General features: G+C 34.7%; 2 protein-coding genes and 1 long non-coding RNA gene across 3 annotated transcripts; 1 reads left to right on the forward strand and 2 right to left on the reverse strand.

Annotated features, from left to right (window-relative positions):
• Window positions 1-21,438: 21,438 nt before the first annotated feature.
• LOC131067779 (protein LURP-one-related 5-like) lies at window positions 21,439-23,333 on the reverse strand. The gene is made up of 3 exons (XM_058002931.2): window positions 22,791-23,333; window positions 22,034-22,258; window positions 21,439-21,932 (listed from the first exon to the last, which is right to left on the reverse strand). The coding sequence occupies exons 1-3, from the start codon at window positions 23,196-23,198 to the stop codon at window positions 21,789-21,791; spliced, it is 777 nt and encodes a 258-aa protein (XP_057858914.2). The 5' UTR covers window positions 23,199-23,333; the 3' UTR covers window positions 21,439-21,788.
• Window positions 23,334-50,921: 27,588 nt separating this feature from the next.
• LOC131067781 (protein LURP-one-related 5-like) lies at window positions 50,922-52,321 on the reverse strand. Its single transcript, XM_058002933.2, has 3 exons — window positions 51,977-52,321; window positions 51,199-51,423; window positions 50,922-51,065 (listed from the first exon to the last, which is right to left on the reverse strand). Exons 1-3 carry the CDS (start codon window positions 52,319-52,321, stop codon window positions 50,922-50,924), a joined length of 714 nt encoding a protein of 237 aa, XP_057858916.2.
• Window positions 52,322-53,769: 1,448 nt separating this feature from the next.
• Window positions 53,770-55,656, forward strand: LOC131067775 (uncharacterized). The gene is made up of 4 exons (XR_009111871.2): window positions 53,770-54,046; window positions 54,326-54,958; window positions 55,078-55,235; window positions 55,360-55,656. It is a non-coding gene; the product is annotated as an uncharacterized LOC131067775 (long non-coding RNA).
• The last annotated feature ends 16,433 nt before the right edge of the window (window positions 55,657-72,089 follow it).

Below are 72,089 nucleotides of genomic sequence, written 5' to 3' on the forward strand. Positions count from 1 at the left end.
GATGTATACATTTATGGAAGATTATGTAGATGACATACTTGCAAAATCTCATACAAGGAAAGAACATTTGAACATCTTGGGCAGGATCTTTGATAGGCTTGAACAATATCAATTAAGATTGAATCCAAAGAAATGTGCATTTGGAGTAACCTCTGGAAAACTTATTAGGTACATTATATCAGCTCATGGAATTGAAGTAGATCCTGAAAAAAGTCAAAGCTATCATGGAAATGGAGTCACCTAAGAACATAAGTCAATTGCGTCTCTACAAGGGAGATTTCAATCGATCAGAAGATTTTTTGCCCAGCTAGTAGATAGGTGTCACCCCTTCACTCACCTATTACACAAGAATGTTCCATTCAAATGGGATTGGAAGTGTGAGGAATCTTTTTTGAAAATCAAAAAATATCCGGTGAATCCTCTAGTACTGGTATCACCAATCAAAGGAAAACCATTGTTGCTTTATATCTCGGCAACAAATGTATCACTAGGAGCTCTCTTAGCATAGTATAATGAAGAAGGAAAAGAAAGAGCAGTGTATTACATCAGTAGAACACTTGTAGGCTATGAATTGAACTATACATCAGTTGAGAAGACATACCTAGTTGTTGTATTTGCAACTCATAAATTGTGACACTATATGCTAACTCGTTCTATCAAATTAATAGCAAAAATAGATCCACTTAATTATTTGTTGAGTAAGTCAACTTTGACAGGAAGATTGGCTAAATGGGTCATGATACTAAGTGATTTTGATATAGAATATATTGATCAAAAATCTATCAAAGGAAAAGTCATTGTTGATTAATTGTCTGAAGCACCCCTGCAAGATGACACACCATTCCACATCGAATTTCCTGTTGCAGACATTCTGATAGTTAGCACAAATTTTTGGGAGTTGTATTTTGATGGCTCCTATACACAACATGGAACAGGTGCTAGAATTTTGTTCATCACACCTTAAGGACATACAATTCCAAAATCATATAGACTATGGTTCCCCTGCACAAATAACACTACATAATATGAGGCATTGGTTATTGGAATCAAAATGGCTATTTAATGAAACATCAAAGAATTGCATGTTTATGGTGATTCACAACTCATAATTAATCAAATAAATGATGATTATCAAACTAAAGATGACAAGTTGATTCCCTATAAACAACTAGTTGAATAATTTAAGGTGCACTTTGAAGAAATATTATTCACTCAAATCCCAAGAAATGAGAACAAAGCAGGAGATACAATGGCTACAATAGCATCTCTTTTGCAGAATCAAGAAAATCAACAACGTTACAAATTCCTAGTGGAAGATATCTTGAATCCTGCCACTGAATCCCAAAATACCCACATGATTTGCCATATATCTAGAACCGATCAATCCTTATACAACAAAACTTATCGATAGCTAAAGGAGAATATCCTTCCTCCTAACCTATCCTGCAATTAGAAAATAAATTTTATCCATCAGTCATCCCGCTATACTATCATTGTTGATACCCTATATAGAAGAGGTCTAGATAGTACTTTATTGAGCTAAAACAAGAAGAATCTGAGAAAGTTCTTAATGAAGTCCATGTAGGTATTTGTGGCACGCACTCAAGTGGTTTAATGTTGGCCAAGAAAATTATTCACTTGGGTTACTATTGGCATACTATGGAGAGAGATTCATTTACATATGCTAAGAGATGTAAACAATGTTAGATTCATGGGAACCTCATTCATGCACCAGCACAAGAGCTTCATCCTATGGAAGGATCATGGCCATTCTCTCAATGGGGACTTGACCTAGTAGGTAAAATAAATCCTTCTTCTAATGGACACGAGTTTATTTTGACTACTACTGAATATTTCAGTAAATGGATTGAAGCAGTACCTTTGACAAAGGTGACAGGAAAACAAATATCATCATTCATCCTAAATTATATAATATGGCGTTATGGAGTCCCTATGACCATCATCACTGATAATGGGAATCCACTTAAGAATCAAGATGTAAAGGAACTATGTGAGTGATTTTATATCCAACATAGGTTTTCTACACCATATTATTCACAGGGAAATAGTCAAGCTAAGGCATCAAACAAGACAATCCTAAAAATCCTAAAGAAAATAGTTAATGAAGCTTGTAAATAGTGGCATATTCAGCTAAATCCTTGACTTTGGGTATACAAAACTAGCATCCACACACCAACAGGGGAAACTCCGCATTTCTTAGTCTATGGATCAAAAGCCATATTACCAGTTTAAGTAGAGATACCATCTCTACGAGTATCCTTGAAAGGTCTTATTCCAGAAGAAGAGCAGCGATTCTCTAGACTTCAAGAACTTGAGTTGATCTAGGAGTGTCGCCAAAATACTTCAAATCACTTGAAATCATATCAACGGAGAATGGCGAGAACTTATAACCATAGAGTTAAGCCAAGAATTTTCCATATTGGAGATTTATTCTTAAGATAAAATCCACACAATCAGCAAGATCGAGAAAAGAAAGGTAAATTTGCTCCAAACTAGTTAGGTCCCTTTGTCATGGTAGCACCATATGGTTCAAGAGCATATAGATTATCTATGCCAGAAGGTGATTGGTTCGATGATCCTATAAATACTATGCATCTGAAGAAATTCTATGCTTAAAGCTATCAGCAGAAAAGTACCAAAAATAGTGAAAATGTAGAAAAAGCCTAAAAAATCAAAAAAGCGGCAAAAATCCCTAAAAAAATTAAAAAATAATAACAAATATGAAAAAAATGAAATAAATTTAGATGGTGAAAACTTGGTAAACAGGCGCTATGTAAAAGTGGGTTCTTCCATCTATGAGATCGCTTTGCGCATATATCCATCATATCGCATTCATCTATCCTATCGCATATATCCATCTTATCGCATTCATCTATCCTCACATATTCATTCTATCTTTCTCATACATTGCTTTGAATCATTAGCAAGAAATATGCAGCTTGTCAAACAAGTTATTAATATTTGACATACTTAGTGTAGTCAATGTCTTAGATTTTATCAGAATTAATCATATCTGCATTGCATCCCACCATGGTTTGGATCATTTTTCATGCATCCATAATAAAGTTTGTTTCCATTGGGGGAAAAATCCTAAAATCCTTTTGCTAAGGTGATCTTTTAAATCTTTGAAAATCCAGAAACATTCGAAAAATTAAGAAAAACTAAAACACTTAGGGTTTTGAAACAGATGATAAACAACAAGCAACGAAGATCAAGGCATTTGTAACAACTGGATTGTGACATTCAGAATACAAAGATTTAAACAAGAAAGTAATGAAGGATTATCAATGAACATTTATCAAGATGATTATATCAGTTATGACCATGAGAACATATGAATCACACATAAGATTTGATATTTATATCTTGATTTTCGCTAATCATGTACTCTATGCAACTCGATGATGCCCATGACTAGAGAAGCTATGATGGGGCATGATTATTTTCTTTGTTTGTTGTCTGTAGTTTATGTCTTACTAAGGTATGTACTTGTCTAAGGATATGATTGGCAAAAGATCATGGAGGACGTTGTCATTCATGCATGAAAGGGGATAATCCTTGTCTCTTCTACAAGAAATACTCAAGTCAACTTGATTCATTATATCAAGTTGCTTGTATAAAATTTCTATATCAGAATCCATGTAAGAAATACTCGGGTCATCTTGATTCATTATGTCAAGTTGCTTGTATTTTCTTACAAAATTTAAAAGCTCAATGATGAAATCAAGCACTGTTACAAGAAAGCATGTGAAGAATGGAAGTGTCATTTTAGATAGATTATTTAGATTAATTATCATTTGCATTCATTTTATAATTTGGATTATAAGCGTTCATCCCATTTCATTCAGGGATCAACGGTCATGAATAAATATTGAGTATACTTGGACAAACAAAAATAATTTGCATTGATCAATTTAAGTTCATTTATCTTTAAAATCACTAGGTTTGCATATTAATCGTCAGCAGTCATTTTATTAGTTTGCATTCAATCATTTTCATTTCATTGATCATTTGTCATTATTAGTTGCATTAAGTTCATCATCATTTTACATCTACTAATCATTAGTTCATTATATCCATTAAAGATCATTATAAAGCATTTATAAAAATCACAATATCATCTCATAACATATGCATATACATTATGATAGGCATCCATCACATGAGTCTCATCAAACATATCATTTAAGTTATCATTATAACATTTGCATCCATGATTATCAAATCAAAAATCAAATGCATTTCATTTCATCATCATATCATCAAGAGAACATCATATAGATCATCATCATATCATCCATGAACAAAGATCATCATAACATCATTCATCTAATCACTGCATATATAATCTATGTAATCAATGCATATAAGTCATCATCATATAGAGTAGCATGTATATAATCAATCATGAATGATCACCATCATATAGGGTCCATGTTTGCATATCATCATAAAACAATAAAAAGTCCAAGTTTACAATGATATCACCATAATCAATAAAGTAAAAATGTCTCAATGATACAAATACAAGATAAGATCAAGTCTCAAATCAAGGTTGTCCTGTACCACTACAACCCGACTTTGTCCGTCTTTGTGGTTGTGGGAAAGATGATCCTCGAGATGGCCCTGATCCTCGATCCCTACTCCTCTGAAGGGGTCCCATAACCCCACTACTGGTGGTATCCATCCTGCCAGATACAAGAGTAGTCGCATAGCTCCAAACTCTTTGGCTCTTTGAGACTAGATCCTCATATCACTGATGCCAATACGATGTCGCCTTCCCATCCCAATACAGTTCTCTAACAATATCAGCTGAGAGAGTGTCGGATCCAACCTGTTGAATATGATCAAGGAAAGCATGTGTGTCTTGTTGTCTCCTCACAGCTCTATCCCTCTCAACAATGAGCGCATGTACCTATGCTTTAAGCTTCTCTATCAATTCTCTAAAGTCATATATGGTCTCCTGCTGGTATGCATCCTGCATGCCCTCATCCCCACCTCCCTCTCCACCTGTCGAAGTCTCCACCCTCATCTCCCTCATCTCCCCTATCCTCTGGTATAGCTCTCAACTCTTGTTTGTGTCTCTATCGTTGAACAATAGGATCATCTGAACTATCCTCCTCATCTCCTGAGTTGGGAGGAGGGTTTATTGGATCAGTGATGCAAGCAAAAGGGTGTGCAAGCATATACTGAGCATAATCTGCTATAATACCGACATCCAAAATGTGTAATCTCAAATCATAAGCAACCATCAGCATAGCCAAAAAATCTCCATGTGTTATCTCAAAAGATAAATAAGGGCCCCAATATCGCCTATCCTTGTATCGTTGTTCATACATGGCAACACCAAAGGGCAAGTGCTGAATAATCCCGAACTGTCTCAAAATGCGACCAAACAACTGTCACTCAATAATATAAGGAGTGTGACCAATCAAATACCTACTCTGCAAAATCAATGGCAAAGTCTGAGCATCCTCCAACAAAGGCTCACAATCAATATATGGTCTCTAAATCACAGTATCCATGGAGTCTAAAACCCATCGCCAATACTCCATCTTACCCAGCTTTGGCTGAGTAAGGGTACCTCTATAAAAATATACATGTGGCTGGCCCTCACCGCAAACTCTATCATGAATAAGCCGGGTAACAACAATGTGCTCCCAACACCACACCTGTAGCAGTGTACATCTAGTCGATAGACCAGCTCTCTCATCATAAACAACCTGATGTAGATCATGATATAAGTGTGCATGAATACACACACTCCATGCATAATGAGTCCAATTTTGCATCATGCTCAGCAAGATCCCACCCCAACCAACAACAAAACCTTGAGATCTCCTATCAAGACAAATGAATCTGCTAATCAAGCCTGTAAGAATCACTGGGAGAGTCTCATAGTACATAATCATGTCCTCCCATCTAATCTCTCCTCCATCGATGTTGTCATCTGCAAACACGACTCTGCAAAGTTCTAGCCCTCCAAGATCTTGGTAATCGTACTGGACTAACTCACTAGTCACGAGGATGTGTAAGATCCGGTAGACATCCTCGAGCGTCACACTAATCTCACCAGTGGGTAGGTGAAACGTGTTATTTTCGCTAGGGCCATCTCTCGACTAATGTAGTCAATAACCCCTTGTTATGTGTAATGTCGGGCATATATAAGAGGTGATGCAATCCACATGCATCTATATGTCTAATCTCATCCTATGTCAGCTCTGGAACTAAATGGCTCATGGCCGGGAATTTCTCCCGATACTGGAGAACATCAAGTTTCTCTTGTTTATACAAGAGAACTTGACCTCTATTAATCATCTATATATCAAATATAAGAGATCACTAATCTATCAAATAATCAAATCAAATGATCAATCACACAAACAATCAATGTGTTCAATCAAATCTATCATGCTCTTCATCAGAGACTGAATCAGCCTCTTAGAGCTATCAAATCAAATCAAATAATCAATTATGGTTTTCAATCAATCAATCATTTCTCCTATCGATAAAATTTATCAAATCCTCTATCAATTAGACATCAATTGTCTATCAATCTATCCAATTACACATCAATCATCTAATAACATTTCATAAAATTGAATTTTAACATTGTCAAAAATCAAATAAATTCAATTTTAAGTAAATGCGCCATCATATCAAACAAAAGCGCTATTCTATTCAACACAGGCATTGAACCAAGTGAAAGCGCTAATCAATGAAGTATTTGCATGAAACTAAAAAATAAAAGTGCTAAATCGGTCAAATGCACTAACAAATTAGTCAAATGCGTGAACACATTAGACACATGCGCTAAAAAAGAATTTGTGCTAGCATTCCTAGCAAATGTGAGACCAAACAAAGCATATGCACTAAACTTGAAAAACCATTAACCTACCTAACAGATGCGCTAATCTAAAGTACATAAGCGCTAAATCTAAGTGCAAAAATCGGAAAATTTTCAAAATGCCCTAAATCATGCATAAATCATAGGAAATCGTATGGAAAGTTCAAAACAAGATCAGGATAGACCACTCACTGATGGACCGTACTCAATAGGTCTCCGATATCGGCAAACACACTCCAATCGATGGCTCTCAAATGAGATCACCATTTTGCCAGCTCAACACCAATTTCTTTTCTCTCCAAAAAGCTGACAAGATTGCAAATAAGGATAAAATTGACCTAGGTTAATTTTATTAATACCCTTTTTTATTTTGAAAGGGGTAATTAATTTTTCAAGTGGGCCAATTTTATTTGTTTTTCAAAAAATGAATTTAATTGAGAGGCCTATTTTCAAATCTTTTCATTCAGTTATTGTGAGATCAATCGTACAATTCAAAAATTTTAACAATTTCACGATCAATCTCTCGAGGGGGCACACAATCGGGATTTTTTATCTTCACCGGGTGCATTATCAACACTTGATTTAATCTTTCAAACAATGTTGTCTCAACATTGTTTTAAAGAAGGGCAAAATGTATACACATAAAATTGGCTATGAGAAATTAAATAAAAAAATTATATTTATTTAATAATTATTCTTTTATTAAATAGTTAATTTGAAAAGATTAATTTATTTAATTCATTCTTCTATTAATTAATTAAAATATTTTATTAATTAATTCATATAGCCTTTCTTCTAATCAATTTAATATCATTCTTATATCCAATATCCTATAGTCTTCTTAATTAAATAAAGTTTTGAGCACAAATCATTTTCATAGCATGTTAGCTTAATATAATTTGCATAACATAGTATCAGTTAACTATCAGTCCATTCTTCATATACCATCTTGGAAGCTACCAGTGCTTGTCTAAGAGAAAAATCATCTACAACCAAGAACGGTGGAGTTAGGAAACAATGAGGTGTAAATCATGGAAGGTATAATCTTGTTTATTTTGTTTATTTCATGTTACTTCATTGGTTGAAGATAAGTTTCCTATAGCTTTCTTTTATACTTTATGATGGACTAATAAGTTTCAGGATACTTCTTTGGAGTTCAACTTTAGCCTCAACAGTTGTACTACTACTATATGTGAACTTATAGCTTTGAATTATCTGTACTTTCATCTTTAATGCATCTAGATTGCTTAGTGTAAAAATTATAAAGTTGAAAGTACAAATTCTATATGAATGTTTTTCTTACTTTTTGAAAATTTTAATAGGAAATATGAAATTTGAAGGAAGAAACAAAGGATTTTTGTTAGGTTCTTTCTTATCTTCTCTTAGTTATTAGGTCTTCACTAATTTAATTATCATTTTTATATGTTATAATGTTATGGTTCTAGGTTATTTAATTTCTAGAAAAGAGAATAAAAACATGTTGCGTGAGCAACATGATCACGCAACATGAAATATAAGCATTTGTCTTCGTAAATGAGTCTTTGAATTTACACATGCACTAGTCACATTTTCTATTTTGAGGAATGTATAAAAATTGCTTCCTTTGCACTCTTTTGCTAGGCTTCAACTCATTAAGATCCCGTGTACTATTTTAGTGTAATTAATATAGAAATAAATACTTATAATGCATGTATTACATGCCAAGAAATTCCTAAAGATTTGCATGCCAAGAAATTCCTAAAGATTTGCATGCCAAGAAATTCCTAGTTGTCCAACTAGATTCCAACAAAACTACAACCATGAAAAACAAATATCTAATTTTAAGAGAGAGCTAGCTTGATACACGTCCTAGGATTTTCTAATTATACAAGCTATTGATTTCTCAACTTGAGCTTTTCAGGACAAAGGCAAATAAGTAAACCACTAGACTTCAAAAGGATAAGCTCAAAGTAAGAGATTTTGAATGTTGAAGTTGGGGCTAACTGTATTATGGTGTGACCTAGTTAAAGGAATAGGGATGCACAAACAATATGTTCCTAGGCAAAGGAATGTTATGAGGAGTGATCAATTTGGAGCATTGGGTGCTAATGGTAGTTGGTTGATATGTTTAAGGTGAAGGGTTTACTAGAGCGTCAAATAAATCAAATTAAAGATTATGAGGATGCAATTATAATATTTATGCAAAGATATTGTCTAACAAAAATGTAAAAATGAAAGTATGCACTTTTACAATTTATTAACCTAGATACATTCTTATTTGATAAACTATGTACCCTAAATATAATAAGTACTAAATAAATCATTTATTAAATATAATTAAAAATAAAATAAAAATTAATATAAACGAATTGAAAAATACATAATTAAATATTTAAAATATCATTTATTAATATTAATTACATAAAATTCTTACCCATAAGTCATTTCAAGTGAAAAACCAAACTAAATAAACATTAAGATACGATGATTAGATTATTGAATCAAAATGCAGAGTTGATATGAAGAATTATTGGCTGGAATTTGCAGCGTATTGGTAATCAACACCAAAATTTGTTTGCCCCTGCACGAGTTCGACCCCAGCCAACAGAAAGTGATGAGCAGAAAAATGGCGGTGCTTCCTGGTACCCCAAATCTTTTAGACCCTTTTACTCTGCTTGGCGTGGAGTTAAGAGCTTTCTTTTAGACCCTTTTACTCTGCTTGGCGTGGAGTTAAGAGCTTTTTAATTCTTTTTTTCAGAGTCGAGAGATTTCAAATTCTTGATTTGCAGCATTTGGAGTCCAAGCACTCTTGAGTCTATTCTTTCTCATTTTGTTTGGTTTGTTCTCTATCAAGACTTCAGTATCGGGAAACACCCAGTCTACTTAGAAGAAGATTATCAATCATTTTTAAAGTTTTCTTTAGGTATTATTCTATCTATGTTCTATTGAGGATGATGTGAAACTGGTTTGAAGTATGAATGATATGAATGAGAATGAGTTACTCCTTTCAATCTATTGTTAATATGAGGATAATGTAAATTATTATGTTTTTTAATATGATGGTGGTAGAGTATTTTAAAGTAAATATAAAATCTATATATTGATCTTGTTGTAAGTGATGATTAAATATTAAAAATCTTGATCAACCAACCTAAATCAAAACAGTTACACATGAACATAATATATATCTAAATCTAAGAAACCTTTTTAAGAAATACACAACTACTCCATATTTTATCAAGTCAATGATTAGATTACAAAATCCTTGCTTAGTTCTATAAAATTCTGACCCAACACCAAAAGCATAACAATGCATCTTGAGTGGACACTAAGCAACATATTAAATCTAGAGAATGTCAGTCAACTCTGAGTGTTTAACACTTTAAAACCTAAAAATCAAAGTTTAGTGTGTCTGATTTAAACTGTCAACTTGAAACCACCATGACAGTTATAAGCTCAATTTCCGACAAAAGCATAATAACTTATAAAAGACAAGGAGGAGTTAGAGCCTATCCCACAATTGACATATTACCCTAACACTAATCACATGAAAATAACATTCAAAGCAGAGCCAAGAAAACACAAACAACTCACAACTTAATATTGGCTTGTTGCATGAGTTGGACTCGCCAGAGAGGAAGCAGAGTGCAAGATGAAAGGCGGTACTTTCTACTACCCCACCACCTTTTCAATAATTTAGAAAACATAAAAGCAATCTTAACATCTACGCTATTCACAACATTCACACTATTTATAACTTTGCTTCATTAAGTTTTCGTGATTTTGTTTTCACCATTGATGAGCAAGTTTGGAGGATTTTCTTCAGTCAAATCAGTGCTAACTTCATCTCGTTTCAAGATTTAATGGTATTTCTTAGAATCTGTGTCATTATCGCGTACTTCTCTGCTGGGGGTTATTGTGTATATTTAATGGCATGTCTATAAGTATTTGGAAGGATTGCCCACTTGCTTATAAAAATGAAATCTCGTCTCATTAGGAATTGGTTGAAGACGTTTCAAAGCTTTGTATAAGGCATTAAAGATTCTTAAGAGTTATTTGGCAATTGGTATCTATGGAGATTATTTTAAAGAGGCAATAGCTCTCTTTTGTTTGTTACGAGATTCTCAGTAATGAAGTCGATTTACATATGTCCTTTTAACAATTTTATATTAATGAATTATGAAGATCTCTTCTTTACTCTTTAAAAAAAATTAAAAAATTTCCATATTAATTTATAAAAAAAATATGTTTTCAAGAAATTAAATAATAAAATCTTATTTTTGAGCTTGGCTCTTTGACTTCAAAAAAGGCTTTTTGTTGTTTAATTCAGGTAGTAGTTAAATCATCTATTCAGTATTTAATCTAATCATATAGTATTTAGATGCTCTTGGAGTAAAATGATGAGTCATGCTAGGCCTGCTAATTGGCTTTTGAGGGCTTATCCTCCTAGGGATGGTGATAAAAGTCATGTGTGGATGTCGTCAAATAGGGGATGGATCAAGATCAACTTTGATGGGGCATCTAGGGGGAATCTCGACATCTCCGCAGCAGGGGTCATTGCTCAAGATGAGAAAGGTAGTATTTTAGCACTTGGAGCAAAGAGATTGGTGGATGACACTAATAATGAAGCTGAGTGTCAGGCGGCAATTGAAGCAATTCTTATGGCGAAAAAATTGGAGGTGAAAAAACTACACCTTGAAGGGGACTCCCAAGTAGTGGTGAATGACATCGCTAGGGGTAGGATGGATGCTTGGCACTTGGATATATCAGAAGAATATATGACCTCAATGGGTTCGAGGATTTTAAAGTATCGCATGTACTAAGGGAAGTGAATGCAGAAGCTAATGTGCTCTTGAATGTAGGTGCAAATGATTCCTTGGCTGAACATTTTAATTTCTTTGAAGACTTAAGGGATTTGGATCCCTTAGAATTTGTATGAAGGAGCTTTGAATATGAAAGGGGAACCTGAGAAGTTGTGATGAGCTATGCGTGAACCATTTTAGATATGCATGTTGAGGGGTGGAGAAGGCTCACGTGGACTAAGTACACCGCAATGGCAGCATAGGTGCAATGGTGACAGTGAATGGAACTTTGGATTTGTTGGCGATGTGTGGTGTGAGGTGGTGTGTGTGGTGTAATAAATGGATGGGGTGGCAACGGGCTGTGTCATTATGGTCCTCGTTTATTTTGGCATTGCACAAAGGATTGCAATTTCCCTTGTGAGCGTTGTTTTTTGGTTGTGTAGTAGGGGAACAATGGAAGCAAATTTCTCACTGCTCACTCTGGGCCAAATGCCTGCCTTTCGAGGCTCTATTTCAAGTCATCATCTGAAGAATGTTTCTAGGGTGGATGAGGAAGAATTTTGGGTGGTTGTTCGTTTGATGTTTGGGGACGAATTCCTGGACACTGACTGTCGCCCGCGAACTAATTTGGACGTATCGTCATTGTTTGTGGCACTGGCGCTGATGGTGGGAAGTTCAAGGGAGGAGGTGTCGCGGGTGGCGTCTCTAGTGCTGAGACCAAAATGGTCAGGTGGCCTGGCAGAGGTGGTGGAACATGCGGAGATTGGTGTGGGTTTGCGAATGGAGCAAGGGTCGTGGAGACGCTTAGGCGGGTGGAATGATGCAGTGCAGCCTCTGGTGGTGTGGTCGGCCTCTCGCCCGGTTGAAACCTAGTTGGAGGATGCAAGGAAAGGGTGACGGGATCTGCTGGACTTTGTGCGGAAGATGGGACCGACAGAGCGGGTGAAACTGCGCGACAAGCAGACCCCGGTGAAGTCACAGGCTCCGATTGGTGAAGATGGGCGGTCATTGGTGCATCACCAAATACCACGGAAGAGCGTGAAGATCGTGGAACGTAGCGAATTGCGAGGAGGACGGTCGGGAACCACGACAAGTGTTGGGATGGCGCGGTCCAATGCAGGACTCAGTCATGCCATCCCCAACTTCTGCAAGGAGGAGGCCCTTGATTGGTTCTGGTAGGTTGGTTTCTTGAGTAGGGCGTCAGTTTTTTGGGTGGTTTTTCACTGATGTAAGGAATGTAACCTTAGTGGTAGGCATAGCTGGTGTGGATTCTGTCTCGGGTTTCATTTTGATTTTGTAGGGGCGAGACCCCATATAGTCTTAAGATAGTGGAACACTGCAGAGCAGCTGAAGGCATGTAATTCTCCTTTCAAGCAATACAAATATTAAACCTGTTACCGATCAAAAAAAATGATGAGTCATGCCAACACTTGATATATATAATGAGCTAGAAGATGCACATGATATAATCTTTTAGTTGTTTAGATCGAGCTTATTGACATATATTTACAAAATCTATAAAAAATTTAATAAAACTCTTCATGCCATTACAATTTATGTTACTAATCCATCCTATTAGTCTTGATCTGGACAATTTGAGTTTTTCTTTAGTTTATTATGTCAAAGATTCAAAAACGGTGGCTAGAAAGGATTTACAAAATTCTCAAGGTGGGCGGACCCAAACAATGCACAGAGATTGTTGTCTCAATTACCAAATGGAAAACTATTTCAAAATAAAAACTATAAACTAACTACATATTTCTAATCTATAGGTAGCGATCAGGAGCTGCATGCAAACATACAAAACAAAGTTTCTCAGAGCTCACTACAAACACATGCTCACTTAGAACTATACACGGGCAATTAGGGGCGATCTCTGCTCAACTGATTAACCACACACTGACACCTACAGGGTGCTGCTGTGAAATTCTTTGCACTCAGGAGCTGCACATCTTCTCTGCTGGAGAACTCTAAACTTTGCAACCGCAGTGACTGGAGAACATTCTCTCCTTTTGTCTCCATGTCGTCCACTCAAAATTCCCCCAAATTCAAAATTCAAAAGTTCAACTACCACATTAACTTCTCTACTCAAAATTCCCCCAAATTCAAAATTCAAAAGTTCAACTACCACATTAACTTCTCTGCTTTTCACGTCAATAGCTGTTGGGATGGAGATCCCAACGTCAATCCCCTCCAGGTTGTTCTGCTGCAGTTCTCCTGATAGGTAGGTGGAGAGATACGTTGGGGGTAGACCTGCAGGCTCAGGGCAACATTAAAATTCCAACATATTAGTCCAGCGTAGTGATAATCTATATAATAACAATGAAAATATATTTTGGCTGGTCCGTGTGTTGTAACAGTGGATAGCAACAATTATCTGCTATACCAACACGGGTTCGAATCCAGCCACCAGGAAGGAGAAGAAAGAAGCATACAAGGCGGTACTCTCTAGTACCCCATCTTTTTTCCTCACCCCCGCCAAATTGAGTTTTTTGTTTCTTTTTGTATGACATATCCGAGGATTAGCTATTATTCTCAAATAATAGTAAACTTCATTAAAAGATGATGCCCTATATCAATTTATTCATGGGTTCAATTTATCCACGGTGCCCCTATACAGCAAAGGGTATGAATATCTCTTCCCTAACTCTTATGACGATACAGAAGTGAGATAATCTTGGAGCAAGAGCTTCAAGTCTATTGGTACATCATTCTTCAAGTCTATTTGGTACATCATATTTGGTAAATCAAGGCTTATATGTTGGGAAAACAGAGTTCTTATCCCGCCCTATGTATTTTCTAGGCACCATATGCCATGCCATTAATACAGTATGGAGTTAGTAAATGCAGATAAATTTACTCTACAGCGATCAGTAAATGCAAATTATTTTGAAGGTGAATATTTGATTTGGTTTGATCTTGATTTTAGTTATCAAGTGCATCACTGCTTCAACCTCTTCGTAGATTGCATAATTTGTTTCATTGTCAAATTGTTTTCTTTATGTCCCCAAAGCCTTTTAATTAAACAATCTATTTCAGTTTTAAGATAACCCTTCTTCACATATGCTATGCAAAATTTAATTTCAAATAGCAAAAAGTTTTGCAAACGAATTCCAAGAGCAGTCCTTAATCACACCTTAAAGCACATCATAACAGTAGTCGTTACAAAAGGTTGAGCCACCACGAGCATTTCAATCACGTTGCTAGCCCCAAATACTTTTTGAACATAGGGGAATTTCTGAGGCTCATGTCTACAGTCTATCTTTTACAAAATAAAAATCATGGTCTTAGGGGAAGAGCATCAATAGATAACATAGTTTCAATAACCGTCACCTTAAATATCATTAATAAATTTGTTTTGTACTAATAGCCAACCATTTTTTGTAATTTGCTCATTTGTGCACCACTATTGAGACATTTGTCAACAAGTACTAGCGATTTTGAGTTGATGGTTACTGAAACATCTTTAGTTAGATATCGGGCGACACTTTGAAATGTGCACTTTGCTACTGGTGTTCTTCCCTTATATGAATGCTTTTTCTTGCTTTTTAAACTTTATGGTCACTCTCAATCTCTACTTCATTACTGAGAATCTCGTAATAAACAAAAGAGAGCTCTTGCCTGTTTAAAACAATGTCCATAGATACCAGTGCCAAATAACTCTTAAGAATCTTTAATGCCTTATACAAAGCTCTGATATCCATCAGCAAATCGTCTTCAACCAATTCTTAATGAGATGAGATTTCATTCTTATAAGCAAGTGGGCAATCCTTCCAAATACTTATAGACAGGCCATTAAATATACACTTTAGGCATGAAGAGGACTGAACGAGTAGCACTGATTCGATTGAAGAAAATCCTCCAAACTTGCTCATCAATGGTGAAAAGAAAATCACGAAAACTTAATGAAGCAAAGTTATAAATAGTGTGAATAGCGTAGATGTTAAGATTGCTTTTATGTTTTCTAAATTATGAAAAAGTGGCGGGGTACTAGAAAGTACCGCCTTTCATTTTGCACCTCTGCTTCCTCTCTGGCGAGTCGAACTCATGCAACCTCGTTTCTTTAACGTAACTAAATGCCACGGTGCTGCAAAGGACAAGCCAATGTTTTTTTGTGAGTGTTTCATAACATTAGATTTTTTATCGTGTTCCATTCTCTCTGTCTTAGTGTAAGTGTAAATTAGTTCTGTAGTTGCACTTGCACTGCTATTATCACTCTACTCCGTGAAAACAGGGAGATACGATGCGCTCGTGTATGTGGTTGTTTTGTTTGTGTTTTCTTGGGTCTGCTTTGAATGTTATTTTCGTGTGATTAGTGTTAGGGTTTTGAAATATTACTATGCTAATTGTGGAATAGAATAGGCCCTAACTCAACCTTGTCTTTTATGGGCTCTTATGCTCTTGCAGGGGATTGAGCCTATAACTGTAATGGCGGTCTCAAGATGCAGCATTATACTTTTGGTTTTGTGTTGTCAGAAATTTTTAGAATTAAAGATGGATTCTGCAGGGAATACTAAGAAAGAACGTGAGGAGGGCTTGGATCTCTTTGCTATGAATCTCTAATAGCTTTTCAGGATAGACAAATGTCAAAATTTGATCAAGTACAAGATTGAAGATTTATTTCTCAACACAAGTGAAACATCTTTGTAATCTAATCATTCACTCAAGATAAACTATGGAGTAGTGGTGTATTTTTTTGTTGTTTATTTTTTGAAAGGTTTCTTAGGTTTAGGTATATCTTGTGTTCATGTGTAAATGTTTTGATTTATTTTGATGCATTGTGAATTCATAACAAGATCAATATGTACATTTTGGATTTGCTTTAAAATATTGTAATATTATCATTCATGAAACATATTGGATTACATTACCCTCAAAATTAACAATTAATCTAAAGGAGGAACTCATTCTCATTCATATCATGCATACTTTAAACCAATTTCACATCATCCTCCATTGAATATGGATAGAATAATATCTAATGGACACTTAAAAAATGTTCGATGGTCTTCATATATCCACAAAAGATACACTTGACCCTTGTGATCAAAACTCCAAAATGGATTGAGTCTTTATAGAGAATACACCAAATAAAATAAGATATATCCACAAAAGATACACTTGGCCCTTGGCCCTTGGTGATCATAATGAAGTCTTTATAGAGAATACACCAAATAAAATAAGAGAGATTTGACTCAAGAATGACATTCTAGATAGCTTGAAACATCTTGTATGAAAATGAGTGAAGAGATCATCTCATTTAACTTCTATTGCTTGTGAAAAGTTAGGAGATAGCAATCCATAATCATCAGTGAGGTGAAGTTGTGAAATGATTTTTCACCATACTATTTCCAATCTTTCCCTTAATGATTTCTTAATCATTTGATGAATTGGGTGTTGGAATATAATGTTTCAATTGATCAATAAAACTAGAGTGTATAATAGTAAAGGTATTCAATTTGATTTCAAACACTTTCAGTTTGTTGTCCTCTTTTTTCTAATTACTAAGTTCTACAATTTTGTTTTGTATCTTTCCTATTGTATTATCTATGTTTTCTAATTTGATCTTCTATGTATATGAGCCTTCTATAAATAGAGATGATAATTGAAATATAACCATAGTAGAAAAAAAGATATCAATCATAAGGTAAGAAATGATTCAAGACAAGCTTACACAAATAGAGTGAATGATTTCTAAAAATATGTACAAAGAACCTAAAATCAAAAGAATATGAATTAATAAATTACACAATCTCTTTTACCATCCATATTTAATAATTGAAAATCTATCCAATCCCAAACCTAGAATATATCATATTCGTAAACCTTATCACAATCATATCCATATGTATTTCAAATGAAAGTTTATTAATAATGTATTATTAAAAATTTAGTGAGCTAATTCTCAAATTACTTTATTTTCCTAGTTTTTAAAATTTATCATCCCTTATTCTTATTCTTGTGACTTTTCACATACATTGTTGATAACGCTGAAAAATTAGTAAATAGGATAATTTTTCCATTTAATTTTTGTGACATCCAAATATTTAGGATCTTTTATTTTTTATCTAGGTTATTATGTGTTATAAGCTTGTTCAAAAGTTGTCAATTTCATAAAAAATAATCTAATGTAAATTGAATATGAAAAAAAAATATTAGAATCATGTCAAAGCATCTTTGTAGATTTTGGGGGAGGCTTTATAAAAATCTCTTCTTGACTACTATTATTTTTTTGAAAATTCAATTTACAACTATCCACTTAATCAAGTATCATTATGGCAACAACTCTACAATACCACTCAAAAGCTTACACTAGAAAGTTGTAAGATCCTAATGTTAGGTTTGCCTATACTCACGATTCATTTATGATTACAATGCCTAACTATTCCATTTTTCAGAATAAGAAAATTTGCAGTTCATACACCAATGATAGAGATATATCAAATTATAAAAAAATTGTAGCACTCATAAATATTAAAAAATGACAAGATTTAATATTTACAACAATTAAATAGAGACTAAATAAAAAAAAGAATAATGAAAGTATCAAATTTTAGAAATCTATCTATATTTATACAATATACATAGATACCATAGTGTCAAATAGTTTTTAAGGATGTAAGAACCATATTGTATTGATCAATTGATGAGAAATTAAATAATCTAATTTTTAAAAATTAAAAAACCTTCTTTACAATATAAATATACATGTAAGCAATTGAATGTAATAAAAACCTAGAGCTTAACAATATAATCTAATAAAACTCTTCTTTCAAATGAATAATCAAAATTTTCTATTCTTAAGATTGTACATTTAACCCTCTATTCATCAACATAAGTTTCTTCTTTCACTTGAAGTTTAAATATGTATTTATTCAAAAGGATTTTAAATATAAAGTCTCCAAACTTGAAATAATCATGTTCTTCATACTTCAATATGTTTATGTAATATGCAACCTTGTTTGTAGTTTGATTTTTTTGTGGAGTGTGTTTGTTGTTTTTACAATGTCCACAATGCCAAATAAAGTGTAGGTTTCAAAGATAAATTGTTATATGTTATATTTATATTGAATTAAATATACTAGAAACTCCAGAAATAACATTGTTGAAAATTCCAGATTTAAACCCAGACTTAAAAATTCATTGTTTCTTCAAAATAATAACCCAAATAAAAAAATATCATTTTTTTTTATCTAAATAATACATACCCACAAAATGAAGCACTAAAAATGTCCTTTTTGTTCACAAAATCTATATTTTTCAAGCTCCAAAACCTCTAGAAGTTCGTATGAGCAAACTGGAAAGGGATGGCCAGCATAGAAAGGAATATCCAGCTTGACAGGGGACACTTCAGCAATGGTATCAAATCAGAAAATACAATACTTCATTCTTGCTCCAAATCTGCACTCCAAAAGTAGTAACATAAGGGAAACCAGTTTGATCTAAAACTTTGTATTGAAGCATATATTTATAATCACATTCAAGTAAACTCTCATGATATCTTTAATAGCACTAATTATCATTTCGATTATTTTTCAACTTCTTTTTGCATTGCTTTTCCTCAATCTTCAAGGGGAAAATTATGTAATAGAAATTGTCCACCTTTATGAAATACAAGGTAGCTTTTATCATAATCAAATTAGAAATATTAGATCTACTAAGTCCTTCATTCTTAATTTGTAGCTTTGACAAAAAAAAATGGGAATTGTTCCTAAATTGTATAGGCATTAGAGTTGTTCCCACTATTTAAAATGAATACTAATGAAAGTCTTTAAATAGAATCAAATTTTATAAAATGTGTACTTAGTCAAGTTAGGTCAAGAAAATAAAAAGTGGTAATCAACTAGAATTTGAGTTTAAATTTTAGAAAGACAAGGCTCCAATTTACAATCAAGGGGTTGACCTTACAACCATGGAAATGACCTTGGGTGGACAAAAGGTAGATAAACAAAATAATTTCTATATCTAGTAAAGGTGTACAAATACATGTAATAATTGCAAGACTTAGAACTAACATATTGAAGTGTGTACATATATGAATAAGATAGGGGTTAGATATAAGAATATATGTATATATGAATGATTAAAAGTAAAAAGGAGTGAACCAACTTTATATAAGAATGTAATATATCAATTCTTTATAAAAAATACAAAATAAATAGAAAATAATATAAATATATAGTTTTTAATGGTAAAAAGTAAAACAACGCACCAATATACTTTTCACTCAATAACATTTTTTATAATAGAACACTATCTCTTGTGACACCCACCCATCAATAGTGGAATAACATACAATTGATCTTAAAGAAGAAAATAATCTTGTCTTGTCAAATTTATCAATTAAAACTATATCTTATATAAATTCATAAATATAGTTTTTTCTACTACTATTTTTCATATATAAAATTAATATTTAATTCCTTTGATATAAATTTGGTTCACAACATAAAATATACTTTTAGCTTCTAGAGTAAAATTTGTTTTATTGGTACAATCTTATTAAAATAATTATTGCGTTTCATGGCAAAATGCAATCATACCTCCATACGATCATCAAAATTGGGCCCAAGTAGTAGACTCCCTAGAGAGAATGTATGGGACCATGAAAAGCTAGGGCAGCCATAGGTACTAGGTGAGCTCCAGTTTCAGTCGTGTTGGACCACGTGAAGCTTACATTTATCATTTTCGAAGAGGGTGCTCTCTCTCTTAACTTACAGCGAGGAGTCCTTGAAAATCTACCATAGATGAATTGGGATCAACATAGCAAACACAACAATAATATAATCCACAGGATATACAGATGGAGATTTACTCATATTTACTAAGCAACGGATTCAGAGGTGAACAACCTTTCTTTTGGTTTGCCAATTGCCAATCTTCATTTATACATTTTAATGCTCTTCTCTCTTGGCTATCGTGGAGTGTTGATTACATTTCGAAGAGAAATCTTTCATCTGTGATTTTCGAGAGCACTTTAAGCTTTTGACAGTAACTGTAGATTTTTAAATGAAGATAGGTGGAGTTGACAGGTTAGCGTCTGTTAGGTCTACTTTTTTTTCATACAGATACAATCAGAGAGAGATTTAGACATTCCTTGTGGTTTTTGAGAATGATTGTGAGCTAGGCTGTAAGAAAATATTTTTAGTCTATTTTTCTAGAAAATGGAATGTTGTCTAAGACTATTTTGATCAAATGGATTTCTAATATGGAAGGTTGCAAATTGAGCAACCCTATTTTCTATTCATAGTTTGTTCAGTTCTTTCATTATGAATTAATTTGATCAATTTTATTAATTTCATGGTTTCTTTTGATTCGTGAAGGTAGTGGATTTGTGATAAACTTACTTTTCTTTTTTTTAATATTGAAATCAAGCAAATGATTACATAGAATAAGACAACCAACAAGTTTGATTTTCTGTGGAAAATACCTCCTACTAACGAACAAGTTGCCAAGAAAAGAATAATTAGAACAGTAACTGCAAAATTGTTGTCATGAGCTCAAATGACAAACAAATTTACAATGACTAGACCTGTGAACATGCTCAAATACAAATTTACAATGACTACACATCTGAACAAGCTGAAATTTACATAAGATTTACCCTATTACAATTTGAAAATCTATACATATTTTTTTATGATTCCTTAATTAATATATTTTTTTTTTTTTAATTCATCAATTAGACATTTATTTACATTGTGCTATTGTAAAATATTCAAATTAAAAACAAACTGTTGTTCAACACAATGTAATTACACACCAGATAAATAAATATCCCTCCAAACATTTATATTACTATTCCTTTAAGTAATGGACAGAGTTGCCCAAATCACTATACAAGTAATGGACAGAGTTGCCCAAATCACTATACAGGGAGAATCCAATGGTGATTCAATTAGACTATGCAACCCTAGAGTTGGAACCACCATTTCTATCATGGAGCTTTGAATCTCTTTGTTCAGCACCTTGTTATGTTTCTGTAAACTCTCTTTTATATCTATACAATATTAAACTTCAGCTTTATTCAATTAAAAATGCATTGATACAAAGCTGATCTCTAAGTTAGAAAAGCTCCAACAACTTAGTTTAGTCACGAGCTCTTGAAATCAGATTAGTCTAGTCATGTGATGCCAACTTCAGATAGAGTCCTGTTCTCCACTCATCTGATGGAGAATGACAATCAAAGCCATCATAAAAGCCTGGTCTATGCCAACTTTCACTACAACATTGAAAACATCTTTTGATAACATTACATCTGATGTTGCAAATTTTCTCTTCACCTGAAAAGTAAAGTACAGTACAATACAATTCAGTAACTCATTTATACTGTCTGCATATGAACAAAGTAGAAATTTCAGATAAAGGACAAAAGCAAGTGTACCTCTGCAACTAAAGTGCCAAGGCCATTGTATATACTACAATGTCGCTCACTAAAATTCCCCAAAACTTTATAGTCAGAGTGTTTCTTTCCTCTGGTAGAACCCACAAACGCCTCTGCAACTTCATTTTTACTAAACATTGATGATTTGCTCACGCTGAAAATGGACTTATGGCCATGGTATTGCTCTCGATGGAATCCATACCAATGGTTGAGAATTCTATAAGCCTGTCAATAGAAAAAGAAAAAGATTTTAGTTTCTGTTTCTGATTTTTGATAATGGTTCATTTGATAGAATTTGATTCAACACATAAAAAAATACACAATGAAATTTAGAAACAACAGTAAAAATTATATATGCATGTCAATGATTTCTTTATCAATAACACTATCTGATAAATAATAATAAAACTTCTGAAGGTAAGATTGGATTCGATTTTTGAATGATTTTGATGAACTAGATCTTCATGATGGAAAGATTTTCTGGTACAGATTTATAATTTGATTAAGAGGAGACATATCCTGTTGATTTCCAAAACAAAAAGTAGTTTAGATGTCAATATCTATGTAACCCATTTGGTTTTCAAAAGTGATTTTACCTTGGGATACAATGTTAGGGAGCAGAAATGTCAATATCTATGTAGCCCAGCTAATTTCCAAAAGAAAAAAAGATTTTACCTAATGATACAATGTTAGAAAGGAGAGATGTCTATATCAATGCAACCCAATTGATTTCCGGAGCAAGAAAAAAAGGTTTTACCTTGCGGTGCAATGTTAGCAGAGGCTTTCCCAGATGGTCCATGAGAATCATTTTGTTTGTTGAACTAAGACCCCTTCCATCCACCCTGAAAGCAATCTGGCCAGTGCATGAGTTGGTCACAATGAATCCCCCTCCACTGAAAACAAGTGCCTTCTTTCTCACAGTCAGAACAGTGACTGAGGAGGAGCAAAACTCTTCACCCACAACAGGGGAAAACACAGAAATTTCTGTATTCTGTACAGAGCTTTTAAAGGGCTTTGATAATTTAGAGCTGCAGAGAAAGCGAGCTGATGAATTACTGTGGTGGTGCTCAAGTCTAACAGCTTCATGTATTGAATCGTCCTCTTCTTCTCTGGGTAAGATGATTCGAGAGGCGAAAAGATTGCACAATAAAGACAATGGCAGCATGGCATATAATGTAATTGCTCGATTCAAAGTCTATAAGTTCGAATCTCCTGCACTAATGTGATGCAGATACTTTCATCACCAATCTTGCAAAGTTGCCTTTGAGAATTCCCTCGTTTTAAAGTAGTAGAGAGCTATTGAAACCCTAAAAAGGAAAAGTATATATTCCTTATAGAATACCTTTATGCCATTTTAAAGTAGGAGAGCGCTATTGAAACCCTAAAAAGGGAAAGTATATATTCCTTATAGAATACCTTTATGCATTAAAAATGGCATGCGTCCACAGGATTACTCATACATAGACAAAATGCAATCATATCTCCATACGATCATCAAAATTGGTGCTATCTCTCTAGCTTACAGTGAGGAGTCCTTGAAAATCTACCACAGATGAATTGGGATCAACATAGCAAACACAACAATAATATAATCCACATAGAGATTTGCTCATATTTACTAAGGTACGGATTCAGAGGTGAACAACCTTGCTTTTGGTTTGCCAATTGCCAATTGCCAATCTTCATTTTAATGCTTTTGTCTCTTGGCTTTCGTGGATGATTGATTACATTTCCAAGAGATAAGATATCTTTCATATGTGATTTTCGAGAGCACTTTGACCTTTTAGCAGTAATTGCAGATTTTTAAATGAATTTACACACTGCTCACAGCAACCAAACCGTACTTAACAGCTGCATGTGCAGCCATTGGTACTCAGAAGGGAAATTGGAGGAGATCACTGTCAAAGTGGGCGATCTATCATTCTTGAAGAGAGTAGAATAAACAGACAAATTTTCAGTATATAGGGGAAGAGCACCAGTAGCCATCATAGCTAACTTTGCGCACCCACACATAATAAACGGTCCATCGGATTTTGATTTTTTTTTTTACTTGTCTTCGTATGCGACTTAACTGCTTATAGCTATTGATCTGGCTTCTGGGTAGTAACGATGCACGCTGTGGAATCAGTTATGCGCACAAAGGTCAAAAAGTACACATTTCAAAGTGTCCCCTAATACCTAACTAAAGATGTTCTAGTAATCGTCAACTCAAAATCGCTAGTACTTGTTGACAAATGTCCCAATAGTGGTGCACAAATGTTCCAATAGTGGTACACAAATGGGACAAATGTTCCAATAGTTGTGCACAAATGGGCCAATTAATTACAGAACAAATAAACTTAACAATAAACATTAAAACAAGTTTCAATCATCCAGTTTTATTCATATATGAATGGAATTCAAAGTGACATAGATTGGAGGGATGTCCCACTCTTCATCATCTTTGTCTTTATCTTTATCTTTGTTTTCAAGATGGGAGAAATAGTCAACACTAACCAAGGAAGTCATTTAGAAGAGTCACTACATAGCCATCCAAAACTCTATGTATTATGTTATATAGTATTTTATTAAAAAACTGTTGTATATTTTTTTTAATTAAATTCATTAATTTACATTTTATAAATAACAATGCACATAAATCTATTTTATCTCTCACAAACATGATAATCTATATGAGATTTAAATTTTGCAATTGATTGTTTAAATAACAATTTGGGTGTTATGGAAACAGGTGGAGTTAAATGAGATAATGTTGGTTTGGTCTACTTCTTTTCCTATTTTAGTACAAATATTCACACTAACAATCAGATGGAGACTCTGACACTCCTTGTGACTATTGAGAAAGCTTTTGAACTAGGTTGGAAGAAAATAATTTTGAAAACAACTTATATGATTTTGCTCTTCTTTCTAAATAAATATAAGGTTTCAAGAGTCTTCTTGGAGGTTGGTTTCTTATGTCGAACAAATTATTTGTTTTTCTCAAAAATTTGAATCTATTTCTTTAGTACATATCCCTAAAGAATGAAATGTTGTCACAAACTATTTGACCAAATGAGATTTTAATATAAATTAAGCTTCTCTATCCTCTACTCAATTTTCATAGTTGACCCTCTTTCCCCCTATTTGTTTATCATAATGACTGAGGATTTGGGTAGATTCATTAAATCTAAAGTTTCTCAAGGTGTTATTCATGGTTGGAGATGGGGTAATGGTTGGTTGCCAATACTTCCACATCTTCAGTTTGTTGATGATACTGCTCTTATGGGGATGGCTCATATTAAGGAAGCTCGATCTTTTCGAAGGACCTTGGATATTTATCTTGTTGCTTCGGGCCAAAAGGTCAATGAACATAAGTCTTCGATCTTCTTTTTTAATACTCCAAAAGCTATTCAAAGGAGGATTGCTAACATTCTGCGGTTTCAAATTAGATCTCTTCCCTTTATCTATTTGGGTATTCATCTTACTGTTGGTAGGCATCTCAGGGCTTCTTGGCAGCTTTTGCTTGACAGGTTGTGTCTTAAGGTTGCTCATTAGACCCATCACTGGTTATCCACTATTGGTAGAGTTACTCTTCTTCAATTTGCCATTCAGGCTCTTCCTATATATTTTCTTAGGGAATTTGATGCTCTGTCTCGACAGTTTCTTTGGAGTGGTAGTTTACAGAATGCAAAATAGAGCTTAGTTAAGTGGGAATTTGTGTGCAGGCCAATAAAGAATGGGGGCCTTGGTATTCGTTATGCTATTTTGAATGGGCAAGTTTTGGTTGCCAAACTTTATTGGCGCTGGTGTACCAGTTAACATCAGAATTAAGCTCGAATTCTCACTCACAAGTATCTCAAAGGGGTTAACCCTTTGGATATTCCTCGCTATTCTCTAGAGGGGAGGGGTTCTATTATTTGCAATACTCAGAAATTGGGGGATCAGTTGGTTAAGGATGACATTTTTTGGGATTTGTCATTCAAGGTTTGTGGCTCTTTTTTGGTTGGATTCTTGGGATGGTAATCCTCCTCTTCTTACTCGGTATCCTCATCTCCAGTCCCTCTGTGGTATTTTTATGGAGGTTGGTTGGGATAGGGTTGAGCATTATAAGGTAGCTTGTAATTTTGGTCAGGTTGTTTGTTATAGATGGAAGCATTCTAGCGAATGGCCACCAGGTGGTTCAAAGGAGGATAGGAAAGAGTTGGCTCAGATTCTAGCTTCTCATGAGTGTAATGTTTTGGGTGGGCATGATGTTCTTTCTTGGGGGAGTGATTATTCTGGTAAGTATTTGATCTCTACGAGGTATGAGAAGTTTGTTGGCCAAATTTTTGGAGATATGGAGGTTCCATGATGGAAAAAGGTGTGGAATAAATTCTCATGGCCTAAGTGTAACTTTTTCATGTGGCGGGTTATTCAAAATTGTTGACATACTTGGGATAATTTGAATAAGTGTGGGTTCTAGGGTCCCTCATGTGTGTTTTGTGTTGTAATAGTGTTGAGAGTCTTTCTCATCTTTCCTTTCAATGTTTCCTTTTAAGGAAGATTTGGCACTTCTGGTAGGGTGTGTCGAATCAGACCTGTTGGCATGTCTCTTCTTTGGCTGAATTTGTTGCTCGATGGGGTTAGCTCTTGGTCCTCCTACCTTCATCATTTGGCATATTTGGCTAGAGAAGAATCGCAGGATTTTTCAAGATGTTAAGATGGTTTTCAAGCATTTGTGGTGGAAAATTCTTCACTTTATTTGTGAAACTATTTCAGCCAAGTGTGACTTGGCTAAGCATGTGGATCCGAGAGATGTTGTTCTTTGTGATCGCCTCAATATTCCTCTTCTTGGGGGTATTCTGAGAGTTCAACTGGTCATTCAAAATAGGTGGCGTCATCCTCTTCGAAAGATAAGCAGGGAGGGGCATTGGTGCCCTCCACCTCAAGAGGTTTTGAAAATTGATACAAATGGTTCATCTCATGGAAATATGGGTCATACCGGTATTGGTGGAGCTGGGCATGATAGTTCTGGTATTGTCCGATTTTATTTTATTTGTTTATAAGGGTCTACATTCTAATAATATTATGGAGGCACTTAATATATTATATGTTGTGGAGCGTAGTTGTGCACTTGGGTAGTGAAAGGTCATTTGTGAGTCTGATTCCCAGGTTGTCGTGACTTTGCTGAACAAGAGACAATTAGATGATGTTTTCTAGTAGCTAGCTTTGGTTCTTAAACAAATTCTTAATGTGTGTGCTTCTTTGGATTATGTGACTTTCAATCATATCCCTAGAGAATGGAATAGTGTTGCAGATTGTTTGGCCAAATGGCCCTTGGATCAAAGGTACAATTGGAATATTGTGGATCAAAGAGTTGGAGTACTTAGTGGAGATTGATAGGGTTGGTTAATGTTTTTTCTTTGTAATCTTCTTGTTTTTGAATAAATTTTTACCCCTTTTAAGTGTCAATTTTCATAGTTTCCCAATGAATTGATTTGAATAGTTTGTTTTCTCTATATTAAATTTTATTAACTTCATAATTCCTTTTTGATTGGTGAAGGTGGTAGGTTTGTGCTAAATCTCCTCAAAGTTTAACTTATTAGACTTTAATAACAACTATTGCAATTTGAAACAAATATTGTTTTTCAAGTTTATTAAATTATATAAATGTACATAAGGTTTAAAATCAAATTTATCAGTTTATATTTTATAAGTAATGATTCATATAAATCAGTTTAATCTCTCATGAACATAATATTCTATTTAAGAATTTAAATCTAAGTAATACTTAAGAAAATAAAACTGTAATAAATGTTTGAATAGTTTAAATTTTGAAACGCCTTCCTCAAGTAGTAATTTATGAAACAGTAAAATAGGTGGAATAAGATGGGTTAGTGTTGGTTTGGTACACTTCTTTTTTCTATTGATATAGATTTTGGCACTAACAATCAAATGGAGACTTTGGCACTCCTTATAGCTCTTGAGAAAGCTTGTGAACTAGGTTGGAAGAACATAATTTTGAGAATGAATTCAATGATTTTACTCATCCTTCTAAATCAATAGAAAGCTTCAAGAGTCTTCTTGAAGGTTGATTTCTTATACTCAACAAATTCTTTCTCTTTCTCAAAATTTTGAATCTATTTCTTTTGTAAATATCATTAAAGAATGAAATATTGTCACAGGCTATTTGGTGAAATGATTTTCTAATATAAAATGAGCATCCCTATTCTACTCAATTTTGATAGTTTATTCGGTTCTTTTGTAATGAATTAATTTGATATGTTTGATTTTTTATTTTTTTAATAAAAGTGGATGAGACCACTAAAATTATATTAATTTTTTTTTCTTACATGTGTCTGGTTCAAAGAGAACTGAAGGGAAAGAACCAATAAGAAAACCCTTCAGTATTGCTCAAAAGAACATAAGCCTATCTACCCATTACAAATATCCCATAGGCATTCCAAACCCCCCAAATGCATTGCAATAGATGTCCACCCGCATTAGATATAAAGGAATTTGTGAGAATCAGTCTAGAAGAGAGCATCTGAAGATGGAGCCAAAGATGTCCAACAAAATTCAGTGCCATCACCCCAAAAGACAACCTGTCTATACACCACAATAGTCCAAAGCTCTGAAGAAAAAAAAAACTCAAAGCCAGAAGAGAACCAAGAATGAGTGATCCTGCCAACACAAATATGGTGAGCAAACATAAAATAATCCAGATAAGAAGCAGACAATGATACTGAAGACCCTCAGGAAGGAGGATGAGACCAATCCAAAGAATAATCCAAAGCAAAAGCCAAAGAAGTAACAACAGAATAAGAAACCCTCTGGAATACCACATTAACTGCTCTTTCCAATTCCTTAGAAAAAGCCACCATCCACTGATTTTGACAAGAATTCTCCATAGAAAACAGAGCATTTTGTTAGAAGGGAATGCAAAACTAAGATCTAATGAATGCCATCACTGCTCGCCATCAACACTATAACAGAGAACAAGATCACCATATCATAATTATCTTCCCATCATAAGAGAAAACTACTAACTTGAAGTTGTTCAAGCAATGATGAAGCCAGCTGATACCTCACAATAACCCCAATCATTAATAAAATTCCCTAAATCGCAGATCAACCACGGTGCCATATGAAATAAAGAGAGGACCAAATGTTAAGATACGAAACCCCATGGAAAGGTATCAAACATCCGGCCACAACAAAAAATGATTACCAGAAAACAAAGGATCTAACAAATATTACTCACATACCCTTGCCGTATAGATACTGATTAACATGTAATGATTGTTGAAATCCAAAGAGACTCCAAACTTATGAAAGGAATTCAAATTGCCCACCAACCAAGATAACCAATAGCCAACCACACAGCCAAGTAGAACAAACAGATAGAACAAAGATCCTTTCAAAACCAACACCACCATCCAATAAAAAAGATACCCCTCCAACCCCCATACTTTATGCAGAGGTACTGCCAAATATAACTACAACAGAAATGTTTCCATAAGGCAGGACAACATCCCCCCTATAGCCATATAGGGAAGTAAAAACCACATAAAGCAAAGAGACATGAGAAGTCACTAACACAATAGGCATCTCAATCTGATAGAAGAAACCCCAACAATCTCCCTACTCCATGAGGAAAATCTAACATGAGATATCACTAACAAAGATATTATCCTGAAGACCAACACCTTCACTACAGATACTAACAAAATAAAACCACAAGAAGCATAGACAGTGAAGTAGGTTTCCAATAAGGAGGGTCGCCTACTAAAAAAGAAGCTTCATGCAAGAAACAGGAATGTCCGAAGGAAAGACCTCTAGGAAATCAACACCCTCAACAACAACCTTATTTGCTAAGAAATCCGCAATGACGTTGATCTCCCTAAAACAATGGGAGATAGAGAAAGTGGAAAATTATTTTAACTACTGAAGAATGTGATCTAAAAAATATTACAAATGTCGAGAGAGACATTTCTTAGATACAACCGCCTGAAACACCACCATTGAATCGCCTTCAATAACAATATCTTTAATGTTTAATGAAAGAGTGAGATCAAGCCCAAAGGATAAAGCCTGAAACTCAACCACATTATTGGTACCATGCCCAATCTGTTTACCCACAGCTCTGATGATATTCAAAGAATGTTAAAAAATAACTACTCTAACACCAGATCTTCCCGGGTTCCCCTTGGAAGCCCCATCAAACTGAAGTTTGAATGAAGGGAAGGGAGGAGGAGTCCATCTAGCCATTTTATGTTTAACAAGAGAAGATAGACCACCTGATACAACCCCATGGGAAGGCATCAGACGAAGTGTAGACCATTTCCAAGTGACCCAATTATCTCAATGAGAAAAAGACCTGAGGTGATCTAATTTTTTGTGGATGAAAGAAAGTACCACCTCACTAATGGAGGATTGAATTTTACCAATTACATCAGTCAAAGTGGTAGATTTATGTTTGAAAATTCTAGAATTTCTTTCAAGCCAGAGATTCCAAATCACCAGTGATGGGGCCACAACCCAAAGGAATGAATAAAACGAAGAGGAAAACAACAAGGGTCAGGCCATGAAATGCGAAAGTAGATTAGGACAAATCGCAGAAGACCAACCAAGCATGCCAAATAGCCAATACCAACACTCAGAAGCAAAAGGACAAAATAGGAAAAGATGGTCCATGGATTCCATACAATAACCACAAAAAACACAAGGGAATACTATTGTAATCCAAAGTCTGTCCAAACGCATCCCATTGAGAACTTTATCTTGGACTGCCAACCAAGCAAAAGACCCTGTTTTAGGAAGATAAGTTGGATGCCAAAAAAGCTTAGTAGGCCAACAAGGGGGTGAAGAAGTCTAAACCAAAGAATTATAACCATCTTTAACTGAATATGAACATTCAGTATTCTTAATCCAGACCAAGGAATCCTTTTTATTGTGAAAAACAAGGGGTGTTTTGTGAAGTTCTTCCACAAAATCAGATATAAGATTGTTATCAATAGACAAGGGAGGAATAATCTTCCATTTCGCTATTACACAACGATCAGTGGAAACAATGACAATATAATCTGCAACAAAAGGCCCCCAAAGCTCTGATAGAATATCGGGCAAAGGTGACCAGTCTCGGATAGCTGAAAGGACAAAATGCCCATTCCAGACTTCATCCCAAAACTAGGCTTTTTTCCCATTATGGGCAACCGAGGATAAATATGGTAAAATAACCTTCCTACAAGATACCAAAAAATTCCAGAATGTCGAACCTTTTGGAAGAGATGTAGTAGTAAAAATCCTTACTCTAGAAGCACCCCTTAAATACTTAGCAAGCATGATGGCAACCCATTTACTATGAGGGTCTGCATATAATTTTCATACCAATTTTGCCCCCAACGCCTTATTATGAGCAGCTAAAATACAAATACCCGCACTCCCCAGCTCTTTGGGACGACAAATATTATCCTGAGCCAGGAGAGGGATCCTCGTCCTATCTCCCAAGTTATCATTCCAAAGGAAGGACCTAAGGGAAACTTTAATGTTTTTAATAACTTGAGAGGGAGCCTGCAAAACATACATCAAATATGTGGGGATGGCATTCAAGATTGACTTGATTAAAAGGATCTTACCAACCATCGTAAGCCACTTACGATTCTAGGAAGAAATTCAGGAGGATATTGTATGAACAACTTTATTCCAAAAGGAGGCATTTTCCGACCCTAGAAAAAAAGGAATGCCCAAATATACACACGGGAGGGTCCCTACTTGGAAATTCCAAAAGCGGACAAGTCTATCCCTAACTAGAAGGGAGACATTCACAAAAAAGACTTTGAACTTGTGATTATTAACACTTTGTCCAGAAAAAGCTGCATAACCATAGATAATTTTCTTTATAACTCGAGCCTCCCTTAGAGAGGCTACCCCAAATAGAAGCATATCATCCGCAAACAAGCAATGGGATTGTGGAGAAAGGAGGCCATCTACTCTAATACCTAACCATAAACCGGATGATGTAGTATTAGATATGGCCCTACTTAACGCTTCTGCCAAAAGAATAAATAGAAAAGGAGACAAAGGATCCCCTTGCCTAAGCCCCCGGGAAGAAGCAAAAAAACCCAAAGGGGAACCATTAACCAAAACTGAAAAGCGAGCAGATGATATACATGAAAAACACCCACTTAACCCAACAGGGCGAAAATCCCAACCGATGCAAAACAATCCCAAGGGACTGCCAATTAACACGATCATAAGCCTTAAGCATGTCTAGCTTAAGTATCATAGCCGAAACCTTTTGTTGAGATATGGAGTGCAGAATTTCATGAGCTACAATCGCACCTTCAGATGTCTCCCAACCAGGCACAAAGCCCCCCTATTCCAAGGAAACTATCTGAGGAAGGAGCTTAGAAAGCCTAACTGAAATTACCTTAGTAAAGATTTTATATAAAGTAGTACACAAGGCAATTGGACGAAAATCCAAAAACGAGGTAGGATTATCCACTTTCGGAATGATAGCAATAAGAGTAGTATTAAGCTCTCTCAAAATTGACCTATTTCTTCTAGATTCCTCCAAGGCTAACAATATGTCATTACCTATAAACTCCCAGTACTTCTGAAAGAATAGAGCCGTAAAACCATCCAGACCCGGGGCCTTCTCCGGATGCATGGAAAAGACTATCTCTTTCAACTCAGCCAAAGTAAAGGGAGCCATAAGCATCTTATTATCTTCTTGAGATACTAATGAGGGGATTGAATGCACAATCTCATTGTCTAACGCAACTGGATCTGCTGTAAGAAGTGACTTAAAGAACCTAACGGCTTCGGAAGCAATGTCCTCCTCATCTACTAGATTGTTACCATTAGAGTCAGTAATACAGGAAATTCGATTACAAAGCCTCTTGAGCTTAGACGAGGAATGAAAGAACTTAGTATTTCTATCCCCTTCGGAGAGCCAGAGGTCCCTAGACTTCTACCTCCAATAAGATTCTGCTCTAGCCAAAGTCTCAGTCAATTGAAGGTTCAACAACTTTAACCTATCATACAAAAGAGAGGACATTCCTAAAGCCATAATGCTCTTATTAAGTTGTTCAATTTCTTCCTGAATCCTAGCCTTTTCTCCAAAAATGTTTTAAAATGCCACACATTCCAAACCTTAATCCTCTTCTTTAAGAAGCTCAGCTTCTTAACAAGTTGAAACATCTAAGACCTAGGAAAAAATGGGGCAAAGCACCACCATTTCTTTAATGAAGGTAGAAAAGATTGATCTCGAAACCACATTGGCTCAAACTTAAAAGGTAACTTCCAAGGTGCCCTATCCTCAAAAATAGTAAATTGAATAGGAAAATGATCAGATCCAGTAAAGGGGAGAACTAAGGAAACAAAGTCCTATCCTGAATTGAACCAATTTTCCGAAACCAAAAAACGATCCAACCTTTCAAAAATTTGGCAAAAGTCTCTTCACATGTTAGTCCATGTAAATGTCCCATTAAGCAGTATCCAAAGCAGTATCCACAGGTGACCTATTTTCTACCTCAAGAACCGAAGCCAGCCTACCCTCTACCCTATCTGTAAGAATGAGAGCCGAAGATGGCCCAATAACTGATGTTACAATTTATTAATTTCATAACTTTTTGATGAATTTGTAATAAACTTGTCTAAATTTTAAATTTTCAATCTTTAATTAAAACTATTACAATTTAAAAATCTATACATAATATTTTATGATTCCTTAATTAATATATTTATCTTATTTAAAAAATCTTAAAATTGACATTTATTGGCACTATGGTATTTTTAAAATTTGAAAAACAAATGGTTGTTACAGATAAAATAAATATTCATCCGAACTCTATATTACTATTCGTTTAACAATGTACAGAGTTGCAAAAATCGCTCTACAGAAACGAGTATTCCCATCATGAAAAGTGATTTTCTTATCATATTACTTTGAATCTCTTTGTTCAGCACCTTGTTATGTTACTGTAAACTCTCTTTTATATCTATACAATCCTAAACTTCAGCTTTATTCAATTACAAATGCATTGATACAAAGCTGATTTCTATGTTAGAAAAGCTCCAACAACTGAGTTTAGTCATGAGCTTTTGAAATCAGATTAATTTAGTCATGTGATGCCAACTTCAGATAGAGTCCTGTTCTCCACTCATCTGATGGAGAATGACGATCAAACCCATCATAAAAGCCTGATCTATGCCAACTTTCACTACAACATTGAAAACATCTTTTGACAACACTACATCTGATGTTGCAAATTTCCTCTTCACCTGAAAAAAAAATACAATACATTTGATTAACTCATTTCTCCTGTCTACATATGAACAAGGTAGAAATTAGAGATAAAGGACAAAGGCAAGTGTACCTCTGCAACTAAAGTGCCAAGGCCATTGTATATGCTACAATGCCGCTTACTGTAATTGCCCAAAACTTTATAGGCAGAGTGTTTCATTCCTCTGCTGGAGCCCACAAACGCCTCTGCAACTTCATTTTTACTAAACATTGATAATTTATTCACGCTGAAAATGGGCTTCTGGCCATCGCATGCCTCTCCATGGAATCCATACCAACGATGGAGAATTCTAAAAGCCTGTCAGAAGAATAAGAAAATATTTTAGGTTTTTTAATCTTGTTTTCTGATTCTTGATAATGGGTTATAGAGTTTGATTCAAAAAATAAAGGAAAAATGCAAATAGTCAACTTCAGAAACATCAATGTCTGCAAGTAGATGATTTTCTTATCAATAACATGAATTGAAAAATAATAATAAAGCTTCTAGAAATATGATTGGGTTCTATGTTCGATTTTGATGGATTATCAGTACAAAAATAAAATATTTTAATTTTTCTGATCTTTGATTCTTGACAACAGGTTATAGAGTTTGATTCAAAATATAGCAAGAAAAAATGTACACAATTAAATTTAAAAATAATTCATATTAACATCATGAACAATAAAAATTATGTTCACAAGTTGACAATCTTTCTTTCAATAATAAACTTTTGAAAATATGATTCCTGGGTTTTGTTGAATAACTTTGATGGACTGGATCTCATGAACAATAAAAATTATGTTCACAAGTTGACAATCTTTCTTTCAATAATAAACTTTTGAAAATATGATTCCTGGGTTTTGTTGAATAACTTTGATGGACTGGATCTCTAAGATAGAAAGAATTTCTGGTATAAATGAACTTTTGAAAATATGATTCCTGGGTTTTGTTGAATAACTTTGATGGACTGGATTTCTAAGATACAAAGAATTTCTGATATAAATGAATGTCTATTTAATATGTTATAATCTGATTAAAAACGAAAATGTTGATATCTATGTAATTCAAATTATTCAATTGATTTTCAAAACAAAAAAATGAATTTAACTTGTTATACAATGTTAGAGAGCAGAGAGGTTGATATCTACACAAAATTGTTTTACCTTGTGATACAATGTTAAAGAGAAAAGATATGGATATCTATATAACCCAATCAACTTCCAAAACAAAAAATGATTTTACCTTGAAATGCAATGTTAGAAAAGAGAAATGTCAATACATATAACCCAATTGATTTCCAAAACAAAAGAATGGGTTTACCTTGCGGTGCAATGTTAGGAGAGGCTTTCCCAGAGGGTCCATGAGAATCAATTTGTTTGTTGAACTGAGACCCCTTCCATCCACCCTGAAAGCGATCTGCCCAGTGCATGAGTTGGTCACAATGAATCCCCCTCCACTGAAAACAAGATCCTTCTTCCTCACAGTCAGAACAGTGACTGAGGAGGAGCAAAACTCTTCACCCACAACAGGAGAAAACACAGAAACCTCTGTATTCTGCACAGAGCTTTTAAAGGGCTCTGATAATTCAGAGCCGCAGAGAAAGCAAGCTGATGAATTACAGTTGTGGTGTTGCTCAAGTCTGTCAGCTTCATGTATTGAATCGTCCTCTTCCTCTCTGGGTAAGATGTTTCGAGAGACAAAAGGATTGCACAACAAACACAATGGCAGCATGGCATATAATGTAATTGGTCGATTCAAAGTATATGAGTTTGAATCTCCTGCACTAATGTGATTCAAATGATTTCACTACAAATCTTGCGAAATAGCCTTTGAGAATTCCATGGTTTTGAAAAAGTAGAGAACTAATGTAGCCTTGAAAAGAGAAGGCATATATTCCCTGTACAATACCTTTGTGCAGTAAAGGTGGCGTTCGACCACAGGATTATTCAGGGAAAAAAGACACTAGATGGGGAATATACCGAATATCTACGAGAAAAGTAGGCAAACCCATCTACGATAAATTGGGCCAGGTTTGGGAGTGTCGCCTGGTTATACAAGGAACGCATATATGTTGAATATCCCATTAAAATAATGTATATGTCGCTCACTGTACTCGTTACCGCTTAAGCAAAAGCTTAAATAAATACAATTATATGTCGCTCACTGTACTCGTTACAGCTTAAGCAAAAGCTTAAATAAATACAATTTTTAGCAGATCATTTTTTTTTAAAACAAATCAGATTGCATAGATTTGGTATTTTTGTTTTAAATAGTAAAGTAGAAAGTTGTTTTCTTCGTATAGCATAGATGTTGATATTTTGGATGCTTTATCAAATTATATAGATGTTGATATTTTGGATGCTTTATCAAATTATATAGATGTTGATATTTTGGTCTTTATATTGTGAATTGCTAATATCAAATTACATAGATGTTAATATTTTAATTTTTATATTATGAATTATAATAATTCAACTAGTATTAAATTAATTGATGTTGGCATCTTTGTCTTTATATAATGAATGACAACAATTTAAGTAAGCATACATCTAAATTACAAAGTAACTTTTGGACCATATGCATCGATATTACTAAGTGTCAACCCTAACTTGAACATGTCTTCAAGATTTTGAACCTTGATGGATGACTTCTCTATCAACATACCCCTAATTTAATTTAAAGATTTTTATTTAGAGACTAGAGTTTAGACTAGGGCCTAAGGTTAATACTAGGGTTTACATTCTCAGTTTAGAGTTTAGTGTAAGATTGAGGATTAAAAAAATTATTTATATTAAAAAATAAAAAATAAAAATAAAAATCTAAAACAACTAAACAGATAAATTTTCAATATGTAAATTAATAAATGGTTGGTGCATAACATACTAATACTTTGATTTTCTATCAAATCAAATGGCTCCTTATCTTATTAATTCATTGAGCCTAAATATTCATTTGCACTGTTATTTATTTAAAATTTGCAGTTGATTATAGAAATGTTAAAAATGGTTAGTTTATATTTGTATGATAATTTGAAACTAAAAAATGTTATTTAAGTGTATTAAATTATATAATGTTTTATAATATTTATTGTATAATTTTTAGAATTAAATTTATTAATTTATATTTTATTAGTAATTCACACAAATTTATTATATTTCTCATGAACATAATAATCTATGTAAGACCCTCAGAAATGGTCACTTCGAGGGACTGAAGGAGCTGGATGAGAGTTAGCTCAAATTCTTTGTAGTATGGAGTGCAATTCTCTTTCAAGGATGGATCTATTGGTCTGGGGTAAGGGTTTGGATCTATTGGCATGGGGTAATGATTTGACAGGTAAGTACTTAGTCATTTCTAGGTACCTGGAGCTTGATAGGCATATGTTTGGGGGTGTAGGAGTTACATGGTGAAAACAGATGTGGAACAAATTTTGTTGGCCCAAGTGTATTTTTCTCTTATGGTTGGTTGGTCAAAATAGATGTCTCACCTAGGATAATTTGTCCAAGCATGGCTTCCACGAACCTTCTATTTTTGTGTTGTCTTACTAGTGAAGAATGTACCTATCATCTTTTCTTTCAATGTTCTTTTTGTTAGAATATTTGGCATCTATGGTGGGAAATTTGGAATTAGGCTTTCTTGCATGCTTCCTCCATGGCCGAGTTTTTGGATCACCTGGGTCATCCTCCTATTAAGACCTCTTTTATTGGGTTGCTTGTCTTTTGTGGCCCTCTTTCATTATATATCATCTTTGGTTAGAATAGAATCCTAAGATTTTTCAAGGTGCAAAGTTGGTTGTTAAATAATTGTGGAGGAAAATTGTTAATACTCTTTAGAAAACAGTCTCAACTAAGTGTGATCTTTCTGGTGCAGTGGATCATAGTGATGTAGGTATTCTTCAAAGGTTGAGTTTTTCTAGTGGTGGGTGATGCAGGCCAATTACACGGACCAGATGTAGATAGTCTCAGAGGAAGATTAATCGTGTAGGTTGATCTCTTCTTCCTCTTCAAGGAGTTCTAAAGATCAATACTAATGGCTTCTCTAGGGAGAATCCTAGTCATGCAAGTATAGGTGGTATTGGTAGAGATAACTCTGGTGTTGTTCAATTTCTCTTTTTCATTTATAAAGGGTTTCATACAAATAGTTTCATGGAAGCCCTTGCCATTTTGTATGTAATGGAGCGAGATTGTGCTCTTGGATGGAAATGAATTGTTTATGAATTTGATTCATAAGTGGTGGTGCATATGGTGAATGAACAACATTTGGATTATGTTAATTGGCATTTAGTTGTGGTTATTCAGAAAATTCTATGGTTAAGTAGGTCTTTTGACTCAATTACTATTTTTTCACATTCCTCAAGATTGGAATAGAGTAGCAGATTGTAAACTTCATTTGTGATTATTTATTTTTTTACCACTTTTGGAAAAGAAAAAAAAAAAGAAAAGGAAAATCTATGTAAGGCTATAAAATCTAAGTAATACTTACAAAATAATAAATATTTGAATAGGTCAATTTTATTTTTCTTTTTTATTATAAAAATAAGTAAGATTACATAAATGTCAAGATTTATGTTTTTATACAATGAAGTGCAACAATTTGAGTAGGCATACATCCAACTACAAATTCACCTTTAGCTAAGCAACCTCGTGCAAGGGGATCTCATCCCTGAAAGTCACTTAGGTGTTTAATTGAACAAACCTTAGGAGTTTGAACCTTGGTAGATTACTTTTCTCAATAGTTTAACTTTTCAAATAATTGGTGCTTTTAGTAGCAGCCTAGGTTGTGTTGGGATACGTGGAGTTAAATGCAATAGTGTTGGTTTTGTCTATTTCTTTTTTCTTTGTGATACAAGGATCAGTTTTCATAGTTTATTACACTCGAAAGATCATAAATTGAGCATCCCTATCCTCTACTCAATTTTCATAGTTTCTTTTGATGCATAAAGATAGTAAGTTTGTGGTAAACTTAGTTGAATTTTAATCATTTAAACTTTAGTCACAACTACACACACACACATGTATATATATTTGTATATGTATTTACATACATACATACATACATACATACATATCTATATCTATATTCATACACACACACACATCTACAAATACAAGTACACACACACACACACACACACACACACACACACACACACACACACACATAAATATACATATACATGCATGAATACATACATATAATTAATTATTTTTTATGTTTGTATAGTAAAGACAACGATAGCATGACGTATAATGTATTTTGAATCTCTTGCATTATTGTCACATGCCTTTTGTGACAATTATTTGGTTTTGGAAAAGAAGAGAGCCAATGAAACCTTGAATAGAGAAAGTACATATTTCTTAGAGAATACAATGATTTGTTGATGTGCTGATGTGATATTTTATGATTTTACTTTTTAGATTTAAAAAATATATTTCATTTAATTATGAGTAGTCATCATCAATAATAACAACTTTAAAGTCATAGCTATTGATGCAATATTGTAAAAAATATTAAACATTAAATCAAAAAATACTATAACAACTACTAAAATACCTTCAACTACTGAATTGATTCTCCCCCTAGATATTATTTATAATACTCATTTAAAATATAACTGAGACAACATTCAATATACTTTTTTACTGCTATGATAAAATTTCTTTGATTTATACAACCACCATCAAATTTAAACCTAAGGAGTATCAAATTTGGGCCGAAGTAGTAGCATCCCTAGAGAGAATGTGAGGGACCATGAAAAGATCGGGTAGTCATAGGTACTAGGTTACAAATTTTTCAATGTGTACAGTTAATAAAATGGTTGGTGGGTTGAATACTAGGAGAGAGGGGCCAATACGTGTGCGGGGTCCAGAAGGTGATATATAACATGTGCACCATGGGCCCCACACATGACCGCCCTATCTGGGAAAACTTGCGCAACCACACACCAAAAACATAACAAAAAAAATTGAATAAATATTCACATTAAACATAACATCTTTCAGGCCATACATGTCTCCATTACCAAAAACAACATAAAACATTGCATAACATTTGGAAATATTAAAACATGCATTTGCGAAATAAATATATGTCAACGTGGGCACTTTCACGTGCCACCATGCCAAAGAGTGGGCCCCTCTAACAAAATTAAAGAGTTGTTGTAAAACTTTTAAACATGACCAAGTTTTTGTTATGCGCACTCAGCCGCCAATAAAAAAAGCATAACATAAACATTAATATTGCCAACAGGGCACGTGTGGACCCAATTGTGACCCTTCACACAACACATTTTGGTTGGTTTGGGTCCACGTGGGCGTCATGACACCTCCTTCCCCTTGCATAGTACCCAACAATTTGTCCCCTGTGTACAACCCGTCTCGTCTCCTTCACATCGCTTACAGTGCATTTAGTTATCTATACATGCCAACTCCCACCTACAACGATGGCAAAAACTGTGTAAGGCCACCAAATTCCAGCCAAAAATAATCAAATCAGGCTTAAATGGATTACTTCTGCAAATTCAATGGACAAACAATGCAAATTCAAATTTCAAATTCGAAACAACACATTAAAAAGGGGGAAACCACGCAGTCCATTTATAAAAAAGAAACTCTCATCTCATTGCAAGAGCCAGGTTTGAAAGAAATATAGTGCAAGAGAAAAATAGAAAGAAAAAACACGAAGTGGCAAACACGTACACTAGTCGACCAAATTCAACAAAAACACATGGGTATTGTTCTTGTTACCATACATATTTTTCTACATCACACTATTATTTCACATTTTCTCCTTTACGAACTATATAAACTATAACGTTTAATCCAAAACATTTCAAAGCATTCCTAGAAACCATTCCCAAGCATTCCCACAAACCATTCCCAAGTATTGACAGGGATTCCCAGAAACCATTCCCACTAAAATTTACGTATTATGTTACTTTAAAATTAAAAACATTGAGAAATATAATGTGTACCAAAAATGTGTCACACATACACACATATATTCATTCAGTCCTGCACTCGCTTCTTTTTCTTGGGCGACGGGACGTAGTCTTTGTCGTCGACGGACTCCTCAGGAACCTCTGGTACGTTGTACCAATAACCAGTGTCATCTGCACCTCCCACCTCAACTGTACCTCCCAATGTTCCCTCACCTCCCGCCTCACCTGCACCTCCCAACGTTCCCTCACCTCCCGCTTCACCTGCACCACCCGACATTCCTTCATTTGTCTTCTTCCTCTCAATGAACCACATCTCTAGCATCATCCATCCAAGTGTGGTTTTGATAAACATTGCCTTGCGGTCCATCCCCACTTACCATTGAAAGAAGGGAAAAAAATTAGGACCCCCACAACCCGGTTCTCACTTACGCACTTCAAACCCAAGCCCTAGAACAGTCGTTAGGACAAGTTGATCAAGATTGAGTAGCCATTCATCATCCACAATTTCTTTCAACAACCTTATAACTTTCTCTGAAATTTTCCCAATCTACCAATCCCAAGCCGCCACCATGGCCACGATGTCCGCATTCATTTGGTACTGGTGATCTGTGTTCATGAAATAGTCACCCAGAAATAATTTCAAGTACCGAAGAAATCTGTCATCCCCGAACTTGAATACAGCCTTCAACCTTTTATCGATGATCTTGCCCCTAAAGGCTAGATTTTGCTTCATTGTGTAAAGGGTGAAGGTGGCTTCCATGTCTTTTGCAAACACTACACATGTCGGGTGCATAGATGAAGAAACCTTTTGGATTTATGCAGGGAATGTTTTTTTAACTAACTGAAACTATATCCCACCAACACATTAAATAACAACTTCACTGCTTTGTCTTACATTTTTTTTAATAATTGCCTCCAGATTTATTCTCTCTCTTCATCTTGTTTCATTTATTGAGCAATTAATAATTGTGTCCCTTCACAATTGTCATGTGTATACAATTAATACATGCACAACTATATACAAGGTGGCTGCCAGCTTTCACCCTTTGTCATGTATACAGTTGATTTGGCTTCCTCCTATCAACAGATGGGGTCCACATATATATGGGTTGTATATGTATGAATACCTTTCTATGGGGTCCACATATACATGGGTTGTATATGTATGAATACCTTTTTATGGGGTCCACATATACATGGGTTGTATATGTATGAATACCTTTCTATGGGGTCCACATATACATGCGTTGTATATGTATGAATACCTTTCTATGGGGTCCACATATATATGGGCTCCAATTATGTATTAATACCTTTAAGAACATACAAACACATATTCATATATATACGCACACACACAAACACACACACATACATATACACACACACACATATACACACACACACACACACACACATGTGATTATATATAAATTCAGATATATGTGCATACATTTATACATTGAAACATATTTGAGTATATATGTGTCTGTGAGTGTGTGTGTGTGTGTGTGTGTGTGTGTGTGTGTGTGTGTGTGTGTGTGTGTGTGTGTGTGTGTGTGTTACGTATGTGTGTGTGTGTGTGACGACAAGCTTCACTATTCACACATATATATGTTTGTCAATCTGTAGATTGGCATAAGACTTACTCTGCAATTGCAGACCAATTCAATATATGCATTCATAGACATGTACAACTGTTTAGCAATTCCATACCAATCTAATTTTTGAATTCAAAGAACATGTAGAAATGCATGTCAATTACTCTACATGTATGTATATACATATGATAATGGGCATGTATGTATATACAGATTAAAATAATGTTTTGAGATCACATGCAAAGTTTGTAATATATAGCATGATGCAGCTTGACAATGATACATTCCAGACAATGCACATGGATACAGCAGAGTGTGGAAATATCAAACATAGATCAACGCTATCAGATTGTAAAAAAATATCAATATGAGAATCAAAACTATCTCAAGGTCCACGATATTCTAACAAGTGAAGGTCTTGTCGAAACCCTATCTCCAGACGATATTGATTATGAAATCCAGAACTATCTCTATGAAACTTTCACCACCTCACACTCTGCTATTCCACCCACAGAATGGCTTGTTAACATCCCATATCCTTGAATCCAAGCACAGCAAGAGTGGTTAGCCAGTCATGGTTATCATGTTGACCAATTCTTTCTCTGTCCATACCCCTGTGATTATCTTGTTTTCCCCACAAGATCTTATTTATTTTCAAAATTATTAACTTAGCCTCCAATCATGGCAGACTAGCTATATCAATAGATTTTTCTTAGAAAACTATGGTCCTCTAGTCCAAGAATGCTCTCAAAACCTGTCCTAGCAACGCCTGCTTTGTACAGTAGTGGATGAACAAATCCCATCATGGATTTTTACCAAAATATACATCCAACCTAATTGTAAGCCGAATAGCCCTTGTCGTCTATATAGTCAAGTATTTCTTTGGAAAGAACACAGACTAGCTACACCCCCACATCTAGAAGACCCAGAAGGTTTCGACCATGAATCCATACCAGAATAGGTGTCCAATACAAAAAACAATAAAACAATTGTCCAGTACACAAAACAATCAAATAATTGCTAAATTTTTGAGTTTCGTAAAAGGGAACCATATTCCTACTATTCAAGCTTCGTTGACTTGTTGCACCTTGTTGTCATTCAATTTGTAATTGTACATTCATTCCATCTCAAGCATCACTATTGGCACTGATCAACACTCATCGATATACAAAATGACATGGTTGGTTCGATCTCAGAGTATTCGGATTCAAAAGAGTGTAGCTGATATTAATCTTCATAAAAGATTGAATGGCTAACATAAACTTATTCATATTAGTCATGGTGGCTTATATTTATTAAACACTATTTCAATGGATAACATTCATGTTCATGTTGTTATGTGCAAACAAGATGTCTCATCATTCTTCAAAGAGATCAGCATGCACAAGGGTGAATTCACAAAAAAGGGGTGTCACTTTCAATGTTGAAGCAGAAGCCCCACCTCTTGTTCAAACCCAAGAAGACCTTATACCCCCAACAGAAGGTGATCTAAATGATTGTCCTATCTCAGCTACGATGGACGAACCTAGTCCACCTTCAACTTTAATAAAAGTAATAATGCAACAGAAGTTGTGGTTGGCAATAGACATGGAATGTGCACTCCAAGATGCTGAGGACAACGACATGTCCATACAGGGTGCATCAAGGAAGTGAGGCATCCCAACTACAACACTATCAAAATGGTTGGGTGGTCTAACCACCACATCTTAAAAAGGTCCACCAATCATCCTCACGTATCTAGAAGAAGAGGAGATTGTGCAGTGGTGCCAAGAGATGGTTGGATGTGGTCATGGCCTTGAAATCATAAACTTGAAGGCAGTTGTCTCTCATATTTGTGAGGGTAGACCAACCCCTTTCAAGGATGGCATTCCTGGCAACTCATGGTGGTCTAGATTTAAGGCCACACATTATGAACTCATCTTGAGGATGGCCGAAGGCCTCGGCAAAGATCAGGCACTATGTCTTAGACCAACAGTTGTTTCTATTTTTTATGAGACATTGTCGAAAGCATATGTTGATAATCCATATGGTCCTTCTTGCATTTGGAACTGTGATGAAACATAAGATATGGCCAGCAGAAATGGGGCAAAGAGGGTGCTTGCGAGGAGAGGAAGTCGGAACGTGTGTTATATACCTCTGAAGAGTCATGAGTGGATCACAATTCTTTGTTGCATTAATGCTTTCGGACAAAGCATTCTAGGGTTCTACCTGTTCAAAGGCAAGAGGCAGTTACAGAATTACATAGCTATTTAATGCGAACCTGGTTCTTGCATGGCAGCGCAACAACATGGTGGATGACCAAGGAACTATTCATGAATTGATTGCACCACTTCAAGCGCTCCGTCCTTGGGGGTGTATCACCAACGAATAGGTTCTTTTTTATATTCAACAACCACAACAGCCATGTTGCATTGCCAACCATCCAAGAGGCAAGGATCCTGGGCATAGACTTGCTGACATTGCCAGCTCACACATCTCACAAATTGCAACCACTTGATGTGAGTGTATTCTCTCTATTCAAAACATACTTCAAATCAAAAAGAGCCGCATGGATAGCAAGGTTCCCCAATCTAGAAATCGGAAGGGTTGAACTAGCAGAATTGAGCAGCAAGTCTTTGGCCAAGGCATTGACTATTTCAAACATTATTGCGGGATTCAAAAGGATAGGTATATGGCCCCTCAATCATGATGCTCTTTCCCAATACATGCATCCCAGCACCACATTCCACATTAATGATGAGGAAGACGCATCTGCAGTGCAAAACATGCTCAGCCTTTTGAGAGTCCATTTTTCCCCAGAAGTGGTTGCAGAAAATACTGCAGCCATCTATCAAACAAATTCAACTACATAGACATGTGTAAATACATAGACATGTGCATACACATTTGCACATACATGCCACTATTCATGTCTAACGGTTTGAGGGTTTCTAATTTACTGCTTATATATTATTTGAAAGAAACAATACTAGTTGCAATGAAGCATGACAGGTATTAAGTATTTCATTTTTAAACATTCAAAATTTAATTTAAAGCATTGGGGACATCAAAACATTGAAACTGTTGAAACATGACAAGTATAGAAACTATTGAAACATGACAACATTGAAACTATTGAAACTTGAAAACTATTGAAACATGACAATTATTAATAAGTTCATTGAAAGAAGAACAGTAAAAATATCTTCACAACTAACTCTCAATCAACCAAATAAACTTCATTTAATTGAGTCTAAGCCCTTGGACATGTAACCATTCAAGAATTGAATGTACATTTAAGCATTGAAGCAATGAATTGAAATTTGTTAAAAATTGATACAATGAAACCATTGAAACAGTGAAACCCTTCAAACCATTGAAAGCATTCAAACCCACAAACCCTGAAACTCAAAAAGACTCAAACATTCGAATATTCAAATATTCACTTGAACCATTGAAACCGAGAAACCCAAAAACCCTCAAAAATTCCAACATTTGACAAATTCAAACATTTACACCATTGAAACATTTGCACCATTGAAACATTCGACAAGTTCAATTATTTGCACCATTGAATAACTTAAAGCATTGGGGATGTCAAAACATTGAAACTATTCAAACATAACAACTATTGAAACTATTGAAACATGACAAGTATTGAAACTTTTGAAACTATTGAAACTTAACAACATTGAAACTATTGAAACATGACAACCATTAATGATTTCACTGAAAGAAGAACAATAAAAGTATCTTGACAACTAACTCACAATCAACCAAATAAACTTCATTTAATTGAGTGTAAACCCTCAGACATGTAACCATTCAAGTATTGAATGTACATTTAAGCATTGAAGCAATGTCTTGAAATTTGTTAAAAATTGAGACAATGAAACCATTCAAATAGTGAAACCCTTCGAACCATTGAAATTATTCAAACCCACAAACCCTAAAACTCACAAAGACTCAAAAATTCCAATATTCAAATATTCACTTGAACCATTCAAACCGAGAAACCCAGAAACCCTCAAAAATTCCAACATTCGACAAATTCAAACATTTGCACCATTGAAACATTTGACAAATTCAATTATTTGCACCATTGAAACCCTAATCAATCTCTTGAAAAGTGAAACAATGAAACCCTTGGAAACCGAAGGCATTGAACTCTCCAAAGCATTCGAGCATTGAAACCATGTAACAAAGGAAACCCTAAAAACCCTATACCCTCAACCATTCGAGCATTGAAACCATTAAAACAGTGAGTGAATTCAAAAGCCTTCGAGAAATTGGAACATTGAAACATTTGAAACACTGAAACCCTTGAACATTCAATCAATGAAACCCTTCCAAGCGAAAACCATTCAACTCTGCAAAGCATTGTAATAATTCCAACATATATCACTTCAAACCCTCAAACCCTCAAACAAAATTCAGTTCGACATCAATTAGAAGCCATCGATACAAACAACGATGCAAGAAATGTAAACCCATTTGGTTGTAGTAGTGAGCAAAAAAAAGAATAGAGAAGCTTGAACATAGGATTATGACTCCATTTTGGCATGTAATTGTGTTCCAGAACACATCATGTTGTGCTCAGAAACACAAAGACCTGCAGAAAGATAGAGAATGAGAAAAAAAATACCAAAATAGTAAAGGGAAGTAGCCTTCAAATAAAAAACGAAATCGACATGCCTTAGTGAGGACATTTCTTCATCTGGGTCGAAGGGGGAGTCATCGTTGGTCTGCCGCAACCACCGCAACGTGTCCTTGTCACAGCAGAACCCTGCAAAAACCAAAGGAAACATCAAACAGTTGAAGGAGGGCAAAAAAATCGAGCAAAGTCCAAAATTCGCAGGAGAAAAACAAATCCTTTACCTAGCCGAAGGTGCGCACGTTCTGGGTCCTTGCCGATTTGGTTGCATGCCATGGCGAACAAGAGGTGAGGTGATGGAAACCCTTCAATGGACAAAGTGCACGAAATGGACGACCTTTCGCAGGAGCAAAATGTGAGGAGACAAATTCTATGAATGCGTCTCTGCTCGAAAAACGTGATGGGGCAACTGGACACAGGGTGAGTGGATGCGGAGTTAATGTGGTAGGTTGGAAAGTTTGAAAGTGGCAGCGACATTTTTGGAGGGAGAGTTTGGTGAAATGGGTTGCCGTCTACAAATTTGCCACACATAAATCGCGTTCGAGAGTGGCAGAAGATGTGGACAGCTAACAAAGTGGGCCCACCAAAGTTCCAGTCGAGGGTACAAAATGGCACTATTTCACCACCTTAGAACAATGCACATCGGACATGTGGCAAAACAAATGACTAGCCTTCCACCTCACGATTTTGGGTTGCCAAGTCACCGGTTGAGCTAGGCGAGGGTCAAAGTTGGTCTCTGGGTCCACATGGTGTGCCACATGGACCCCTGAAGTTAGGGTGCGCACGTACTAGCGCCTCTCCCCTAATGCTTTCATTTCTTATGGAATCGAATAGTACAGGATTCTATTGTTTAATTGATCTACTGTTTGTGTTCAGCAGCCTATAATACAAGGATTGAACCTAAGTAGTCAATTAACTCTATTTATTGAAAATTTGTAGATGGTTGATAAAATGTTAGAAAATGGTTATTTCATTATAAAAATTTGATTTTATATTTTTTTAATAAAATTCATTAAGATATTTTATAAATTTTTTTTTTTGATAAAAGTGGATAGAACCACTAAACTATATTAATTTTAAAAAGTTTTTTACAGTGTCTGGTTTAAAAAGCACTTGAGGGAAAGAACCAGTAAGAAAACCCTTTAGTACTGCTTAAGTAACACAAGCCTATTCTACCCAATACCAAATGCCCATTGGCATAGTACATCAAAAAACCCATCCCAATTACATAAGCCACGTTAGATATAAAGGAAGCCGCCAACAGAAGCATATAGAAGGAAGATTAAAGTATGATCACTAAAGGATGCATATCCATTGCTGCCAAAAAACACCAGTCTGAACCACCCCTGTCTATGAAACACAATTCTCCAAACCACTGGTTAGAATGATACCACATCGAAGAAAGGAAACCATAATCAGAGACCCTATCAAAATAAACATTGTGATCAAGCATAGCAGAACCCACACCAAAGAAAAGTCACACCAAATAAGGAGGCTAATGACTACAACTATGCCCTTCTTAACTTCAAATATTCCAAAACCGAGGAAGGGATCTCATCCACACTTACCTCCCGCATATTAGCATCACTGTCAATGGCTAAGCTAGCCAAGAAATCTGCAATCTTATTCACTTCCCTATTAGTGGGAAATCAAGAAGGAATCAAAAAAATCTAATTTTTGCAAATAATAATCTATTAAAACTATTAAATCTAAGTAATATATAAAAAAATAAAACAATAATAAATGTTCAAATAATTTAAATTTTGAATTTTTTTTGTAAGTAGTAATTTAGGTGTTGTAAGGATAGGTGTAGTTAGATGAGATAATGTTGGTTTGGTTCACTTCTTTTTCCATACTAATATAGATATTGACAATAACAATCAAATGGAAACTTGAGCACTCCTTGTGACGATTGAGAAATCTTGTGAATTAGGTTGGAAGAAGATAATTTTGGGGACAACTTCTATGATTTTGTTCTTCCTTCTAAATAAATAGAATGTTTCAAGAGTCTTCTTGGAGATTGGTTTCTTATATGTTGAACAAATTATTTATCTTCCTCAAAATTTTGAATGCGTCTCTTTAGTACATATCCCTATAGAATGAAATGTTGTCACAAATTATTTGACCAAATGATATTTTAAAATAAATTGAGCATCTCCTTCCTCTACTTAATTTGCATAGTTTATTTAGCTCCTTGGTAATGAATTGTTTTGGTTTGCCTTTTTCTCTATGTTACATTTTAATTATTTCATAGTTTCTTTTGATTGGTGAAGGTGGTGAGTTTGTGGTAAACCTCCTCAAATTTTAACCTTTTAGACTTAAATAAAAACTATTGCAATTTGAAATAGATATCGATTTCCAAGTTTGTTACATTATATTATAAAAAATTAATGCATAAGATTTAAAATCAGATTTATCAATTTAGATTTTGTAAGTAGCAATTTATACATGTCAATTTTATCTCTCATGAACATAATAATCTATTTAAGACTTTAAATCTGAGTAATACTTAAAAAATAAAACAATAAGAAAGGTTTGAATAGTTTAACTTTTGATAATACTCCTTCAAGTAGTAATATGGGTGCTAGTGAAATTGGTGGAGTTAGATGGGTTTGGTCCACCTTTCTTTTCTACTAGTAGATTTTGGCACTAACAATCAAATGGAGACATGGGAAATCCTTGTAGCTTCACTTCTGAGAAATTATTTCTTTCTCAAAAATTTGAATCTATTTCTTTGGTACATATCCCTAAGGCCACAATTTGAGCATCCCTATCCTCTATTCAATTTTTATAGTTTATTCAGCTCCTTTGTAATGAATTGGTTTAAATTTATTTGGTTTTTTTCTATATGTTACATTTTATTAGTTTCATAATTTCTTTAATTCATGAAAATAGTGGATTTATATGATAAATTTCCTTGAATTTGAATCTTATAAACTTTAATCATAACTATTGGAATTTGAAAATCTATATATATATATTTTATGATTGCTTAATTATTATATTTATCTTTGAAAAATTCTTAAATTAGTCACCTATTTACATTGTGCTATTGTAAAAAAATTGAAATTACAAACTTCTTGTGCAACACAATATGATAACACCAGATAAATAAAAATATCTCCGAACATTTATATTACTATTCCCTTAACAAATGGAGAGAATTGCCCAAATCCCTATACAGAGAAAATCTAATGGTGATCCAATTACACCATGCAAACTTAGAGTTGGAACCACTATTGCTATCATGAAGGATGATTTTCTTATCAAATTACTATAAATCTCATTGTTCAGCACCTTCTTGTGTTTCTGTAAACTCTCTTTTATATCTATATAATCCTAAACTTCAGCTTTATTCAATTAAAAATGCATTGACACAAAGCTGATCTTTAAGTTGCAAAAGCTCCAACATAAGTTTAGTCATGAGCTCTTGAAATCAGATTAGTTTAGTCATGTGATGTGAGCTTCAGATGGAGTCATGTTCTCTACTCATCTGATGGAGAATGACGATCAAAGCCATCATAAAAGCCTGGTCTATGCCAGCTTTCACTACAACATTGAAAACATCTTTTGACAACATTACATCTGATGCTGCAAATTTCCTCTTCACCTGAAAAGTAAAGTGCAATACAATTCATTAACTCATTTTTCATGCCTGCAAATGAATAAAGTAGAAAACTCGTTTTTCCTGCCTGCATATGAATAAAGTAAAAATTAGAGATAAAGGACAAAGGCAAGCGTACCTCTGCAACTAAAGTACCAACGCCGTTGTATATGCTACAATGTCGCTCACTGTAATTCCCCAAAACTTTATAGTCAGAGTGTTTCTTTCCTCTGGTGGAGCCCACAAGGGCCTCCGCAACTTCATTTTTACTAAACATTGATGATTTTCTCACCCTGAAAATGGCCTTCTGGCCATCGCATGCCTCTCCATGGAATCCATACCAACGATGGAGAATTCTAAAAGCCTGCTAGAAGAATAAGAAAAGATTTAAGATTTTGATTCAAAATCACGTAAACAAAAAACAGAATCATTTATAGAGCTCCATTTCTGATGACAGAGTTTGATTCAAAACATCAAGGAAAAATAGGAACAGTCAAATTTAGGAACATCAGTAAAAATTATCTGTCTGTAACAATTTTCTTATCAGTAACATTATTTGAAAAATTATGTCTGCAACGATTTTCATAAAATTTCTAGAGGTATAATTGGATTCTTTCTTGAATGATTTTGATGGACTAGAATGGAAAGAATTTCTAATAAAAAAAATGTTTATTCAATATGTTATAATCTGTTAAAATCGTGTTAAGAGCCGAGACACTGATATCTATGTAACCCAATCGACTTCAATAAACCAAAAAAAAAAGAAAAGAAGAAGAGACTTTACCTTGCCATGCAATCTTAGAGAGCAGAGATATCAATATCTATATAACTCAACTAATATCCAAAACAAAAAGTGATTTTACCTTACGATATAATATAATATTTAAAAAGAGATGTTGATATCTATATAGGTTTACCTTGTGGTGCAATGTTAAGAGAGGCTTTCCCAGAGGGTCCATGAGAATCAATTTGTTTGTTGAACTGAGATCCCTTCCATCCACCCTGAAAGCGATCTGACCAGTGCATGAGTTGGTCACAATGAATCCCCCTCTACTGAAAACAAGATCCTTCTTTCTCACAGTCAGAACAGTGACTGAGGAGGAGCAAAACTCTTCACCCACAACAGGAGAAAACATAGAAACTTCTGTATTCTGCACAGAGCTTTTAAAAGGGCTCTGGTAATTTAGAGCTGCAGAGAAAGCAAGCTGATGAATTACTGCGGTGGTGGTCAAGTCTGTCAGCTTGATGAATTGAATCGTCATCTTCTTCTCTGGGTAAGATGATTCGAGAGACAAAAAGATTTCACAACAAACACAGTGGCAGCATGGCATATAATGCAGTTCGAATCTCCTGCACTACGGTGATGCAGATGATTTCATTACTAATCTTGCAAAATTGCCTTTGAGAATTCCATTGTTTTGTAGTAGAGAGCTACTGAAACCCTATAAAGAGAAAGTATATATTCCCTGTAAAAAGTATATACCTAAAGGACAGTACATGAGGAATTGGGTATTAATGTAGCCAAACCCATCTACGATAAATCGGGCCAAGTTTGGGACTGCCGCCTGGTTATACAAGGAACGCGTATATGCTGAATATCCCATTAAAATAATGTGATTTAAGAATATATATAAGGGGATTTATATTGAGGATATCTCATTAAGGGAGGATGTTGAATCAAGATCATATTGAGAAATATCTATTTTAATGTTTTCTTCTATGATATTTTATTCTGTTGTCAGTCTTTGTTGATACTTTGTGTGATGTGCCATCTAACTCTTCTTCAATCCTTCTTCCCATCTCTTTATATTCTCTTTGATCCACAACAATTCATTTTTTTAATTCTGAGCTTTCTGACATCTTAATGATGGAAACCTTGACGTAAATAAAAATCACACAATTGAAATCTAGAAACAGCACACAACAACATAATAAATTGTAGAAAACAAAAGAAATGAGAAAAAAAAATTTCACACTTTTTAAAATTGATATCCATTCCTTAATGCATATTGTTTGTAGCCACCGGCAATGAAGGGTTTAGCATAGGCATCTAACGGATTCAAAAACTATCCTGCCACCAAACGTTTATGACGGTTTTTATCTTTAACTCCACGGTTTGAAACTACTTCATTTACCTTTGACTTTTCGCTAAACAAGCAAAGATATTACAATTTAAAAGGAACTTTTTAAAAAACAATAAATTGGACCCAACATATTACACATGACCTAATGTTGCATCAAATATCAACATTTATCTTATGATAACATTAAGGGACCATAAAAACAGGGGCAGCCATAGATACTAGGGGAGCTCCAGTTTCACTTGTGTTGGACCACGTGAAGCTGGCAAAAAATCTGATTGCTTACCTAGATTTATATTAGGTTACACCATTTTCGAAGAGTTTGCTCACTGTTCTCTCTATTTACGAAAAGACTCGTTAGAAGTGTTCTCTCTATCATACATGAATTGGGATCAACACAGCAATCACAATAATAAAATCCAGATGGAGATTTGCTCGTATTTAGTAAGGAACGGATTCAAAGGTGAACAACCTTGCTTTTGGTTTGCCAATTCCCAATCTTCATTTATGTATTTTATTGCTTTTGTTTCTCGGCTTTCGTGGAGGATTGATTACATTTCCAAGAGATATATTTCATCTGTGAGTTTCGAGAACACTTTAACCTTTAGACGGTGACTGGAGATTATTAAATAAATCCACACAGTGCTCACAGCAATCAAACCGCTGGTACAAATAACACTCAGCAGGGAAATATCTGAAACAAAGATCTGTCAGAGTGGGCAATCTCTCATTCTTTGAGAGTACAGAATAAACAGACAAATTTTCAGTATGTACAGTTGATAAAATGGCCAGTGGATTGAATACTAACACTTCAATTTCCTATGAAATCGAGTGGTACTGGCTCGAGTTAATATATTGACCTACTGTTTTGTGTTCAGCAACCTACATCACAAGGACAGAAACTACGTACTTATTTGCAACTTTGTTTGATTTAAAAATTGTCGTTGCTTGATCCGCTAGTTAGGAAATGCTTATTAGTCCCTGCCTATCTAGGCGGGAACTAATGTTTTCATTGTGCTGTTTTGCTATTAATCCACTGCTCAGGAATCGTGTGCAAACTTTTATCCTATGGTCTGTTAGAATTTTTTTATATAAATTGATTTTCTGCTCTTTCGTTCTATTTTTTGATTGGCTAATGTTAATTTTCCTGATTGTTTTTTTTAATTTCTGGCTTTGAAAATTTAGGAAAAAGTATTCTGGCAACGAAAAAATGGAGGCAAAATGTTCAGTGCTCCCATGGAAATGTCCTTGCTGGTGGGTACGTGGCAGTCTGCGAGGTCATTCATACTGAAACGTGTCTTGATTACGCTTCCACATTTTGTGTTCATGCATCCCAGACAGCTAAATTGTAATTTTTCCCCAAGAAGAGAATAGCCAAAAATCTGGGGAGCTGAATGCATTCCAGTTTTCGGCCTTGAGTGATCTAAATCTCGATATTATCTGTTAGAATGCTCCCAGCCATGAAAATGATAATGGAAAGCTAGACATTTGTGTTTATTTTATTTGTTTATGACATTTTGTTCTCTCCTCTGTTATTCTAATGAAATGTATATGAAGAAAATATTTATGAATCTATATTCCACCTTAGCCATAAACACTCCTTTCAGTTAATAGAGAGAATTAAGTGCATATGAAATTGTTGCACCCTTTCATTCCAGACGAATTTCTGTATCTTGTCATAGGGAAAGGACAACCGACAATGAATTGATACACAAATAGGATGTTTTCTCATTTGGTGTCATGCTCCTTGAGTTGATTACTGGTCGTAGGCCAATAGATACAACTCCATCATTTACTGAAGATAATCTAGTAGATTGGGTTAGTAGCACAGCTGTGATTATAATGTATAATGTAATACCATTACTGACAAAAATCTTGTGCCAATTTATCAAATATCCATGGTTTGAAACTGATATGAGAATTTATCTTTGTGCAAGCTTGACCCACCCTTACTCGAGCACTTGAAGATGGCAATGTTGATGAACTTGTAGATCGCCAGTTGCAGAACTATAATTCAAATGAGATGATGCAACTGGTTGCATGTGCAGCCTCTTGTGTTCGATATTCTGCAAGCAGACGCCCTCCTATGGCACGGGTATGTTATCTATATCTAGTGGGTTATAATTTTTCAAGCTTTGAATTATACTCTGTGTGCAACATGTTTGTATTTCAATGCTATTGTATTGAGTGCCTGGTCTGAAAGTAGCCATGTTTTCCAGATGGTTCGAGCCTTGGAAGGTGATGTTTCTCTTGATGATCTAAATGAGGGAATGAAACCAGGGCATAGCGTATAGATCATATGGAAGCACACACTATGATTCTAGCCAATATCTTCTTAAAGCTTTTCATTGTTTTGGCTTATCTTCTTAAAGCTTTTCATTATTTTGGCTTATTCTATAAAATTTTAAGCAGAGCATTGCAATTGGATGTCCAAAATTTCCTAGACCTCATTGGCTTGATTACAGAACATTGTGAAAAAAGGCCGAAGGTTTAGTACATTGTCGCTGTATTTCCCTCATTGAAAGCATGAATGACAAAAAAATTATATCGAATCTCTTTTTTAGCATTGTGTTTGGTTAATTCAGCTCGTATATTTTTCTTTCTGAATATATGCACTCAATTTACCTAGTTATGTTCTGGCATTCGTTTCTATTGAAGAGTTATGAATCAGAATTGATTACGGATATAAATATTTATAACTACCAGTATGTCTCTTATCACCTTTAGACTCAAACAGAGAGGACAATGCAGGCTTTTACTGGAATTTGTCTTCCTCCAAATGGTCTGCTTGTTCGAATGTCACAACCAACTTGTCAAAGAATCATTTCATATTGTCACCGTCCGTGTATGGTTTACTGTCCTCAATAATCTTGATTGTCCTCTATTAAGAGGACTATCATTTGCCTTTGCAATTGTTGACTTCTACTTCCGTCCAATCTCGTCCTTCTGCAGCGGCTTCAACACTTTTGTTTTCTTCACACCAGTGATCAGTCTTATTTTTTACAATAGCTTATACATCTGCACTATTCACCTTTCGCATATTCAAATCTTCATGCCCGTAACATTACATATGTTGACATTTCTGACTTTCAAAACAACTGTTGCTAAACAAAAAGATCTCGTTTTGCCTGGCAATCAGTATCTCCTTTGGCTCTTGCAACTGAAACCTTGACTTTGGCATTTTGACTTGGCAATTTCCACATTTTCTGCTTTGGCGCTTTTGCAATTTCTGTGACATCTCCTTTTAGCAATTCTTTGTCATTTCATAGCGGCAAAACATTAAACAATAAACACTTTTTCTTCTAACAGTAAGACTTGATCTCTGACTGCACAACTCTCTGTCTCCACTACTTTCAACAAATGGTAAGTTCCTTCTGACTGCTGCAGCTGCTCAAATAAATATTTCTTGACAACTGCTAGAATGGCCCATAATCCTCTACTTCTAGTAAGCATGACCGACGTGGCTCTGATACCACTGTTAGAAATGAAACAAAACAAAATAAAACACAAAAACAGAGTATGGAGAAAAACAGAGCAGCACATAAGGAAGACAAATTTTTATTTATCAGATCATATTTTCATTCTTCCTTTCATGCATCAAAATGATTACAAAATGTCTCTTTTAATGGAGGTCTTAGATGTTTCTAGAATGGTCAGGAGGTAGATGGAAACCTCCAGAATTTTGCATATAAAATAATGTTTTTAACACTATAGAAGGTACGGTGGACAGGTTAGAGTAGATGTTGAAAACAAATCCAAATCCTGCTAATTCTGTAAACACTTCCGCATACAGAGCATGTGGATGGGGGTAGGTGAGATTAGACTCCAACAGCAATTTATCAAGTTGCAATCACAATCACAATGATTCTTCATTTTCTTCATTTTTTGTATTGCCTTTAGTCTGCTAAGCATTAGTTGTTTGCATCACCCGTGTTCTAGTTATCTGAAAAAGAATGTGAATCAACTAGAGGAAAGCTTGTAACTGCAATTTCTGCCTCATTGTAAACCTGAAAAATTCATTTCTCCTTCAGCTACTATGTTGCTTCTAAGTTTCCAAGTTTGGTTACGATACTTTCCTAGAACAAAAGGCAACATTCTTTACAAAAGTCCCTGCATTCTTTGCGAAAGGCAGGGACTCCAGCTGCATCCCAGCTCTTTTTCATTACCTTTTTTATTATAATTAAGTTTTTTTTTTTCAAATTGTCAATATTTATATTTAAAGATAGAATAAAAGTATATATATTCAAACAAATGGTGGATGCATATGAAATCGTACTTTTAGAATTGAAATCTTTCATTATCTTTGTATTTATCTTTATTTCTGTTTTCATTCTTGGGTGGAGAAATAGCCAAAGTTAGGCCAAAAACCGTTTAGAGAAGTCACTAGAATATTAAATTATAACATCTTTCTAAAAATTCTATTGTATATTTTTTCTTTTTTTTTTTCTTTTTTTTCATTAAAAAGGGGTAAATATTTATTCAAACACAAAAGAAATAACAAAGAACGGGTATTAAACAACCATGTCAATCTCAACTAGGTGGTCTAACTTTTGAGATAGATCTGGGGTAATTGACCCCTATCCACAATGTTCCACTTGTATATTTGATCAGAGGCCCATTTAGCCAGACAGTCTTCAACTCCATTCCATTCTCTAGGGATATGACTGAAAGTCACAAAATTCCCTGGAAACACACAAATGAAGAATTTCTTTAATAACCAAAGCTAAATGCCAGCATACATCATCTAACCTCTACCTATTAAACAAAGTCACCACCACCTGAGAATCAGATTTGCAGATGATCTTTCTCCACCCAAGTTCGCAACTACGTTCTACAGCATAAAGAATGGCAAGAGACTCCATCAAATTGTTAGAATGCATGCCCTTAGAGACAGAAAAGATAATTGAACAATACCAGAGCTATCTCGCCCAACTCCAACAATACTAGCATGACCAAGATTTCCACGAGAAGAACCATCAGTCTTGATTTTCATAACTCTCTAAGGAGGAGGGCACCAATGACCCTCCCTATTCATCTTCCGAAGAGGGCGTCGACATCTATTTCGCATGACCTATCCAACAAACCTTGAAACATCTCCTTGAGGAGGAAAGTTGAGGCGATTGCAAAAACCAACATCTCCTAGATCCACTTGTTCACCCAAGTCACACCTTGCAGAAATAGTTTCACCAAGAGAATGAAGAATTTTCCACCAAACATTTTGGACAACCATATTGACATTTTGAAAAGTCTTGCAATTTCTCTCCATCCAAATATGTTAAATAATGAAGGTAGATCCTAGAGCCCAAACAACTTGAAGAAAATAAATCTTAACCAGGGCCTTGGCCCAACGAGCAAAAAATTTAGCCAAAGAAGAGACATGCCAGCAAGCCTAATTCCAAACACCCCACCAAAAGTGTCAAATCTCCTTAGAGAAGGAACATTGGAAGAAAATATGAGAAACACTCTCCTCACAATTGCAACTCAAAACAAATATCGAGGGACCTTGGAACCCACTCTTACACAAATTATCCCAAGTAAGACACCAATTTTGAACCACTAGACATAAGAAAAAGTTGCACTTGGACCAGGAGAATTTCTTCCACACCCATTTCCACCAAGGTACCTCCATTCCTCCAAACATTTGTCTATCAAGCTTTGCATACCCTGATGAAACAAAGAAATTAATAGATGAATATCTACCCCAAGCTAAAACATCATGCCCAACCAAGGCATTACATTCACGAGAAGTAAGAATCTGAACCAACTCTTTCCTATCCTCCTCTCATCCACCTAGTGGTCGTTCACCAAAGTTCTTCCATCTATAACTAGTAGCTTGTCCTAAATTATGAGCCACCTTATAATGTGTAACCTTATCCCAACCACTCTCAATAAAAATATCACAAAGGGATTAGAGGTGTGGATACATCATAAAGATAGGAGGATTACCATCCCAAGAATCCAACCAAAAAAGGGACTATGAGCCTAAATTACAGATCCAAAAAATACCATTCTTAACCAATTGAGCCCCCATTTTCAAAGTATTACAGATCATAGAGCCCCTTCTCTCCAAAGGGTGGCGAGGAATATCTCAAAATCTCACACCTTAAGATACTTGTGAGTAAAAATATGAGCCCAAATCTGATGCTGACTGGTACACCAACACCAATATAACTTGGCAGCTAAAGCCTGCCCATTCAAAATAATAGATCGAAGACCACTTGCCCCCTTCCTTCCTTGGCCTACACACGGAATCCCACTTCACTAAACTCCACTTAATAGTTTTCAAATTACCACTCCAAACAAAGTGTCTCGAGAGAGCATCAAATTCCTTAAGGAAATACATAGGAGCCGCATCACATTTACCAGTTAAATTCATGTTTGCGAGTTAACTGTCAAATCCATTCCTTAGCTTTCCAGTCAATCATAGATGACTTAGATAACCTGATAGAGCAATGTAACCATAGTTGTCGTCAATGACAACACAAACTGATCATCAAGTCATCAAACAACATCTCAACTATATCATCACCAACAGTTCTTATACCGGTTCATCAATATCATCAACAGTTATACCAATATCCATTAACATTATCAGTTATGCCAATATGCCAACATTCTCCCCCTTTGGCACTGATGGCAACACTGATAAACCTCATCATGTTGAACTGAACTGATTTGTTTTGTACTTGCTCTTCTTCTCAACATCTCCTTTGTATTTCTTCTGTCGTTTATCTAGTTCTTCTTCTTCTCAACTAGTTCTTCTCCCCCTTTGACAACAATGCCAAAGGTGCAAATACATTTGTTGTCTTCATCTCTGTTGTTGCCATCTCTGTTTATCTCATCGTAGCTGCTCCCCTTGACGAGTAGCCCACTTCACATCAATCCAAAACTGAAAGATATTCAATGAATTCACCGAATCGATGCATCACCAACATCTTAGTTGATCTTGTGCAGGGGTACAACCCCTAATCTACCTCTGAGATATTCAAAGGTTGTCTTAGGCAAAGGTTTAGTGAATATATCTGCTAACTACTCTTTGCTAGACACATACTCCATTTTTACTTTCTTCTCCTGCACTATTTCCCTTAGAAAGTGATAGTTCAACTCAATGTGTTTTGTTCTTGCACGTAATACAGGATTTTTTGGAATATTAATAGCACCATTGTTTTCACAATGAATAGTCACCGGTTCAGACATGTCTTCCTTAAAACCTTCCAAAATATGTCTCATCCATAAAGCCTGAGTACAATTCATTGATGTTGCCACATATTCTGCTTCAACTATAGATTGTGAAATACAAGATTGTTTCTTGCTTATCCAAAACACCAATCTTTATCCTAAAAAGAAAGGTCTACCGATTGTACTTTTCCGGCCATCAACATTTCCAGCCCAGTGTGCATCTAGAAAACTTTTAAAGAAAAATTATCATTGTAAGGATACCACAAACCATAATCAATTGTTCCTTTCAAATACCTGAATATCCTTTTTGCTACTACCATGTGTGTCTCCTTAGGATCTTTCTGAAATATTCCAACCAATCCAACAACATGTGCAATGTCTAGTCTACTGTGAACAATATAATGCAACTTTCCAATCATAAACGTGTATTCTTTCTCATCCATGGACGGTGAATCATCTTGTTTTGACAATTTACAACCTGTCACCATTGGAGTACCAATCGGTTTACAATCTTCCATGCCAAAAGTTTTCAAGACTTCTTTTACATACTTAGTCTGACAAATAAATATTTCATTCTCCAATTGTTGAATCTGTAAACCAATAAAGAATTTTATCTCACCGATAAGAGACATCTCAAATTCTTTCTTCATTTCATCTGCAAACGAAATATATATGTTATCATTTCCATCAAATATTATATCATCAACAAAAACTTCAGCAATTAACATTTTGTCTCCATCAGTCTTCAAATATATGTTATTGTCTTCACTGGTTCCCTAGAATCCTATCTTGATCAGATGTGTATGCAATCTTTCAAACCATGATTTGGGAGCTTGCTTTAATCCATATAGTACCTTGTGTAGTTTGCAAACCATATTTTCATCTTCACTCAATGCAAAACCATCTGGTTGTTTTATATATATTCTATATATACTTCTTCTTTCAAGATACCATTCAGAAATTTTGATTTAACATCCATCTGATATACCTTAAATCCTTTAAAAGAAGCAAAGGCAAGCAACATTCTAACATCTTCAAGTCTGCCACCAGTGCAAAGGTTTCACCATAGTCTTCACCTTCTTCTTGTACATACCATTTGCAAACCAACCTCTCCTTGTTTCTAACAACTTCACCATCCTCATTAAGTTTGTTTCTGAATACCCATTTTGTCCCAATAGCATTTTTGTCTTCCGGTCTCAGAACAAGAGACCATGTATTTTTCTTCTCAATTTGGTCAAGTTCTCCATCCATTGCATTCAACCAGTCTTCATCTTTCAAAGTTTCTCTAACAGTCTTTGGCTCAATAGTTGAAATCAGACAAGAATTCTCTTTGATTTTTCTTCTTGTCTGCACATCAACATTCTTGTCACCTATAATCTGGTCTTCTAAATGATTTAGCCTTACATATCTTGGGATTACCATTTCTGGTGCAATGCTTTCTGCTTCATGTTCATCATCTTCTTCATCGCTTACCGGTTGAGCTCCTATTTCTACATTGTTTTGCTCATCTTCCTTCTACACTTCCGGTTCAATATACACAAGTTTTTCTTTATCATCAGCAGGCTCAAATCTGTTGGACTCATCAGGTTTGTCGGAAAATTCATCAATTTTAACATTCACACTCTCAACTATTTTCTTTGTCCTTTTATTATAACATTTGAATACTTTACTCTTGATAGAATATCCAAGAAATATCCCTTCATCACTGTTCACATCAAACTTTCTAGTAAAATCATCTCTCTTAATAAAGCATCTACTACCAAATACTTTAAAGTAGCTGACATTAGGAGTCTTACCATGCCAAAGTTCATAAGGTGTTTTATTATTACCTTTCTTCACAAGAACCCGATTCAAAGTATAAATAGCAATGCTAACTGCTTCTCTCCAAAACATTTTTGGAACATCTCCTTGTATCAACATTGTTCTAACAGCTTCCACTATTGTTATGTTTCTTCTCTCTGCAATGTCATTTTGTTGTGGAGTCCTAGGTGCTTACATCTGTCTCTTTATTCCATGTTCTTCACAATATCTAGTAAACTCATCAGAAGTAAATTCTCCACCCCGGTCAGATCTTAAGCACTTCAAATTCTTATTGGTTTCCTTTTCAACTAGGGCTTTAAAGATCTTGAATTTGTTGAATGCCTCGTATTTCTCCTTCAAGAAAATTACCCACATCGTCCTTGAAAAATCATCAGTGAAAATCATAAAATACTTATCACCATAAAAACTTTTAGTCCTCATAGGACCACATAGATCAATATGCGCTAAATCAAGAATATGCTCTGAAGAAAAAGAGTTAGTCTTAAAATATGTCGAAGTCATCTTACCCATCTGGCATTCTTTGCATTACACATTATCCGGTTTAACAAGTTGGGGCATACCTCTCAACATATTAGATTTGTTGACCCTTATCAAGTTATCAAAGTTGACATGACAAAACCTTTTGTGCCACAACCATCTATCTTCAATTTTAGCCACCAAACAACTATTCACATTAGCATTCAGATGAAAAAGGTTACCTCTAGTCTGTTTACCAGTAGCTATCAGATCTCCATTGCATCCTATGATCCTACACACTCCTTTTTTAAACTCAAGGTGAGATCCTTTATCATTTAGTTGTCCAACACTCAGCAAGTTATGTTGTATACCTTCAACCCAATAAACATCATCTGCATTACTCTTATCATTCAATGAAATAGATCCTTTACCTTTTACCATGCAGGGTGAGTTATTACCGGATCTTACCACACCGCCATCAAAGTCTTCTAGGGATATGAATTTGTTCTTATCACCAGTCATGTGATGTGAATAACCACTGTCTATTATCCACTCATCACTAGAATCAAACTGAGACACCAAAGCCTTTTCATCAGTCAGATCTTCCTTCACGACAACAAATACAATTTCCTCATTGTCCTCTTCCTCATATTCCTCCTCTGTCACTCCTTCATCAACTGCAACATAGCATTGTTTCTTCCCTTTTCCTTTATATTTCTTAAACTTCTACTTTCTATCAGTGTTAGGGAAATTTGCAGCAATATGTCTAATCTTATTGCAAGAGAAACACTTAAGAGGTAGTTTACCTTTATATTTACTAGTGCCTCTTGGAAGTCTCTTAGTCAGAAGAGCTTCAAACTGCATCAAGTTGTCTTCATCATCATTATATCCTCTGCTACCGTCATGACTAGATCTGCAATCATAACTGTGACATACATCTTTCCATTTTCTCAGAGGTGTACCGGTTACAGATGCTTTAAAATATAATTCAGATGCCTTAGAAATACTGTTATCAAAACTATTTAATTCAAATGTAGTCAATTTACCAATAAGAGAATCAACGGTGACCTTATCACTACTTACTGACCTTAATTCTTGAATAGCAGAAACTCTGATTGCATAGGAAGGTAAAAGAGTTCTAAGCATCTTACTTAGAACAGTGTCATCTTCAATCTTTCCTCCAACACTTTTAATACCACTGACAACCTCTTTAATCCTTTGTCCATATTGAGCTATATTTTCACCTTCTACCATTCTCATATCATCAAATTTACCTCTAAGACTCTCTTCCTTATCTCTTTCAACATGTTTATACCACCATAGATTAGTTATAATTTATCCCAAACTTAAAATGCACTTTCTAATCCATGTACATCAATGTATTCAGTATCATACAGTGCACTTACAATAGCTTCCAGTGCTTGATTGTTTTCTTGTTGCTCCTTAAGTTGATCTAGAGTTAGAGGACCGGTAGAGGGTACATATTTAATAGTAACATGTTACCAAAACTAAGAACCCATACCTTTGATATAAATCTTCATTTTGTCTTTCCATATTGTGTAGTTGTCCTTAGTAAATTTCGAACCCTCCTTCTTCATCATTTTCTTCCGGATTTTTTCCTCAAGTTGTTAAGCTTCCTTCACACAAAGGACCTAAGGCTCTGATAGCAATTGTTATTTAGAGGATCTGGTTAATAATGAGAGGGGGGGTGAATCAGTATTAACAACAAACTGAAATCTTAAACCAAACTGATTAATACTTCACCAAAATAGATCATAACCAATACCGGTAGCCACTGAAAACAATCTACTAATCAAATTTATCAAACTCCTCATTTAAGTGTTCCATATCATGCATGCAATAGAAAGATATCAACTTAACAAAGACACAAATCAATCACCATATGAACACCAGCATTTTCATGTGGAAACCCAAATGGGAAAAACCACGGTGGGAATTGGTACCCACAAGATTTTGCACTCTTTCGGAATGTGCCCTGTTAGGAGCCTAGCCCGGTTAGGAGAAAATCCTGTTAGGAGTCCCCTGGTTAAAGGATTTATGTCAACCCTATTAGGAGATTTACTATGTTAGGAGTAACCTTGTGAAAGGATTTAGAACCCAAGATAATGAGTCACCCAATGAAGGGATTTATACAATCAGGCCTGTCAGGACCTACCCGATGAAGGGATTTTGAGTCTGTTGCAACTGTTAGGGAACCAGAGATGTATGATCTAAAAATAGCACTCTCTGCTTGCTTGTACAAATCCTTTTCTGCTCCAATCTACTTCTCTTTTGCAGACACGCACACTGGTTTGGCCACACACTCTTCTTTTGATCACCGACACAGTAAATCATCACAAACTTACACTAAATAAACTTTACAACTTAGTCAGTTACAAAACCCTAACCTCATACTAAGATTTACATCATAGATCATCACATATCTTTTCAAATCATTACAGATCATCATATGGATCATTACAACAAATTACAAATCAATTACAACCGTTGAATGATCATAAATCATCGTCGCACTTCGATCTGACAAGCAATCAAGCCCTTAAAATATTCTTCTATGTTCTTCATTGTTTCCCAATAGATTCCATCTTTAATCACACCAAAACTACATTTTAACACCTCGCGTGGATTCAACCACATCATCACCATCTTACAAACATAATGTAATACATCGCCGAACTCAAAATCATTATACCGGTTATAAGATTTGAATATCATTTCTTAAACCCTACTAAAACCCTACAGAAAATATATCAGTCAATCACAAACATGACTTCTGATAGCCAAAACATGATGGGGTTCTGATCATAACCTCATTACAATGTAACAAATACATATTCCAAACTGCAACATCAAATTCCTCAACAATCTCTAGATCCAATTAATTAAGCATAACACAGTTTCACATTTATTGGTTAAAGTCATGTTTGCCAGTTAACTATCAAATCCATTCCATAGCTTTCTAGTCAATCATAGATGACTTAGATAACATGATAGAACAATATACCCATAGTTGCCATCAATGACAACACAAACTGATCATCAAACAACATCTCAACTATATCATCACCAACAATCCTTATACCGGTTCATCAATATCAACAACAGTTATGCCAATATCAATTCACATAATCAGTTATGCCAATATGCCAACAGTAAGGGTTTGGATCTATTGGCATTGGGTAATGATTCGACTTGTAAGTGCTTAGTCAAATCTGGGTACTTGGAGCTTGATAGGCATATGTTTGCTGGTGTATGAGTTACATGGTGGAAATGGATGAACAAATTTTGTTGGCCCAAGTGTATTTTTTCTTATGGCTGGTTGGTCAAAATAGATGTCTCACTTGGAATAATTTGCCTAAGCATGGCTTCCACGAACCTTCTATTTGTGTGCTTTGTCTTACTAGTGAAGAATATGCCTACCATCTTTTCTTTTAGTGTCCTTTCTCTTGGAATATGTTGCATCTCTGGTGAACAATTAGGAATTAGGCTTGCTTGCATGCTTCCTCTATGGCTAAGTTTTTGGATCACTTTGGTCAGCCTCCTATTAAGACCTCTTTTTTTGGGTTACTTAGGCTTTGGGGCCTTCTTTCATTATGTATCATCTTTGGTTAGAATGGAACCACAAGATTTTCCAAGGTGCAAATTTGGTTGTTCACTAATTGTTTTTGAAAATCGTTAATACTCTTTAAATGACAGTCTCAACCAAGTGTGATCTTTCTGGTGTAGTGGATCCTAGTGATGTAGGTATTCTTCAAAGGTTGAGTTTTTCTAGTGGTGGGTGATGTAGGCCAGTTATGTAGACCAGATGTAGATAGTCTCAAAGGAAGATTAATCACGTAGGTTGATGGCTTCCTCCTCTTCAAGGAGTTCTAAAGATCAATACTTATAATGGCTTCTCTAGGGAGAATCCTAGTCATGCAAGTATAGGTGGTATTGGTAGATATGGCTCTAGTGTTGTTTAATTTCTCTTTTTCATTTTTAAAGGGTTTCATACAAATAGTTTCATAGAAGCCCTTGTCATCTTGTATGCAATGGAGCGAGATTGTGCTCTTGGCCAGAAATGAATTGTTTATGAATCTGATTCATAAGTGGTGGTGCATATAGTAAATGGATTACATTAATTGGCATTTAATTGTGGTTAATCATAAAATTCTATGGTTAAGTAGGGCTTTTAAATTAATTAATTTTTGTCACATTCCTCGAGATTGGAATAGAGTGGCATATTGTGTGGAAAAATGGGCATTTGATGGAATGCAAGGTTGAAATATTACAGAGAGGGGACATTTTCTTTTGGATTTATCTCATGTGCTAGAACTATTAGTTGGGGAGATAATAATTGATAATTCTTTGTTCTTTGTTGGGCTGAGGAGGATAGGAATGGACAATTCTTTCTTTGTAAACTTCATATGTGATTAATTATTTTTTTACCACTTTTGGAAAAAAAAAAAAAAGGAAAATCTATGTAATACTATAAAATCTAAGTAATACTTACAAAATAATAAATATTTGAATAGTTCAATTTTCTTTTTCTTTTTTATTATAAAAACAAGTAAGATTACATAAATGTCAAGATTTATGTTTCTAAACAATGAAGTGCAACAATTTGAGTAGGCATACATCCAACTACAAAGTCACCTTTAGCTAAGCAACCTCATGCAAGGGGATCTCATCCTTGAAAGTCACTTAGGTGTTTAATTGAACACATCTTAGGAATTTAAACCTTGGTAGATAACTTTTCTATTTTATTTTTCTTTGTGATACAAGGATCAATTTTCAAAGTTTATCACACTCTAAAGATCATAAAATGAGTATCCCTATCCTCTACTCAATTTTCATAGTTTATTCAGCTCATTCGTAATCAATTGATCTAATCAATTTTGTTTGTTTTTCTCTCTTATATTACATTTCATTAATTTAATAGTTTCTTTTGACTCATAAAGATAGTAAGTTTGTGGTAAACTTAGTTAAATTTTAATCATTTAAACTTTAGTCACAACTCCACACACACATATGTATATGTATATGTATATATATATGTATATATGCACGCGCACACACACACGAACATATACATATACATGCATACATATGTACATTTTTTTATGATTGTATAGTAAAGACACTGGTAGCATGACATATAATGTATTTCGAATCTCTTGCATTACTGTGAGATGCCTTTTGTAACAACTCTTTGGTTTTGGAAAAGAAGAGAGCCAATAGTTACTTGAATTTGTTGATGTGCTGATGTGATATTATATGATTTTGTTTTTTAGATTTAAGAAATACATTTCATTCAATTATGAATAGTCATCATCAACAATAACAACTTTAAAATCATAAATATTGATACAATATTATAAAAAAAAAAATTTAAGATTAAATAAAAATATACTATATAACAATTACTAAAATTCTATAACTACTAAATTCATTCTCCCCCTAAATATTCTTTATAATACTCATTTAAAATATAATTGCGACAACATACAATATACTTTTTAACTGCTACAATAAAATTTCTTTGATTTATACAACTACCATCAAATTTAAACCCGAGGAGTATCAAATTTGGGCCGAAGTAGAAGCATCCCTAGAGAGAATGTGTGGGACAATGAAAAGCTCGGGCAGTCATGAGTACTAGGTTACAAAATCTGGATTGCTTACCTAGATTTCTATTAGGTCACAGCAATTTCGAAAAGACCAGTTAGAGATGAGAATCTATCATACATGAAGTGGGATCAACACTGCAATCACAATAATAAAATCCAGATGGAGATTTGCTCATATTTACAAAGGAACGGATTCAGAGGTGAACAACCTTGCATTTGGTTTGCCAATTGCCAATCTTCATTTATGTATTTTATTGTTTTTTTCTCTTGGCTTTCGTGGATGACAGATTACATTTCCAGGAGACGTCCTTCATTTGTGATTTTCGAGAGTACTTTAACCTTTAGACAGTAGCTTGGAGATGTTTAAATGAATTTACACACTGCTCATAGCAACCAAACCGTTGGTACAAATAAGTCTCGGCAGGAAAAATATCTGAAACAAAGATCTGTCAGAGTGAGCAATCTCTGATTCTTTGAGAGAACAGAATAAACAGACAAATTTTCAGTATGTACAGCTAATAAAATGGTTGGTGGGTTGAATACTAACACTTACATTTCTTATGGAATCGAATAGTACAGGCTTCTGTTATTTAATTGATCTACTGTTTGTGTTCAGCAACCTATAATACAAGGATTGAACCTAAGTACTCATTGTAACTTTATTTATTTAAAATTTGTAGATGTAATTTCGTTATAAAAAATTTATTGTATATTTTTATAATTAAATTCATTAATTTATTTTTTATAAGTAGCAATTCACAAAAATCTATTTTATCTATCATGAAAATAATAATCTATTTTAAATTATTAAATCTAAATGATAAATAAAACAATAATAAATGTTCAAATAATTTAAATTTTGAAATTGTTTTCTTAAATAACAATTTGGGTGTTGTAAGGATAGATGGAGTTAGATGAGATAATGTTGTAAGGATGGATGGAGTTATCAGCAAAACCGTTGGTACAAATAACACTCAGCAGGAAAACTATCTGAAACAAAGATCTGTCAGAGTGGCCAATCTGTCATTCTTTGAGAGAACAGAATAAACAGACATTTTCAGTATGTACAGTTAAAATAAATATCTCTCGGAACATTTATATTACTATTCCATTAACAAATAAATAGAGTTGCCCAAATCCCTATACAGAGAAAATCTAATGGTGATCCAATTACACCATACAAACTATGAGTTGAAACCACTATTCCTATCATGAACGATGATTTTCTTATCAAATTACAGTAAATCTCTTTGTTCAGCACCTTGTTGTGTTTCTATCTATACAATCCTAAGCTTCAGCTTTATTCAATTAAAAATGCATTGAGACAAAGCTGATCTCTAAGTTACAAAAGCTCCAACTTAAGTTAAGTAATGAGCTCTCGATATCAGATTAGTTTAGTCATGTGATGCGAGCTTCAAATGGAATCATGTTCTCCACTCATCTGATGGAGAATAACGATTAAAGCCATCATAAAAGCCTGGTCTATGCCAGCTTTCACTACAACATTGAAAACCTCTTTTGACAACATTACATCTGATGTTGCAAATTTCCTCTTCACCGGAAAAGTTCAATACGATACAATTATCAACTCATTTTTCCTGCCTGCATACGAATAAAGTAGAAACTAGAGATAAAGGACAATGGCAAGTGTACCTCTGCAACTAAAGTGCCAAGGCCATTGTATATACTACAATGTCGCTCACTATAATTCCCCAAAACTTTATAGTCAGAGTGTTTCTTTCCTCCGGTGGAGCCCACAAACGCCTCTGCAACTTCATTTTTACTAAAAATTGATGATTTTCTCACGCTGACAATGGGCTTCTGGCCATCGCATGCCTCTCCATGGAATCCATACCAACGATGGAGAATTCTAAAAGCCTGCCAGAAGAATAAGAAAAGATTTCAGATTATTAATCTTGTTTTCTGATTCTTGATAATGGGTTATAAAGATTGATTCAAAATCATGGAAACAAAAAGCAGAATCATTTATAGAGCTCCATTTCTGATGACAGAGTTTGATTCAAGTAAAAATACGAACAGTCAAATTTAGAAACATCAGTAAAAATTATAAGTCTAACGATTTTCTTATCACTAACATTATTTGAAATATTATATGTCTAACGATTTTCTTATCAGTAATAAAATTTCTAGAGGTATAATTGGATTCTATTCTTTAATGATTTTGATGGACTAGAATGGAAAGAATTTGAGATACGAAAAATGTTTGTTCAATATGTTATAATCTGTTAAAATCGGATTAAAAGCGGAGACACTGATATCTATGTAACCCAATCGACTTCAATAACCCAAAAACAAAACAAAAAAAATGACTTCACCTTGTCATTCAATCTTAGAGAGCAGAGATATCAATATCTATATAACTCAACCAACATCCAAAACAAAAAGTGATTTTACCTTACGACATAATATTTAAAAAGAGATGTTGATATCTATATGGGTTTACCTTGCGGTGCAATGTTAACAGAGGCTTTCCCAGAGGGTCCATGAGAATCAATTTGTTTTTTGAACTGAGACCCCTTCCATCCACCGTGAAAGCGATCTGCCCAGTGCATGAGTTGGTCACAATGAATCCCCCTCCACTGAAAACAAGATCCTTCTTTCTCACAGTCAGAACAGTGACTGAGGAGGAGCAAAAGTCTTCACCCACAACAGGAGAAAACACAGAAACCTCTGTATTCTGCACAGAGCTTTTAAAGGGCTCTGATAATTTAGAGCTGCAGAGAAAGCAAGCTGATGAATTACTGTGGTGGTGGTCAAGTCTGTCAGCTTGATGAATTGAATCGTCATCTTCTTCTCTGGGTAAGATGATTCGAGAGACAAAAAGACTGCACATCAAACACAGTGGCAGCATGGCATATAATGCAGTTCGAATCTCCTGCACTACGGTGATGCAGATGATTTCATTACTAATCTTGCAAAATTGCCTTTGAGAATTCCATTTTTTGTAGTAGAGAGCTACTGAAACCCTATAAAGAGAAAGTATATATTCCCTGTAAAAAGTATATACCTAAAGGACAGTACATGAGGAATTGGGCATTGTAGCCGAATCCATCTACGATAAATCGGGCCAAGTTTGAGACTGTCGCCTGGTTATACAAGGAACGCGTATATGCTGAATATCCCATTAAAATAATGTGATTTAAGAATATATATAAGGGGATTTATATTGAGGATATCTCATTAAGGGAGGATGTGGAATCTATTTTAATTTCTTCTTTTAAGATATTTTATGTTGTTGTCAGTTCTTGTTGGCACTTTGTGTCATGTGTCACCTAACTCTTCTCTTTTTCGATTCTTCTTCTCACTTCTTTATATTCTCCTTTGATCTACAACAATTCATTTTTCTAATTCTAAACTCTCGAACATCTTCATGATGGATCTGAAACCTTAGTGCAAAAAAAAATCATCCCATAGAAATCTAGAAACAACACACAACAACGCTATGAATTGTAGAAAACTGATATCACTAAAAAAAAATGAAATAAATAAAGAAAAACTGTAATACCTTTTAAAATTGATATCTATTCTTAAATACATATAGATAAAACTTCACAACAAAATAGATATTATTATTTTAAAGCAACATATTTTTTTTTAAATAAATATTTATTCATTCTAAAAATTGTCCTACTATTTTTCACTAAAATTGGACCCAATCTCTTATACCTACCCTAATGTTACATCAAATATCAACATTTATCTTATGATTCATGTTTCAATAACATCAGTGAGACTGTGGGACCATTAAAAACAGGGGCAGCCATAGGTACTAGGGGAGCTCCAGTTTCAGTTGTGCTGCACCACGTGAAGCTGCCACAAAATCTGATTGCTCATGTAGATTT

Source organism: Cryptomeria japonica, chromosome 3 (genome assembly GCF_030272615.1).
Source record: "Cryptomeria japonica chromosome 3, Sugi_1.0, whole genome shotgun sequence".
In the NCBI taxonomy this organism is placed as follows: domain Eukaryota; kingdom Viridiplantae; phylum Streptophyta; class Pinopsida; order Cupressales; family Cupressaceae; genus Cryptomeria; species Cryptomeria japonica.

What these genes read in the sequence shown, in the direction of transcription:
- LOC131067779 (XM_058002931.2), bottom strand. Translation starts at nt 23,198, where the DNA reads ATGCTGCCATTGTCTTTATTGTGCAATCTTTTCGCCTCTCGAATCATC. An exon ending in TGCTAACATTGCACCGCAAG is followed by an intron (nt 22,259 to 22,790) that starts GTAAAACCTTTT and finishes TTCTATTGACAG; the next exon opens with GCTTATAGAATTCTCAACCA. An exon ending in TTGGCACTTTAGTTGCAGAG is followed by an intron (nt 21,933 to 22,033) that starts GTACACTTGCTT and finishes TTTACTTTTCAG; the next exon opens with GTGAAGAGAAAATTTGCAAC.
- LOC131067781 (XM_058002933.2), bottom strand. Translation starts at nt 52,321, where the DNA reads ATGACGATTCAATTCATCAAGCTGACAGACTTGACCACCACCGCAGTA. An exon ending in TCTTAACATTGCACCACAAG is followed by an intron (nt 51,424 to 51,976) that starts GTAAACCTATAT and finishes TTCTTCTAGCAG; the next exon opens with GCTTTTAGAATTCTCCATCG. An exon ending in TTGGTACTTTAGTTGCAGAG is followed by an intron (nt 51,066 to 51,198) that starts GTACGCTTGCCT and finishes TTTACTTTTCAG; the next exon opens with GTGAAGAGGAAATTTGCAGC.